This window comes from Dipteris shenzhenensis, chromosome 9, assembly GCF_047967505.1.
Source record: "Dipteris shenzhenensis isolate YYH24624 ecotype China chromosome 9, Dip_SZ_1.0, whole genome shotgun sequence".
Classification (NCBI taxonomy): Eukaryota; Viridiplantae; Streptophyta; class Polypodiopsida; order Gleicheniales; family Dipteridaceae; genus Dipteris; species Dipteris shenzhenensis.
Window position 1 is genome coordinate 9,466,218 of NC_141604.1, and position 72,089 is coordinate 9,538,306.

General features: G+C 39.4%; 1 protein-coding gene across 6 annotated transcripts; it reads left to right on the forward strand.

Moving 5' to 3' along the window:
- The first annotated feature begins 6,917 nt into the window (after window positions 1-6,917).
- Window positions 6,918-16,165, forward strand: LOC147898159 (uncharacterized). Of its 6 annotated transcripts, none has more exons than XR_015541516.1 (5): window positions 6,918-8,003; window positions 8,190-8,333; window positions 8,815-9,332; window positions 9,423-9,930; window positions 15,469-16,165. XR_015541516.1 is itself a non-coding variant. In XM_087379076.1 (4 exons), the coding sequence occupies exons 1-3, from the start codon at window positions 7,246-7,248 to the stop codon at window positions 9,281-9,283; spliced, it is 1,371 nt and encodes a 456-aa protein (XP_087235202.1). In that variant the 5' UTR covers window positions 6,918-7,245; the 3' UTR covers window positions 9,284-9,332; window positions 9,430-9,955. The 6 variants fall into 6 exon arrangements, 1 of the variants encoding a protein (XP_087235202.1); XR_015541514.1 differs by having other exon boundaries at window positions 9,430-9,930; XR_015541517.1 differs by having other exon boundaries at window positions 9,440-9,930.
- The last annotated feature ends 55,924 nt before the right edge of the window (window positions 16,166-72,089 follow it).

Here is a 72,089-nt window from a genome sequence, read left to right on the forward strand (position 1 = left end):
TATTTCTTACATCGTAGTCCTTCTGATTAACTTGTATTCGTCTTTCACTTTACGTCTTCCCTCACTTTCTATCACTCTTGAAGGAGGGGCAGCTCACTGTGCATCCCTTGCTATCGCTCCCTCACTCTCCTTCTCCCACTTTCCCTCTAAGACAATGACTAGTTACTACCCGACTTCATTTACTGAACTCAAATTCTGTCTTAGATCTCTTTTGTATGGACCAATGAAGGGAAAATCATTCGAGGAGGATATGTTATGCACATGGCTGCTTGATTTGAACTCAGAAGAAGAGGTGAATATCCTTAGATTTCTTTTTCGCTTCTTTTAATCACGTACTTCTTATGCGAACGAGTTAAATTTTCGTACAGGATATGGCGGTGGCTAGAAGCTGTATTGAAAAAAATGGTGAAGATGAGGAAAGCCAAGAGAGAAAAGAAGAGTTGTTGAATGCTTACAAGTCGGCGGAAGATTCGAAACAAGTTGTGAGGAGAGTCTGTGAGGAGATTTGTGATGCCAGCCCTGGTTACGCATGGCCTGCAAGTTTAAAGTCTGCTTGTTTTCATGAAGCCAATGCCATAGTAGGCACTTTCTAGGACATATGCTCTCTCTAATGACTTAATAGTCAAGTGATGGAAATTTAATTCCATAGAAAATTAAAGTAACTGTGAAATTTAATTCCATAGACTTATGTGTTTTCTAAAGTAACTGTAATAGACAAGAAATGAAACTACAGTTCCACAAAGACTTTTTAGTTCTCTAATGTAAAGTTGTAATAGACAAGAGAGACAAAGATGACATCTTCTAGGCTGAGCTAATGGAAGGTGTTTTTTAACACCATATGGCTTTGAGTTATATGATCTACTTCTTGTACAAATGTGTCATGCTTTTTTTTAAATGTACTCTAGTTTTTTTTCTAATTTGATTTTTTAAAATCTTACTTTTTGTCTCTTTTAACAACATAAAGTCCTCTTTTTTTAATGTACTCTAGTTTTAATAACATGTCACGTCATCTTTTCTAATTTGATTTTTTAAAATCTTACTTTTTGACTCAAAGTTTTGTTTTATAAGAGCCTCTTTTTTTTAAATGCTTTATCCAAAATTATCTCACAAAACGAATTTGGACAGTGCACTAGTCCAAAATTAATTTAATAGGTGTTATATATCATGTGCATTCAAGCAGTGTTATAAAAACCCCTTATCTAGTATAAATCATTAGGATTTAAAATGACCTTTTTTTCCATACAAATGTACAAATTTTTTCAATTCCCCAATTTAACACCCCCTTATGCTAGTAAAAAAGAACACTAAAAAAAGAGTACATTTTTTCTATTCAAAAATGCATTTTATTGAGCCTATATGTTATATTTACATATGATGGCTTGACCCCTAAGAAACCACTTTTCCAAAGGCAAAATATTAGTTTAAGAATCCTCAATAAAATTTCCTTCTTTTCTTATATTTTTGGATGTAACATTAATGCTTGTCTCCAAGAGCCCCCACCCAACCCTTGCATCCCTTTGAAAGTGTGTAAGACAACTATATGTGGCCATATTTGATACCAATTATCATTCAACCCCATCCTACTTTTCTTCCATTTTCTTGGTGCTTGTCTCCAAAATGTTATAAAGTTAATGTATGTTTAGAGGTAACTTCCTAAGGCATACTTGAAAGACGAATCTTTGGTCTGATATTTTTTAAATTGGAGATGTGAATTCAAAAAAATTGTGGCTAATAGTTTTAAGGCAAAGATTGATTTTTTGTTTGTTGGTAAAATACTTGGGGGGTTCACTCATAAATATGTAAGTGTAGCATGTGGCTTAGCAAAAGGGATTTTGCAAATCTTTTTCTTACACATTTTTTACATATAGAACGGTACAATTTAAAGGGAGTACTCACGAATTAATAGAAAAAGTGTGTGTTTTAGTAATAAAATTAAATTCATAGGTAAGGGACTTTTAAATTGGGGAGTTTTCTTAAATAAAAATTTCATGGATAAGGGACTCTTAAATTAGGCATTGAACCCACATGATATAGAGGACTTATAGATGGTGCACACCTGTACTCCCCCGAGGTAAAATTAGTCATAAAAAATAAAAGAACAAAATTCCTTTGTTTAATTCCATGTTACTAATTTTTTGCATTCATCTAAATTTTTTGTAAGTAATAAGGTCGGATTATGAGATGAAATATGAAAACCTTAATTTTGATGTTAGGGATGGTACACTTTGGTAAACATCTAGAGTTTTGGCTCAATTCTGGGGTCTATCTAAGCAAAATCACCAATCATTATTGCCTTTAAGGTATGTACATTAAAACTTGAAAGTCTTTTGAAATATGAATTCTCTAAGGTCATCAAAGATTGTATAAGTTTCAACTGCATTCTTTTTCCTCCCATTTTATGATCAAGACTTGGAAATTTCTTGACTAATTAGTTATGCAATTGTTTTTGTATGAGTTATCAATACTTCTTTAAAGTAGCAAATTTATTGCTATAGTCTAATGCAAAGCCTAAACATGTAGTATACACTTTCACTACTCATTTTCTAGCCAACTTTAATGAAATTTTCTTATACAATCACATTAGTATTCAATTTAGGTTCATCCCCCCCATCCTATATGGGTAATTTGCAAGTCTATTTTGGATTATTTTTATTTTACAAGACTCATAGGATACTCATAGGATATTAATAATATTTTTACATAGACTTCTAGAGAGGATTCGATATTTAGTCTTGACGTAGAGCTTTAAAGCAAAATTTTATTTGAAGCCTCTTTGAAGCAACTTATGAAGGTTGCCTATTGGTCTTTTAAGCAATAAGAATTTCCTATCAATAAATCACTCTTGAGGGATATCTACATGAAAATCCTATATACCATGTGTATACAAGGCGTATTATCAAAACTCCTTATTTACAAATTTTAATGCTTCGAAATGACCCTTTTTTCTATACAAACATGAATTTTTTTTCAATATGTAGCCAAAACCCCCTAGGTAATTTGCTATTAAAATATGCTTTCTATTGAACCTAGATGTTGGATTTACATATGATGAATGACCCCCCTAACCAACCACTTTTCTATTAGCAAAATATCAGTTTTAAGAATTGTCAATAAAATTTACTTCTTTTCTAATATTTTTTAATGAAACATCAATGCTTGTCTTTTGAGCTAGCTCCCCCTCCCTACACCCCCCCCCCTCTTGTGCACTTATGTCCCTTCAAATACTATACATGACCATGTAGATTTGTTTGGCGAGAATTATCATTTAACCCCGTCCTACTTTTCTTCTCTTTTATTGGTACTTCTCTCTAGAAAGTTATAAATTTAATGTATGTATTTGAGATAACTTGCAAAAGGATACTGAAAAAACTAAACTTTGTTCTACTTTCAGAGATAAATAAAAAAAATGTGGCTATGTTTTTAAGGAAAAGATTAACTTTTTGGTTTGCTCATAAAATACATCATCACTCATTGGAGAACAAATTTACTTTTTAAATTTGTTATGATAGAGACTGAAGTTTTCATTATCATATGCCATGTTACAATTTCTTGCAATAATCTAGATTTTTTTGTATGTAATAAGGTTGGATCATGAGATGAAATATGAAAGTATTAAGTTTGATGTTAGAGATGTTAGAATTTGGTAATACATGCACAATTATGGGGTCTATCCAAGCAACAATAGCTATCATTGCTAGCTTGAAGGTATATGCATTAAAGACTATGTACTTTGCAATATGTTTTTCATTCTCCCATTATAAGATCAAGAGTTGGGACTTTCTTGACCAGTTAGTTATGCATTTGTCTTTTTATAAGATGTATGCGAAGCTAGGAATGTTTAAATTCATATGCTACAACAAATCCACAATAAATATGCCATTCTATAATTTGTATAGTTTCTTTCTTATGTGACCTGGGAAATAATTTTTGAATTTTTCTTAAGATAAAATAAGAACACCAAAGCGCAAGAGTAAGGAGAAATGCTGATGCTAAATACTTTCAAATATAATATAAATTTAATTTAAGCTCTACTATTTTAGATTTTTGCTCTATAAAGTGAGATAAAATGGTCCTCATGCCACCGTCTATTTCCAACTAGAAGTTCCATGTACTCTATAAAGTAGATAATCAATCTTTTGAAGACCTTAAAGGGTTTTCTCAATGTATATGTATTCCCATTAACCAATATATCTATGTGAAATAAATAAAGTTTGTTTTAATAGTTAAGAATTGGGTACTGTAGTTTTGATCATGTGGGTGATCATGGTGCTAATGATATTTTATTAATGTGAAAATGAACAAGAGAGCATTGATAGGACTCTTTTTCTTGAAATTTAGCTCCATTAAATGTTATTAATGATATGTTATCATTCACCTTTTCCCCCTTGTCAAATAAATTTGCAAATGAATTTTGAATTTAATCCACTACTTCATTGAAAAGAGCCATTAGTATGTGCAACGTCATAGTAATTTTGATCCGAATAAGAAATTATCTCATTTGGCAAAACAACTGACAGTGCGACATGACAAAGCCATTGTGTGTGTGTTGGTGAAAGCTCATGAGAACACCCCTAATCTCAACCCTAGAATTGATGATTCAATCTTCTATGGAAAAATAATGGAGCCGGACCAACAAATAGTGTGAGAATCCTATCACAATCTCTTACCTCTAGAGGCAAGAATAATTTGGTGGGAATCATTCCATGTCATTTTATTATAACATATTGCAAGGGAAAGACTAGAAAGCAGGAGTTATTGTCTACATATAACAAATAAGTGCAACACTAAGTTGTAAGTGTAGTGGGTAGCAATAGTAGCCTAGTCTTTCTCTCCCAGAGTACTAAAGTAAAGGAATGTAGGTCTAACAAATTGACCCCATATCCACCAAGAAGAAGATTTAATCCATTTGGTTTCTATTTAGTTTTATCTCAGTTTTATCATGATCTAAGTAGCATAGCATTGCGCTCACACACACATATGCGCAAGTATGCACACACACACACACACACACACGCACGCACACATGCATGCATGCAAGTGCGCATGTGAGCATGTGCATGCTCGCATGTGTATGCATAGGAGCATACACACATGGACACACAATGCACATGTATGCACGCACGTATGTGCACGTGCACACACATAGATACACATGCACATGCACATACACGCGTGCACATTGGGCGCACGTGTACACCACAGGCATGTGTGCCACGTGCACGTGCACGCACGCACACACACATACACACACACATGTCATGCGCATGCACATGTGATGTGTGTCTACAAAGTTATGCACTAGCATATGGCATATGGTGGTAATCTCCTCTCTCTCCTTTTTGTTGTTTCAAGAGCATTGTTTGGCTTCTATGAGCATACTATTGGAACACTTGTTGCAAGGGGAAACTTTTAGAACTAGAATTAGGACATGAGTACGAAAGCTTAATGCTTAGATTGATATGCCTAACCAATAGGCAACCGATAATGCATGCTTCATTTATTTATTTGTTGTTTTTAATTCATAAATTTCTTATGATAGAGGCTTGGGGTGGATGATCGAAGATGAGTTGATGATGATGGGAGGTTAGAGGGTCTACAACAAGGTTTTTGGAATAGACCTTCATTAAAAAAGTTGAATTCCATGAGCGAAAAGAAAGGCATTAAAGGTTTGCTTTATTTGAGGAGTAAATTTTGGTTGAATAGTCTCCTATTACCTTTTTGATATCTTGGGATTGTTAATGAATCTCCATGTCCTTTATAGTCTTCTTTTCATACTATCATCTAAACAACCTTCTCTTTTCTTTCCCTCTTTTAGTTAACTTAAATATATATGGTTGTAGGTCCCAAATGAGAAATATCTTTGCTTTGCCTTGCTTGAGTATCCAATTGTCACTCTTTTTTGGTATTTAAATTCTCCTCCACTTTATATGTTCATGGATGTCTTGAAGAATCGAGAGGTCCAACATTTTCTCTCTCTTATTTTCTCTTCTTTTTGGGCTACTTACTTAAATTCAGCCTCAGCAAGTGTCGGTTGCCAAGAAAGAGGAAGCTGACTTGGCTTACGTGACACTAATTTCCTTCTCTTTGCTCTTCTCTCTTACCTTTTTAAAAACAAGCAAATGGATTGCTTCAGGTGAATATTTTTTAATTAAAGAGAGTATGCATCCTCTCTCTTCATTTAGGTAACTAAAATGATTATAAGCTGTATAAGAGGGCAATCTAGCAGAAATGAATTCTCCTTAGATTGGGAGGCAGAGGGAGTTAAATAGTATGAGGACACTTCAAAAGGGTCATATAGGAGTTCTAAAGAACGAATTTAATTAGGGCCACGTGATAGGGTTACATATGAAGATTGACTCCCCTAGTCTATGTGCAAGGGGTTCTCTTTCATAGTGTGATACTATGTGCAGAGAAATCCAAAGTTTAGTGGAATGTGAAGAGTAAAATTTGACCATAGTTTTTTAATAGTTTAGTTCGAGGTTTTAAAAACGTTCTCAAGAAAAAAGTTTTTAGGGAAGACTACACTATATAGTGATTGCTTTGCCACCAAGTTTTGTAAAACTCGTGCGGGTCCTAATGGTTGAGGCTCTGGTGCATGTCAATGCGTATGTGTGTGGGTTCAATCCTTGGTATGAGTCACGTTGGGATGTTAAATGTTCCTACAAGGTTAAAAACACACACACACACACACACACACATTTGTACGTGCGTGCTCACGTGTCTACATACACACACTTTTTTCTTTTGTTGAAATTAGACACACACATACACACACATACACACACACACACACACACTCTTTCTCTCTCTCGTGTGGAGGCTTCTCTCTCCTACTTTAGAGGTGCCTAAGGGGAATGGTGAAGGAAGAGTGGAAGTGGGCATGAGCAACGCTTAACGTAGGCCCTTAAGAGGGGAGAGTGCTGTGACGTAAAAGTAGTTCTTCTTCTTCCTTCTCGGGCTGGGTCTTCGAGTTTGCTTCACTCACACACACACACACAAACATACACACGATGGTCGGCGTCTTCCTGAGCTGCTGCTGGTTGCTTCTACTTCTGCACCGGATTACACTCCTCCATAGCTTTCCTCAATCCTTGCTCCATCTCCATCTCCATTTCTCATCTCCTTCTCCCCCTCCATCTCTCATCTCCTCGTCCTCCTCTCTTCATCATCGCTCATCCTTCGACCCATGTCCCCTGTAATCTCTCGCCTCACCTCCACTTTCCTTCTCATCTCTCCTCCTCCTCCATGGCTTCCCAGCCTCCCCCTCCTGGGTCTTCGACTCATTCTCCTCGAAAGATTTCTTCTTCCCAGTCCATCATTCCTCACCCGCCTTCCACTATTACTTCCGATTCCCAGCTTGCAGCCACTCCCTTTGACCCGTCCTCGCTCCCCGCTTCCCCTGGGCCTTCCTCGTTTTGGAACGCCGTTTCCGCTTCCCGTAGCCACGATCAGCTGCATCGTTTCGAGGATCAGCTGTTCCTCCCAAGCACGGCGGCTACTGATCGCGCGGTCGAATTCTACCGCTATCCATCGCCTGCTCAGTCCCCGCTGTTATTCCCAGATCAGCACAGCCCTCCTTGGACAATTCCGGAAACTTACTCGTATTCCACTTCCACCCTTGGTCCAAGGATTTCGGGCCTATCGGACATTGATGTCGGTGGCTTCGATTGTCGGCTCCCGATCGGAAGAAGCCCGCAGCCTGGAAATATGAATACGCGAGTGAGGCCGCCATCCAAATCCAGGGCTTCGTATTCGCCCCGTGACAGCTCTTCGTTTCCCATTTCTCATGATCATGACAAACCCTTGTCTTCATCCGCTGGAACGCATGATCCTAAATTAGGGGAAGCACCCAGCAGTCCCAATTCCTCCATGTCATCCTCGTCCAGCGAGCATGATCTTGAACAGGATTCTGGCCGCGACGGGGGGGTTGCACCTCCAGCTGAGTGCGCAGCAGATAAACCGGTGGAAGAGAAGGTTTTATCGGTAGAGGAGATCAAGAAGCCGTAAGATGCCTTTGACCTTTCTAACGAAAAGGGGAATAAAGCTCGCTCTGCTCTCAGCTCAATTATATACGCTAGGCCTTATCCAACCCTACTTCGTTCTCGACTGCAGTATATAGCCCAATACGTTGGATCTTGAGCATGCCGTGCAAATCAGCCACTTAGCTTTTAGCTTCTGTCATGTTGCAGGCCTAGACCAAGGAAGAAAGGCCAAAAGAGAAATCGCCAGCCACGGATAGCGCTCGTAACGAAAAGTGACGTCGAACATCTGGAAGACGGTTATCGTTGGCGGAAGTATGGTCAGAAAGCAGTGAAAAACAGCCCGCATCCAAGGTTGTCTCCCTCACACCCACATTGAACGTCTGATTTCTGCACGGATGTTTAACGAATACGTGTGTGTCGTAAATAGACAGACGTCGTGACTCGTTACACCAGAAGATGTGAAAGAGGATTTCTTATTGCACGATACGCGAACGCGAATCACGCGATCTGGCTATTGTATCTTCCCTGTGATTGTCTGCGCAGTTTGTTTCTCGGACTTCGTAGTATGTCAGGAGAATCGTAGTCATGCATGCTGCCGGAAGTTCATCTCAATTATGATCGTTCTCATGAAGTATGCATGTGCAAGTGCACGCTGCAGCCGTGAATGACTTTTTCCTTTCATCGAATCGAGGGACGGAATGTTTGTAGCTTTGTTTTTTGCTCCGGGAAGTGTAAAAGGGCAAGTGAATCGATGATTGTTGAGCGAGAATATCTTGGGCTTCCCGAAGGCCGTGCTTGGTGCGTTGATGATGAATCACGCAGTGGAATACAGGAGCTACTATCGATGCACGAACACCAAATGCTCGGTGAAGAAGCGAGTAGAGAGATGTTCTGAGGACGCTACACTGGTAGTGACGACGTATGAGGGGCAACACACACATCACAGTCCGGCAGTCCTCAGGGGATCCGCAGAGGCGATTGCACTAGGGTCGACGCCGTTCGGAGGTCCCGTATCCCTTATTGATTGTTTGATCCATCCGCCTCCTGGCAATCCGTTCAGGGCACAGCCCATGCCCTTGCCAATGCAGTCCTTTCTCGGTAATACTTTGGATTTGCCTCCGTATCTGCAAGCACCTCAGACGTCGTTCAAGCAAATGCCGGAATACATGCAACGACAACTAGACAACACAGTCGCTAACGCTATAGCTCAGCCTGGGAGAAGAACCGAAGGAGTCGAGCATCCCGTAGACGAGGGCTTGCTTGATGACATGCTTCCATCGGCAGTGCGTAAATCGTCGTGAGGCTACTGGGATCAGGTCTCACTAATGACACGAATCTGGGTTGATGTAGGTAAGCTTCAGGCCCAAATATCCCTGGTTCACCTTCTTGATCTTCGACATATACAAGTATATGCACCAAGCTTCTAATACAGAACGTCAGTCTGCAGGCTTTGCCAGTAATACCTATCGCCATTGCCATGCAGATTCGAAGGTTCTTGGGCAGTCATTTCTATAATGCAACCATTTCTTTCTCTCGTTCTCTCTTTCTGATGAAACAAGGTTGAATTCAACCCTCGGTACCTGTTTCACTCTCTTATAGAGAAAGAAAACTAAAAGTTCGACTTCTTGAACTGCACCCCGAACATTACTATAAGTTCTACAGCTGACTGCTCTGCTAATGGTCGTCAAATAGAACGGACTCATTGCTTTGTGTCCATTGAAATGTTATAGTCGATAGACGGTACAGGAAATGGTGTGCACTGTGCAAGTGCATTCTGAGCACCATCGAGTAGCCAAGCAGGTGGATACTTCTGGAGCACCGGCAACAGGCTAGTTCTTTGATTGCTAAACATTGCTAGCCTTTGATTGCCAAACATTGCTATCAGCAACCAAAATTATATGCTGCAAGGGGAGCAACTCCAGATCTTTCCAAAAGCACAATGTATAAGGTGATATCTCTCTCTCTCTCTCTCTCTCTCTCTCTCTCTCTCTCTCTCTCACTCACTAACACACACACACACACACACAAAATAGTAGGCTCAGCACACCCATGTCCACAACCGTCTCCTCTTCCCACAATCTCTTCGCGCACACTATTTCTTTTCTCTAAATTGTCTCACTAGCAAATATTATGGTTTTGTTTGGTGGCTACACAGCTATTATCTCATCTTCATTGGTCCACATGACCTTCGTTATGCGGATAAGCTACTAAATCCTACCCACATGTGGCCGAGAGACTCACGACCCTTTCTTACTCTTGTTTTTACTGAGCCTTTAGTCTTAACTTAGATTCTAAGGACCATGCTTTGAGTCCTACTCAATAGCAATGAATAGGGTGTTTACATATTTGAAAGGCCAAGAAAATGGGCTATAGTAGTGAGTTCTTTTTATGAGCTGTATACATTTTATAAAAAATAAATTTCAATAGGGCAAATAAAAGAAAGAAATTAGATTTATTGTTACAAATTTAATGACTCAAAAGCTAGACATTAATGAGGTTCCTACATTATGAAAGGATAGAGAAGTAAGGAATATATTCGACTACTGTGTTAGAATTACTTATTTTCTGTGAGGCAACCATTACAACTATACATATAAATAATGTGACCATAAGCACATTATGTCAATTGACTAGGGTGTTGGAATCATTCATGTATGGTTACCCAACCACTGTCTAAATGAGGTGATCATGCTACGTGATAATAATGTTATAAAATTTTCTACCACACGAGTACGTCACTAGGCAAAACAATCTTCTCACTCCAAGGGCAAATGTCTTGAGTCAGCTCTTATAGGGATTAACATACTAGTATTGCCATGACTACCATGACAATGTTTTTGCTAATTGATAACCTCTAGCAATCTCTCATAGCCAAGTTAAAGGAACTTAAATGCCTCCATTTTAGGCTATGTAGGGTATCTATCTATGGCACACATCCTAGGGTTATAGGTTTCTAATTGTACCCGCTATGAATATTGGACCATTGCATTACCAAAATGTAAAAGTTATCATCTCAAGCCAAGATTTTCAATTCATCAAGGCTCACAAAGATTGCTGCATTTTGGTGTGATTAGAAATGACAATGTCTGCAAGTCCAAAGAAAGCATAGATGTATTCCTTGTGAATTTGTTGGCTTACGATTTGCCAATCCATTTCTAGAATTACTTTTAGGTGTAATGATACTCACAGGTTGCTAATCCATATCTAGGATTACAAGCATTGCTTGTAGGTGTGATGTCCACATAGTTTGTTAATACTTCTAATGAGACTAGAGTGAGATGTAATACTAGGTTGGCATTAATTATCAAAGGTGTCCTTTGAACAAAGAGCAACAAACTTGAACACAAATCTTAGTAGTATTTGTGATGATATAATAAACTTTTCCCAAACTTAGATAAACTTAAGAGTTGTAAAGTGCCTACTAAGTCGAATCCTTCTCTTAGATGCGTGAAGAAGATTATGGGGAGTTTCAGAAAGGACCAAATGTAAAATAGCATTCTTATACATCATTATACACATTGGATAGAGTCATGTTGCTTAGTAATCAAATACTTTAAAACTTTCCCTTTCCTTATGATACTAACAATAGATTAACTTTATCTATCAAATAAGTACTTGGGGGTTTTACTCACAAATATGTAAGCATAGGACGTCGACTTCACAGAACGGACTTTAAAAATATTTTCTTTTGCACATTTTTTACATCTAAAAGGGTACCATTAGGAGGGGGTATTCTCAAATTGAATAGGAAACGATGCATTTTATTCTCGAAAAATTCACAGATAGGGGACTTTTAAATTAGGTCTTGAACGCACATGATACAAAGAATTAACATATTGTGATCTAGGGGACATTTAAATTAGATCTTGAATGCACATGATACAAAGAATTAACACATAGTGAACCCTATGAGAATAAGTATATTCAAATCTTGTCTTTGCATTCAAAATGATTATAAGTATCAATTTGATGTTTGGGTAATCAATATGCATAAGTATCGATCTGATGTTTGTGTAATTGATCTATGTTTGTATAATTATAATTTGCAAGACATGTAAGAATTTTAATTCATCAAGGGACTTCCACAGTGACATGTCTGATAATTTTATTACCGCCTACATTTTGATTAACTTTGTAATTATTTAAACCTACAAATTCAATGATTTGGAAAACAAGATGTAAATTTTCCTTCTATTTCTAAACTCTTGCAAGAAGTATTACTTTATTAAAGAAATAGCTTTGATAGAAAATGTAGGGAAAAATGTTTAAATGAAACTATCAAATTATTACAAAATCCAAGAAGATACGTGGATAGTATATGCAATGGAAATTGATTGTATCAACTTATATTCACTCTATGTATCAAGGTGGATATTGAATTTATAATTTTCAAAGAATTATCAAGGAATTACAAACCTCATATAAAACTCGTCTATCTCTCTCGGAAGTAAAATATTAAGTGTTTATATTTTCCAACTATACCTATTTAGATGTACAAATTGTCCTTAAATCTAAGGTATTGATCTATCTTTTACTGATGTCATTTTAAATTCATACATATGAATTGGGGTTTGAAAATAATGAACCTAACAAATATTTATGTACTTTCCATAAAGTGTGTTATGATATGATGATGAGAGCATATGTTGACTCTATCACATAGACTTAGTGGGATCATTTCGATGAACTATATACTTTGTTATATGCATTAAAGACATGTAAGTTCAATAATAGGAAAGGTTTTTAATTTGAGAGGTTTGATGGCAAGGCCATATACATAGTATCTTTCATTATCATTGAAGTAATCTGGGAAGGTGGGGATCATTACATGAACCCCATATAAAACATGCATTCAAGGGGTTTTATGAAAACCCCTTATCTATAGATCATAAGACTTTAAAATGGCACCTTTTTTATATAAACTTGATATTTTTCCGAATAGCCTAATTATAAAACCCCTTGTATAAGTATATTTCTATTTTAATAACTTTTGGGTTTTTACCATAGTCCTTCTGTTGAACCCATGTGCTATACTTACATACGATGAGTGGCCACACCCTAAAGCTTAATTTGAAGGAAATAAAGATCATATCCTAAATTATCATTGTGAAGAAGGTACTGAGCTAGAGCTATGGTGGAGCACAATCTGATTCATTGATGTGTTGGAGCATTGCAACATGCCCAACTTTTCACTAGTCAATAGATCTAGTGCAAGGAAGGAACCATTAATATTGATATAACTCATCAAAACCATCGAGAAGTGTCTTCCATTGCTTTAGAGATTGTTGAACAATGTGGGTAGGACTCCTTATGAGGAGGAGAGACTTGAACCTCCTCTCATATATATAACCCACATGTATGTCATCCCTCTCCATTTCCTGAGGTTAAAAGCTTTTGGAAGAATGGTAGTCCATCCCCTCAAATCTTTCCCTCACACCCCTTTCCCTACTCTCGATTGTCTCTATTATTGCTCATTCTCCTTCTTGCCCCTCCTTGCCTTATGTAGGCTAGCCCATTTTTTGGTAATTCTGTGTGCCCCCAATACCTACATTTTTAGTCCCTGACTAATCCTAGAAATTATCCTTGGGTGCTTATAATGTTCTTCTCTAGAGAACATTATAGCAAAATAACTCAATAGATCAACTAAATAATATATACGATAGCATATTATGTGATGTGCATTTAGTGCAAGAAATTTTCAAATTTGGATAAATGTACACTTGTTACACAATTACCTTACAAAAGGTTTTTTTATGAAAATTCAGAAAAAATCTAAAGTTTATTCCTCCCATGTGCAAGGGTATTTCGTTTGGTCATTTTTTGGATGCATGTCCTATCTAGGATAGTTAACATATTGAAACTCATTGAAAAAGGGGATCACGATTTATCCAAATAAACATAATTTGCAAGTTTCAACTTATTATAGAACTTCCACATTCAGATAAGACAGAGATGGTCTCCAATAGATTTTAAAACAAAAATAATTTGCAAATATTCTACTCTCTCTAGAGCTATTTGAGCCTTGCGTGATGGGAAATTTAAATCTCATAAATGCCTCTCTTTTCTTTAGTCAAATAATGGCATAAGAATAGAAGGTGTACATACATTCAATGCGACTTGATCTATAAAATTCACATAAAAAATTTATATCCTCCTACAAAGGTTTTACATTGAAGCTTATTGTTAAAAGACAATGTGGCTCCAAAGTTAGAATTCATATAGATAACATGCAAGTGATGCTTCGTGTATATGTGTGTGTGTGTGTGTGAGTGAGAGAGAGAGAGAGAGAGAGAGAGAGAGAGAGAGAGAGATTCAAAAGCCATCCCATGGCCCTATTCCATTGTTGAGGAGAAGAACATTGGAATGATAAGGCTCATTATGTGACGAAAACTAGATATAGCAAATGTGTTCCTATGACCTGTCAGTATACAATTCTGAATAGATTTCACGTGCACGAGGCTAACTCCTCGCGGACGACAAGGTAAACGAAGAAAATATCCATTTCATTCGCATGATCCAAACGTCGCACATCGTTTGGTGTATGATCAGTGTTCAAAACTTTCCATAACGAATGTGATAACCTCTTTGTACCAGGTACTTTGACTGAAAATGAGTAATCTTACAAATACGGGGCTATGTCTCTCTGCAACTTCAGCATAAAAATGCGATTGGCATTTGTCAATTCTTGCGAGTGATTCCTTCGTTGCATTACATCAAGGTTACTCGTCTCGCTGTCTAATGATTTTTTAGAGATGTGAATGCATATGAAGCAAGTCTTACAGAGGAAGGTTATGACTCAAGTCTTAGATGTAGGAAAGATTTGCCAGTGGATAGGAAAATTGCACGCACGCAGGCAAGTTTCCTTTTTCCTTTCGGAAAGTGATGCCTGATGGAAATTAAGCGGCAGAAGCTGCTGAAATTTTTTCATGGAAGCACACACACTCCATAACTCGTTAACTTGTAGGAACGAGATTTATACTTGTTGCAAAGTGGATTAGAATGTAACAACCATAGGTAGTGCTTCACAACCTTGCCAGTACCCTACCTTGCAAACTAGGCTCGTTGATGTCACCTGCAACTGGACCCTAATATTTTAAGAGAGGAGGAATTAAAATCGATTATCAAGATCGTTCAGATGTATCCCTTTCAGTGAGACCTTTGCAGATCCACGTGGGGCCGTGGATGGGCTGTAATATTTCGAAAGGACAATAGGAGAATAATTAAAGCTGATTATCAAGGTACTGTAATGATTTACGTTAATATACTTTCATTGAGAAGCTCGCAGATGCAGCTTGTTCTAGTCTCGAAGTGGGATCAGTTTCGTGAACACATGGGCAGGCTAACATGCATTGCAATTGCTCTTGTTACTTAATTAAAAGGATTGCCTTGCATTTGCAATTTAGCATCTATGGCTGAATACCAGCTGACTTTCTCAGTTGCAGTAAGTTTTGCTGACAAAACTTAGGGATGTACTTTTTGCGTGCAGGCGACCATATTCTGCGATCAGAGGCCCCTAGAGGCAGTAAGACCCTGCCTATGGCATTTGATTACCATCTTGCACTAATTCGTTTTTAGGGTTGGTACGGTGGCTGAGCCCCCTCTCAGCGAGGAATCATCGTCGGATACCCGTCTTAATCCTTATAAGAGGTGGCAAATACGAGTTGGACGCGGCGTTTCCTTAGGTTGTAGGTACCTCCTCTCTTTATGAGGCGGGAAGATGTATCCCTAGTGCAATGCGAGTTAGTCGCCTATCCACTGAAGGGCGCACTGCAGGACGCTTCTATGTGTTTCTAAGCTCTGCTCTTATGTAAGTACGGTGCCGATAGCTTGATGAAGTCGATTGTGGAGGGTATCTCAGTTCTTTCTTACAACAAGTCTCCAGACTTAATCCTATAATGTGGTCTTCATACGACACTTGTGCTGTTCACCCAGAACCAATCATATGCTCCTATAATGTAGATCAGTTCAAAGTCTGCAGCTCGATGATGTCTTCTCTGGGTCCTAAACGATCGTTCGGCTTATGAATGTTTGTTTTTGGATAATCACCTTATGGGTGTGATCTTCTGATATAAATCTTGTCTAATAAGGCTGCTTGATGAGGTCTCCACGGTTCGAATTGTTGTCCATGTTAAGTCTCCGCTATTGTGACTCCGAGATATCCGTGAATCTTCATGAAGAGTTGAGCAGATCTGAAGGTATCTCCAAAATGTGGAGTACCAGTGGGAATCCAAGAACAAAATTGACAAGGATCATAGTTGTATGCCAAATTTGAGCTGAGGGACTCAGAGCTTCTGTCTTTGCTTCGGTTTCTATTCGGGTTTCCATTAAGCCTGTCATGGTCCGTAATTGACATATCGTATGATGTAATATTTACCCATAAATCATGATATGAACCTGGGTGAAATTCCAGTCAGTTTTCGGTTTGGGTAGACTCTTTCAAATCAAAAGCCATAGAACCACTAGCTTTAAACCTCTTTCTCTATGAGCCCATGGCTAAAGTGGAGGGAGCTATTGTTGATGTCTTCTTCATGTTCAACAGTTATAACTTAACAACGGCCCTCACAAGCTCACAATCGACAAAAAAATTTAATTGGTTTTTAGGACTTGGTCCTAAAGTGGTCATAGGTTATGACCATTGAGTCATTACTTGTAGCTTAGGAGAGTCTCAAAGCATAATTTAGGAAAGTTTATTATACATTAAGGCTAAATGGAAAGCAATCCTTAGTAGATTGTGCTATTTTAGCACAACATTATCTATAGCCTCTCAACAACTACCATGGTGTCTTCTTTCTTTGGTAACTCTTGTTCTATCCAAACAAAATGATCAAAAAGCAACTAATGTTTTTTGTAGTGCAAACACTAAAGTAAACTTTGAATGCCCGTACTTAATTCTTACCTAAAGGCTTAAACTTTGTCATATTATCATAAAGAAGGTTGGGAGGAGCAAGCATAATGCAAACTTCGACATGTCTTTATTCTAAGGCCTTAGGTTTAGTGTTTGTGAAGACAAACTTAATTAATTGTAGACAATATATGGTAACTACTTTAAGGAAAGTTTTATAAAGAGCTTAACACTTGTAGTCTAAACTCTTCACTAAGTGAATCGTACAAACAAATCATTGACTTGCTTTCCCTTGAGGCACAATAGAGGTCATCCTTAGGTCTTTATCATCTCTCCATAGTCGTGGGAGAGAGCTATCCACATCAACATGAAACTCAGAAATATATACAAGTGACTCTTGTACCAACCAACTCTGATTCTCTGTCCCATCAATGCACATTTACAAAGGCTATGAATTTGGAGTTTCAACAACATTGATTACTTGAGGGTGAACATTCACCCGGATGCATTAGCACTTTACCATCAGCAGCTTGCACTTGGATCGGCTGTGGAGTTTTTGGGAGAGCATCATGAGCTCACCACCCAATTTATTTATCAGCAAAAACAATCGTTTTTGCTAATGGATGGAGAGCTGTTTCTGCAACCAACATGTTCACCGGAAGAGATGGTGGCCGAGTTTGGCAATCCTTCTTGAGGTGAGTACAAGCTCGGTGCATGTAAAGATGTTCAAATTCAGGATCTTTATCCCTTGATAGTGGAGTCTGTGTGTTTGCAAGCAAAGACCTAGACGATCACTCCCTAGTATCGAGGGATAATCGTAGTAGCACAACAATGACATGTGCCTTGGGCACGTGTTTTGAAGGAAAGAATTCATGCAGAGGTGTAGAGGGTGGCAACAATGGTAGACAAGAAGCAAGTGTTGGCTCTTTCCCACAGCTTCCGCGGGAAGAGTAGGGTATTCTCAGTTTGCAGGGTTCCGAGGCTTTTTGTCACCTACAGACATATCGAGGTTGTCATTTGTAGTATACGTGTAGCTTAGGACCTCAAGTCGTGTTTTGGTGAGAGACGTAGGCTTAAGTGTGGTAAGCAAACATAATGCATGCATGTGTAAAAGGAACGTGTATCATTATGGTTGAGGTACTGAAAGCTTTCGTCTTCATTGGGGGTTGCAGGGTTTAGGAGGAGTTTAAGGGTTTAGAAGGAGGTTCCAAGGTCAAGGTTTAGAGAGAGGTTCTAGAGTTTAGAAGAGGTTCCAAGGTTAAGGGTAGAGTACATGTTGGAGAACTCGTCTCCCTTGTAGATCATGGAGGTTAAGGGTTGAGGAACTAAGGGTTTAGGGGGAGCATAGGAGTGGGAGAGGAGGAAGGTGTACGAGCATGGGGGAAAGAAGAGAGAGGAGGGAGGAGGAGGAGGAGGAGGAGGGAGGAGGAAGGAGAAGGAGGAGGGAGGAGGAGGAGGGAGGAGAAGGAGGAAGGAGGAGGGGGAGGAGGGAGGAGGAGGGGGAGGAGGAGGAGGAAGAGGGAGGAGGAGAAGAAAGCAGGAGGGAGGGGGAGGAGAAGAAGGGAGGAGGAGCAGGGAGGAGGAGGGGGAGAGGATGGGTTGCAAGGTTGGAGAGGGAGAGGATGAGTTGCAAGGTTGGAGGAGAGGGGAGGAGGAGTTGCAAGGTTAGGACATGCTTTTGAACATGGAGTGCAAGGAAGCATGGATACTTGAGACAATTGCTTGGAGTACCAAAGTAGAACACAACACAATGCCCCAAAGAGTGTGGGCTTCATTCCATTATGGGGTATTTATACAAGTTGGAGACCTTCTCTCTTTGCATGTAGGAGTTGCATGTAGAAGTTGCATGTAAGAGTTGCATGTAGGAGTTGCATGTAGAAGTTGCATGTAGAAGTTGCATGTAGAACTCGCATGTAGGCATGCCTCAAAGAGGGGTTGACGGGGTGTCAACTCCCCTAAGAAGCAAGGGGACTAGGGTTGCAACAGCCCACAGAACTAAGGTTCCAAGGAACTCAACCTGATCATATCACTTCTATATACACAGATAATTTGACAGTACAAATTGTAAAGGATCTATAGTTGGCAAGTTTAACCAACTTACATGGCACACTATATACAAGTCCCCCCTCTCATCTTGAGTCAATATGATCTTCCCTGTTCACCGAAGATCACAACCTCTGCATCTATCCAGATCACCATCTTAGCTCTCTCTTGAGACCACACAGGTGGACAACACAACAACCATTAGTTGTATCAGTAGTTTTGGTATATCCAAATTTTCTCTCTCTCTAGTTTTATATTGTGTACTTCTGTTTTATTGTTATCTTCCACTATGCACCATTTTCTTTCACCTCCCTCATGGGGAAGTGTATGTATAAGGTTAGTGGTAGGAACCCATAAAAGAGGATATATGTACAATTCTTCAGTTGACACTAATTTTAAATATAGTATATTTATTATATCATATATGTGAATGTATGCATAATATAACATTAGAATGTTGGGGAAGAGATTTTTGATGACAAGTTTCCTTCCAATAAGAAGGTTTTTAATGTGGCATTTCCAAGTTTCCTTCCTGTAAGTAGGTCTTTGATGTGCCATTTCCATAAATAAAAAATGCTTCCATAAAACACTAAGTATGTAGCATTTGAGCTCTATTGCTAAGGTTATCATATGATGATAGATTGACTTGGGCTATATATATCCCATTACTCAAAATTATTTCCTTTTACACTTTTATATGGAATGTGATTTTTATAGTTACACTCTTGAATCAAATTTACCCTCATGCAATACACCCTAAAGATGGTGTTTTAGTCCTAAATGAGTCCCAATTGAAGCTATGGGTGAAAACATATCTCATCCTAAGCATGGTGCATATTGATCTCATATGCGTATTCACTCTAGTCAATACTTATGCATTTTTTAAAAACAAAAATATAAATAGGAAATTTATTAAAAGGTCCTTTGACTTACCTTGATAGGATCTTTCTTGGTATTTACCAAACCCATGTAAGCTATGTGTACTTGCTGATAATGATTTTGGTTTGTTTAATTGATTCTAATTTTCAAAGATTTTCATAGCAAGAGGCAATCCACACATGGCATAGTATGTTTTGGGAAAATGACGAATTGTTGATGTGGAAAATTTAAATCTTAATTAAAAACAAAGTAAATTTGGTTCACTCTCTCTTATGTCAGGTGCCAAACCATTGTTGCAAGACTTAACTTCATGATTGGTTTGATCATACTTAAATGTACTAACCACTATGACTCTATTGGAGGCTAGTTAAAGATTATGTTTCCAACCTCATATAGGCCTATGACACATGCCAATAGATGAAACCTTCTCTCTCTCCCTGTGTGTTTCTTGTATTGGTGGCATTATGTGACTTCTATTCATGTTACTCCAACTATTGGTGAGGCTCAAGCTCTTCCAAGTAATCTTCAAAGGCTTATGTTGCTGACTCTTTTGAGCCATTCCTTTCTTTGTATATGTCATCTAGGATGAAGGCTCGATTGCCTTTTGACGGATTTGTTCTCATTGTTTGTATGGTCAAATATTTTGTGTCTAGCAAGTTGGCTATATTTAAATAAACTTACAAGAAGGTTGCTATTTCCATAAAATCTTCATTTCAACTTTCTACCTTAAGACCTTTTTTTTTATTTTTTTTATTCTTTGCATGCAAAGTAAAGTTCCATAACAAACCATCAAATTAATTTTTAAAAATGGGCTCCAAGAGAACTTTTTTATTATTATTCTATAATCTTTGCATGTCGAATGCTGCTAACTGCCAGTGCCATAACCACCCATTTTTAAAATTTTTTTAAAAAATGGCCTCCATTAAAAAACATGGCTTCCTATGAGATTTGGGATCCATCATAAGTATATAATAAGGAAAGGGATGCACATGGGATATAAATAAACTATGAATTGAGAAATATGAATTTGTATGCCAAGCCTCATGCCAAAACCAACCATTCAAAAAAACAAAATAAAACAAAGGGCTCCATTAACAGAAGGGGCTCCCTCTAACATTTGGGGTGCTCACATCTAAGTCAATTATCTTTAATCATGACATTTGGGAGTTCACATCTAAGGCAATGGTCTCCACATTTTTGGGCTCACACCTAAGGTGGTGTTAATACTGATAATGCATCTACAACTTTATATTCATTCCCTCTTTCATATTGAATTTTCCTTTAAAATTCTTGCATGAGTTCGGTGTATCTAGCTCAGAGTTAGTTATGTTATAGCATTGGTTGGAAACTTTCTACCTCATCTTTATTAACTTAATATCGATTGAATTAGTTACCCTATTGTTGTAAACTTAGAGAGGATTTCATTAGATACCTCATGTTTATTTACTTGATCCAAATTGGGCTTTTGAATAGTGAGCAAGGAGTTCCCATAAGTTATGATTTCAAGATCAGGGGAGGAGAGGCTCTCATACTGTGCTATAGAGGGGGAGCTCCTAGTGTGCAGGGGGGAGAAAAGATTATGTGAGGAGCTCCTGGTGTGCAGGGGTGGAGGAAAGATTATATGAGGAGCTCCTGGATTGTGCAGGGGGGGAAGAAAGATTATGTGAGGAGCTTTCAAACTGTGCATACATGTTTTGGAGCTCGGTATGTCCAAGGGGATCCCATTACAAAAACATTGGACTCAAAAAGGGGCTTGTAAGGGAGCCCTTGGGCTAGCTTTTATTTGGAAATATTTGGTCTTTATCTGGCTTAAATGTCTTTATGTTGGATCTTGTTTACAAAGTCTTGGTCTTTCTACCTTGAATATCTCAATGTCTCTTATTTATAAAATCTTGGTCTTTATCTAGCTTCAGTACAATCCTTAGAGTCCATACTTGCTTCTTTCCATAGCCTCTTGACTCTTGATATTTTCTTTTGGATAATTGACCTTAGCTACAAGAGACACACCTTGATTGTCATAGTTAGCTTGGAAAGATTCCCAAGAACTATGTTTTCATACAATACTTATGTATTGTATATGATTGTGCCATAGCTAGCTTGGTAAGAACATGCTTCTTAACACTCGGGGGGTTGGGGGGTGGGGGGGGGGTTATATCATATCTCACCATTATTAGGCTTATGTTTCAAGCCAATGAGAACCAAATGATGCATTGAAATTGTGGAAATAATACTACAACGTACTGCTAGGTTTTTGACACTAAATATCAGGTGTGAATTGGCTTCTCCAAAGCTTCCTAAGACTCCTCAAGTTGGTTCTTGACACTTGCAAGAAATGCTCCTCCAATGAATCTTTCTCTCCATCCCAACCATGCGAATGCACTTTGACATTAAACTTAATCCACTAATCATCATTTTTAATTTTTGTTGTGACATGGGATTCCACAAGCCATATGGGAGCAAAATTAGGGACATGGTTCGAGTTCATTGAAGACTACAAGGAATTTGGGTGGTCCATTAATTTGGTGGTAAATGCTCATGATGCATTTATGATATAGTTTGAACTGAATATGTTTGAATGCTATTTTGTGAAGGAATAGACACTACCTTGTAAGAGGTAAGACCTTCCTAATGGCTAACATGAGTTAGATAGAGGGTCATTTTTTTCATACTTGGTAGACCAAATACATTCTCATGAAGAAAGGTCTATGGAATATTGCTTGTGGAAAGAAGAAGAAACCTTCAACAAGAAAAGGTAAAATATCATGGACAATAAAAGATGAAAAGACTCTAGCAATTATTGCTTTGGGTGTTATTGATGAATATATTCATCACATTGATGGGAAGGACACTTCACATGATGCATGGAAGACACTTGACAAGATATTTGGTGCCAAAATAAGCACTCAAAGATGAAGATGCTTATTCACAAAATATTAGAATGCTTTTGTGGAGAGACTAGCCACATTGAGGAAGAGCTTGAAGACAAGAATAATATCAAGGAGAACAAGGAAAATAACTACATCAACAAAGGTTTCAACAATGGCTCCTACTACAACTCCAAAGAGAATGAAGCATATCTTGTGAAAAAGAGCTACATCAGCAACAAAGAAAATTTGGTTGAAGAGAGAACTCCATCAACAAACTTTGTGGTAGAAGAAAAAGACTATGCCTTTTGAGCACTTTGTCTTTTGAACTTTATTTATCATCACTTGGTCAAATTTTTGAGGTTCTTTGCCTGCAATAGTACTCCAAAAAGAATGTTATGTGTTTTGTCTTTTGTAAATCACCTTTAGTCACCATATGATGTAAGCCATGTGATATGTGTTTGCCCCCATGGTACCTCTTGAAGACATGAGAAACGAGGTCCACACAAAGGCCTAATATCCATCCTTGTACATGCAAGGGAGATAACCATTTGGGGGGTCTATACCATTTTTGTAAACCTTGACCCTTGGGCACCTTTTCTAGCATGCAATTCTAGCCATAGATTTATCCTTGACCACCATGAGATGGCATGTGAAACTATGTGACTAGATGTATCCTTGATATCGCAAGAAGCAAACCCTTGAGGGGGGGTAGCATGTGTGCATCTACTAGCAGTCATATGGTTGTGAGTGTGTGTGTGTAGGAGAGGAACACTTAGTGCCATAGACCATGACACAGGTGATGATGTAATGGAAAGGCCCCCACATGGGGTGGTGCCTATGATTGTGGAATTCCTATGATTTAGGGGTTACCTCCTTTGATGTACGAGAGGTGCCATTGATTTAGGACACCCTCTCTCCATTTCTATAAAAGAGGGACTTCCCTCTCAAATCAATAGTAGAACACCGATTGCTACATCTTTTGTGTTCTCACTCCTCTTGTCACAATGTATCTATTCTCCCCCACGTTCCAACATTCTTCTCTTCTTCTTTCTTCCATTTCCCTTTTTTCCATCTCTTTCTATATTTTCCTATCTCTCTCCTTTCTCGCTTCCTCTTTCTCTCTTTCTTTCTTCGTGTCTTTTCCTCTCTTTCTCTCTTTCTCCTACTGTCTTCCTCTCTTTTTCTCTCTTTTACTCTCTTCTTCTTTATTCTATTTCTCTTCTTTTTAGAGAAGAGTAAAGATTTAGTAGAAGCATAAAAGTGTTTTCTGCTCTCTTTTGCTCTTTTTTTCCTTCATCCTCTATCTTTTGCTCTCTTTTCCCTTCATTCCCTCTGTTTTATATGTTGCCCTCGCATTTGCTCTATTTTTCCTTCTCTTTTACTCTCTTTTCTCTTCATCGATCCCCTCTTGCTCCCCCTTCCTTTTTCCCTCTCTTCTTTGCCTCTTGACAGCCTCTATATTGGCAAATGCGAGTACAGTTATATGCGATGAGTGATTCATTTTTTTCATTCTTGTCTATGATCCAATACTAGCAGATGGCACTCAATGTCTTCCAACGATGCCATGAAGCACAAGCTACCACTACCATCCAACTAATAATGGCGGATCTCCAAAACAACAAGCTACAGCAATAGTTGATCAATGAGAAACAGAATGTAGCATCCTTGTAGCCAATGACTACAATGAGTAGGCTGAGGAAATGCAAGCATGCCTTGCACAATTGGAGGGCCAACTCATACAAGAGGAGAGTGCAATGAAGAGCTATACTAGAGGTATCTCAATACTCATAAGTGGTACCTCACACAATAGAAAGAATTTGAGGGGAACTGGATGGCACCATAAACACAAGCAGTGGCTCATTAAGACTAAAAAATGCCTCCGATCACTTCCAATGGTCAAACACCCAAAAGATCAAAGATAACTGAGATAATAATGAAACTTTCTAGCACTTAACCATATTCACTCCATATTCAATGGTTCATATTAGAAGAAGATATCACTGTTACCACCAAATTGAACAGTATGAAGCTGTTGGAGGGTGTAATTGAAGCTGAAGATAAAATATTTGAGAGAGCTTTCAAAGGAAAATGGAAGCTCTTACTGAGGACTACTTCTGGCAGAGAGAAATGACAATATTTTGCGTTGTGTCACCGTGGAGAGATGTGCATATTTCAACTGGTTTTTTCATGTTTTCTCCTTGCTCCAGTAAGAATTTGAGCTCAAATTTCATGAGCAGTAAGATCATAGTGTCGCCCACCCATAGCGCAGAGGAATTGATGAATGGTCACATTTGTACGTAGAATCACGTGAAAGTTTGGTGAGTAGAGAACGTGTTGACACGGGCAAACAAAGCAAAATTTCAAAGAATGCTTGGTGTCAAAGGTGCGCCAAAACTTGTAGAGGAAACTTCAGCTCAGAGGGCTCTAGGAATGGTCATTTAATGGAGGAGAACAAAGCTAAGCAAAATCTAGAGAGAAAGAGGGTAGAAATGAAGAAGAAGGTGGAGGGTGGAGAAGAAGATGATGAGGTGGCATATTGAAGCTAGAATGGGCTAGGGACTCAAGGAGGCTCTGATACCAAATGTTGGAAGGTGGGGGACTAGAACACAAAAGATGTAGCAATGGGTGTTCTATTGATTTGAGAGGGAAGTCCCTCTTTTATAGAAATGGAGAGAGGGTGTCCTAAATCAATAGCACCTCTCCTACATCAAAGGAGGTAACTCCTAATTCATAGGAATTCCACAATCATAGGCACCACCCCATGTGGGGGCCTTTGCATTACATCATCACCTGTGTCATGGTAGCAACATTTTTAGGAATGGGTAGGTGACGTTGAATCTTGCTCATGCACTCTCTTTGATGTTCTTCTATAATGCAACCGTTGAAGGAGAAGCATCTTTAAATGCGAGGGATGCATCGGTACATGAAGGGGATGTAGATTTACTAATAAGCAAGTCGCATGTGAGTTTTGATGTAACTAATGTTAGTCAGATAAAGAAGAGAAAAAGGGGAGAACAATCATCTATGGAGGATGGCTTTCTTTACTCATTATTCTTTACTATATCTTGTAGAGGAAAAAGAAGGGAAACTAGAGTATAACTTGAATGAAAGTAGAGGAAAACATGGGAAAAGAATAACTTAGAAAGCATGAACTTTGAAACGAAAATAAGAGAAGAGAAACACATACCTTGAAAGAAAGGGAGCAAGAGGTTTGTTGCAAGACCTCGAGGTAGAGAGGGAATTTATGGAGAGGATGGAGAAGTGGGAGGTGGGGAGGCAGCTTTGTTTGTAAAGATGGGAAATTAAGTCAAATAGTAGGAGAAACTGGCGAAATGAGTGAAATAGAGTGTGATGCATTGTGGGAGAGAAAAGCGTGGGCAAAGTCAACCATTTTTGCCAGGAAACCATCAATATATACCAACACCTTTGTGTCAATATATAATGATACGTATACATCGGTATATACTGATAAAAATAGGGTTTGGCATTGGTACACACCAACGGATAGGGGGTTTGGCAACATACTAACAAAAATAGGGCTTAAAATTGGTATATACAAATAGAACAAGGCATTTTCCTAACATTCATGGATCCTTGGGCGTGATTTTTGAATTTTTTGGGTCTTGACTTGGTTTTGAGTTGTGGGTTTTGAGGTGTGCCATATATGAGACATGATGAAAATTAAGACAATATGTGCATGCCCAATGAATCAAACCGTGTGGAAAAGAAGAAACTAAGCATGTCCAACCATACAAAATGTGTCTGATGGGTATGAAACTTTGCATGAGCCTTAAAATTAATAAGGTTAAGTCATTTGCAAATTATTGTACCCATTGAACAAAGGCACATATGATGGGAGCAAGCAGATGCATATTTTTTGATCCTCAAATATGAGACAAGGTGGAAATTAGCAAGAAATTAAGCATGCCCACCCATGCAAATGGTCTTTGATGGGTATAATACTTTGCTCAAGACTTAAAATAAATAAGATTAAGACATGTGCAAAGTATCTTACACATCACACAAAGGAACATATGATGGGAGCACGCAAATGCATATTTTTTGTTTTACTCAAGTATGAGACTCTGGTAGAAAATAAGAAAATATGCATGTCCAACCATGGAAAGGATATCAATACATGGGCATCAAAATTTTCATGGTCCTTAAATTGAATAATATTAAGGCATGTGTAAAGTATCATACCTATCGAACAAAGGGACATATAATGGGAGCAAGAGGATGCGTATTTTTTGATACTCAGGTATGAGATGCGGTGGAAAACAAGAAAATACGCATGCCCGCCCATGCAAACTATGTCCAATGGGTATGAAACTTTGCATAGAACTGAAAGTAAATATATTAAGGCATGCGTAAATTATCTTATCCATTGTACAAAGGCATGTACGATGGGAGAAAGTAGATGTGTATTTTTTGATACTCAAATATGAGATGCGGTGGAAATATAAGAAAACAAGCATGACCAACCATGAAAACTGTGTTCGATGGGTATGGAAATTTGCAAAGTCCTTAAAGTAAAAAATATTAAGGCATGTACAAGGTATAGAACCCATCGGACAAAGGCACATATGATGGGAGTAAGCAAATGCATATTTTTTTGGTACTTAGGTATGCGACGTGGTGGAAAACAAGAAAATAAGCATGCCTACCCATTCAAGCAGTGTTTGATAGCATGATACTTTATACAAGACTTTAAGTGAATAAGATTAAAGTATTTGCAATGTATGCCATGCATCCAAAAAAGGCAGTGCTATTTCCCCTACCCTTTAGAGCCATTGATCAAGATTGATGTTGACATTTCTCTACTATTGATATGACATTTCCTTATAGTCCTCTCTCATTTTCCGTTGGATAATTATGTCATACATCATGGGAAAAACTTCCAAATTAGTTTCTTTCAAAGGAAAAACATCCAAAATAGCCAGCATTATTTCCCTCCTTTTTCCCCTCCATGACATAAGCCCCTTAGTGTCAGTATACATTGACACTGTGTTAATGTTGGTGTATATCGACACTCTTTAGTGTTGGGATATACCGATATTAAAACCAATATAAAACCAACATAGAACCCACCCGTGTGCTGTACCAATGGTTTTCACTCCCATGCATGCTAAACATTGCTAGGAAACCATCAGAAAGACATGGTGCTCCAAGTAACAAGTTGGTTGAAGAAACATGAGTACCTTAGAATCTATGGAGTGCTTAATCTAATATATGGTGGATGAATCATAAGTGCACACATGATAAAGTGCTAGAATAAATAAGCATAGGCTCAAGTTCAATCAGGTTACAAGATTGACACTTGTCCTTATACAGAGATTTGCGAGTTGAATATATTATTGCATGAAAGTGACCTCCTTTTATGGAAGTGTGAAATTCTTGCGTGAAAGTGTGGTATAAAAATTCATTGCCACATCGCATCATGCTCTTGCATCATACCTTTCAATCATACATTGCCTGTATTATATTTGATGGCACCACAACTCTCAACAACTGGTGCATTAGTATCAAGTTCTATACATCATTAATGTTGTAGACTAGAAAAAAAAAGTTATAATGATTAGATTTACCCATCTAAGTAACAAGTTTTAGGGTTATCATATTTAGCAGTGCGGCTAAAACTCAAAAGCCATAGTTTATAAATTGTATTTGGACGTCCTAGTTGTCACAAAAGCTTCAAAATTGAAATTCAACAAAGTGGATGTCCTAATGTCATTCTTTAATTAAGATTTACATGATCTAAGATTTATTTAATAATTTTAGAATATGTATATATGCCCTACTTACTTATGTAAGTGGAAATATTAGTTGACCTTGGTGCTCTACCTAAATTGAGGGTTTCCATGACATAGAAGATTAAGTCTCTTTTAATTTGCAAGGTTCATGAGAGGCTTCATGTCACACTCCATACCTTTTGTACATGCTCATCCATATGTTTGACGATTAATGTATATTTTGATACTTGGAAATGTCATTTGCAACTCTATTTTGGGACAAATGAGTATATAATGACTTTATTATTTGAATAGTACATGTATGAGTGTTGTATATATAGCAGTGAAGACCATAAATTTGGTTATTGTAACTTGTATGTTTTAATTACCTCGAGGAATAAACGAAGATAATTTTTTTATAGAAAGCTATTTTGGAAAGGTACTTGGTGATGGGGTTCTACGTGAAAGTTTGCAAGATAGTTATATATGAATATCAAATGCTGGATTGAGGGAAATTAATAGTTATAAATGTGTAAAAGTTGAACCCCATGGAAATTTTTCAAAAGTTAATTCATTTGGAAGTCCTTTTCCCAAAAAATAGTACAATCTATTAGAATCTTTGACAATAATGTAGAGATTAAACAAGATGCAAGGTAGTAAGAAAGAGTGATAATTGTCTTAGAGCTTTCTTCTCAAAGTCCTAGATTAGTGCCTAGGGTACCTTGGAAGCTAGTGACAATAGCCAACGTGGTAGATAATAAACAAAGGAATGCCTTGATCCATGATGTAAAAGGTACTTCTCGGCCATGCATTACCAAAACATGTTACCTAGATATTAGAGGCTATGATGTTAACCATCTCCTAGATAATATCCCCTAGTGAAAGCTTGGGCATGCCCATCAAACCAAAGGGGAATTCTTATAAATATCTTGGCTAATGAATTGCTATCTAAGATAGGACAATGATATCATCTCTATAGAGAAAGCATGCCACTTATCTAATATCAATGCCATCACAATAGATCATCAGTAACCAACAATACTCTAAGATGTGCCCCCCATCAACAAAGAGGAGGAGCCTATAGAACGTGGAGAGGGAGTCTATAGGACGTAGATGGGTACCTAGAAGTCAGATGACAGGATGTTTGGGATGCTAGGTGGATTAGATATTGTCTTTAGAAAAACAAATATTCTTGAGAGTAGAGAGAATTCATAAGAAGATTCTTTATTAGACCTCCATCAACCTATCATTGGTAGGTAACGCCTTAGTAGTAAGCCTTGAGGGGTCCAACTTGTATAAGCCAAGTGCATACAATGTGCATGAGACACGGCCATGCTACCCCATGGGTTAAAGTTGATTACTATGCAGAGTCAAAAGGATGGTTGGGTTGAGGTGTCTGAGTTGACTAGTAGATGAAGGCCCATCATGGCAAATGGAGTCCAAGCATTTGTCAATTGAAAGCTTGGATTTTGAGTGGATGACCATAAAACATCAAGGTACTGATGACGAAGACCCATATAGTCATTTGCCGAGTTCTCGTGAGTTTGCTGCATAAATGATGCCATGAAAAATGAGGAATAGATGGATTATTTTTCGTGTACTCTAATAAAAAGTGCTCAGAGTTGGTTCAACCAGTATTCAATTAGGTATTTTCTTACTCATATACCATGTCTAAAGCATTCCTATGAAGGTTTAGACATGGGATTAATTGGAGAAGATGTTCACACAAAGCTAAGTTAGCTGAAGTAGAATAAAGGAGAGTTTGTCCAATAACTTTTGCTCAGGATGCAGGATCTTATCAATAATTTGAGTACTATGATGGATCTAATAAGTCTATGCAAGCCTGGCTGATCACAGGGTGCACTCAGGAGATCTGCGTAAGCCAAAGATAGTCAATCTAGCTAAGACTTATGAAGAGATTCTAGAACGATCTGTTTCTCTGAAAAAGATCAATGGATTAAAGAAAAAATAAAAGAAGAAAGATACTGATAGCGTCACCATGGAGATGCCAGCAAAAGAAAGACAAGCTCAAGGCCAAGCTGAAGAAGGCCTTGAAGGAATTGAGCATTCAAGAAAAACTAGGTAATAATGAGAATGGTGTAATAAGTGATATAGGGGTGGAAACTTGGACGAAGAATGTAACCAAATATTGTAACACATTTACCGAATTTGGGCATCATGACTCAGAAGGTTGGTTCAATGGTATGAATTGCCAAGTGTTAGTGAAATAGGTGACAATTGATGGCCTGCTCAAGCAGACGGACAAATGTAAGAATGGTAAAAAATTAATAGAATGACAATAATAGGAGGGGTTTTTAAATATAGCGTTAGAAAAAAAACACTTAATCCATAAGTAAAGACGGGTCTTTTTATTCAAGGAAATATTTTATTTGGTGGATTTTTAAATATCCCTTGAAAGCATGTGATACATACAATTTCTTAGTAGTATACCTTGCAAGACAAGAACTCAATCTTGAAACAGAAGACAAACCTACAATGGTGGTGGTACATGCCAATCTTTCTTTCAAGCAACTATGGGTCATCAAAGAGCTATTCATCAGGTATTAATGATTTATTTGCTTGGAAATTACAGTGATCTACGAGGATTTTCTCCCAAGTTGTGTCAACATAGAATACCATTAGAGCCAGATACTAAAACAAATTGACAACGAAGGTATAGAATGAATCCCAATTTTGCTAAATAGGTAAAAGACGAGCTAGAAAAACCTTTGCGTGATGGCTTTATCTATGGTATTGATCACAGTTATTGGTTGTTTTCCATTGTGGTTGTACAAAAAAAGAATGGTAAACTCTGAGTATGCATGGATTATTAGAAGTTAAAAGCACAGACTTTCCTTGACCCATTTACAATACCTTTCAATGATGGAAATTTGGATCAAGTTGTAGGACATGAGATATACTCATTTATGGATGGTACAGTGGTTATAATTAGATTACTATAGCTCTAGAGGATTAGACTAAAACTAACTTTATTATACAATGGGGTGCTTATGCAACCCTAGTGATGCCCTTTGAGTTAATAAATGCTCCATCAACCTTCCAAAAGCTCATGGTAGAAACTTGCCATGACTATCTTACTGATTTCATAGACATTTACTTGGATGATTTCTGTGTTGTAGAAAAAGGGTACATTTTATTAAGGAAGTTTGATGAGGATGTTGGCGACCAGCTCAAGGGTCCTTCTATATCCACAAGTGGTGGAGCAGGTCCATCAACAAGTTGTGGAGGGGATGACATAAACCTCGAAGTGGAGCCGGAGGAGCATACTATTAACATACTAGCTGAGGAGAAAGTTGAAAGCGAGGTCATCTTATCATCATATTTGACTCATGCATATCCATCCTCCATGTATAATCCAGATGAGGTAGCAACCAAGCCACACCTCGCTTTGGTTGATCTAATCAGGATTGAGGGTGAGGAATACCTTACCCTATTGGAAGTGACAGAAGAAACCAGTCTTCGAGAGGATGAGGTGCTATGTCAGGTCTCGAATGACACCTTTGATGATGTCATTCACTTTGATGCTCTAGTCAATCTAGCAATTGATGATATTGCGAGAAGATTGCATGCCTCAATGACTCAAGCCTCACCAATCTCTAGAGGCAATCTAATGGAATAGGGAAGGCAATTGGGGATGTCGCACCAAAGTAGGCGACATGTTCAATGAGGAGTTCATGAATTTGCAGAGAGAATTGTTTAGGGAAAGAGATGAAGCAGTCTGGCACCTAGCATGAAGTTCAAGACCAACCACAAAAGGGAATCCAGGTGGACACTAGAGCTAACACAGTCCATGATGACGTAGAAAAGGTATGTAGCTTTCTAGCTTCATCACATGATTTGAAATCATCAGTGTAATTCTAGGTTCTATTTTAGCAACAAAAATCATTTCTTTGTCTTCAACTGGTAGGGAATAAAAAGTAGGGTTTAGGGTACACACCCCAACCAAATTTTTTGATTTTAAACCCAGGATATCTTGGATGCATACTAGGCATGTACATGGATTTTCAGCCCAAAATATGCCTTGAAAGCATGATATCCAACATCATGCAACTAGGGCCCTATTTTTTTAGGCTGAAAATCCATGTACATGCCTGGTATGCATGCATGCAGGATAGCCTAGGTCTAAAATCAAAAAATTTGGTCGGGGTTGTACCCTAAATTATTATTTTTATTCCTACACTTGAAATTGAATAAATTTGACTCTCCATTCCCACAACCCCCTCCAACTTGCCCTTGCCACTCCTTTTGTGGAAACAATTAGGGTTATGGTTTTCTAACATAGGGAAAATAACAAGTTTATGGTTTTTATTCAGCCCATAGGGAATATAATTAGTTTTAGGGTTTTCTCATAGATGAAAAATAATATATTTAAAAAATAATTTTTGGGAGGCCATTGAGACCTAAGAAACCATGTGAATGATTTTTATGCAAAAAAAACCCCTGCAAACCCTAAATTCGACATCGTGTGATTTGAGCCCCGTTTTGGTAAAAACTAGACTCAGGTCACATGATGTTAGAATTAGAGTTTGCAAGGGTGTTTTTTGCACAAAAATCAATAGAAATTGGGCTTTGGTCGCACGTTGTCAGATTTAGGGTTTGCAGGGTTTTTATTTGCATAAAAATAATGCACACGGTGCCTTATGTCTCGATGGCCTCCCATAAATGATTGTTTTAACATATCATTTTTCTTCTGTGAGAAAACCATAATTCTTATTAATTCCAAAAAAATTATGTTTTCTTAATTTATATAATCTTCGGGTTTTGATGTGATATGTTGGTTGTAGGATATCTTATGGGTTGATGAATATACTAGATGCAAGGGTGGAGGGTCTTCTAGTGGGGGGATGGCTTCGATTGGCCACTACATCAATAGAGTGGCTGAAACCATTTGGTCTTCCATCAATAATTATCGCCAGATGGAAAACTAAATGTCATGAATTTCAGGCTCCTTAGTGGGATGGTGAAGATGGGGCCCATCTATCCTACTACATATCGTGTTGTTTAATTAGGCATAGTGTAGCTTTATTTTTGTTCTCGGACACACAATTCGGTCCTCTCCATAGTATCATAGCTATTAAAGGGCTAGCTAGCGTTACAGATCCCCAAGCTATAGAGAATGAAATTGTGCAACCCTCTCTTCTTCAGCAACAAGCAAAAAAGGGATATGAACCAATCAAGAACAAGCATAGACTAGAGTATGTTGTGCATTAAAGTGGGTGCTCTTTGTAATACCACTCTATGTCAATAAAGAATACCATTTTCAAATTACTATTTTCTCCTCCTGCTAACGGAACATTGTTTCCTTTTCCATGTTAAGTAAAATTGAGTATTATCTCCTTTTGCATGTTCCATTGAGATTTGATGTTTATTATTTCATTTTGCATGTAAGTAAATTGAGATTGTATGTAAGTAAATTAATAGATTGCAAATACAATGAAAATAAATTTGAGATTGCCCATACAAAGACAATGCAAAAAAAGACACTTTATTATATTGAAAAGAGGTTGATACAAGACTGATGCCCAAAGGCAGAGTACATGAACTCTAACTATTGCTCAAGGCGTATATACAACATCCCTAATAAGTGCCCTTGGGCTACCTAAGACAAACAAGAAACTACATGTCTTTGGTGGTCACAGTGACTCTTTTCCTATGGATGGCAGTCAGGTAGGTGTCATCCATGAGGTCTAATAGGTAGGCCTCAGCTGCTTGCTGCATGGCAAGCAAGGTGTCTCTAGAAATATCCCTATCTGGTGCCTTAGTTGGATCTATCTTTGTAAGTTTAGAGGCCCATTGCTTTTGATTATTTTTACCACCCTTTGCAAGTACTCTCGTTTGCATGCAGTGGACAAGGATGGCTTGTATTTTCTCCATGTGCCACATTAAACATACATTCAATAGTCTTGAGGTCAGCAGAGCTAGGTGCCATTCTACATGATAGGATCCATAGCCCTCAACTTCAAGTAGCTCACCATTGTTATGATCTTTGATCACACTTGCGATATTGGCCCTGGTAAAAAAATCACTTCAAAATTGAATGTGACTCTTTTAGCGCCTGCAAAAAAAGCTCACATGTTATTTCAAAATATTCTAAGTCTTTTTACATTATTGCATTAAAATTCAAATTTCCATCGTACCTCAAATGTAGCCAACCACCAAATCACTTGTTCTAATTGCATGCTGAGTTGTCTTGCATCATCAAGCTCAATGTCAAGGTCCAGTATTCTATTCATCATTGTCAAACTAACTCTTTCTAATTTTTGACCTTTGACCACCTCACTTTCATCAAGCTTTAGTACTTGATCTTTAGAGTACCATTGCATTACTCCATAGGCATATCATAAAACTTCACCATGGCTTGCAGAACTCTTTGAACATCCATCACAAAGTTGTTGTTGATTGTCAATTCCAATTCTTTAGACTCTCGAGCCTTTGTTTTCAAAGTTAGTGTATTACAAACATGCTGGGTTTCACTGACTAAAACAAATATGCCCTAATTGAGTGCATTAATTCTGGCCTTATCGACATCAGTCAGTTTAGGAAGATGGGCTTTAGCTTTTGCTCCGACAGAAAGACATGCTGTTTTTAAGCTCTTAAATATCAGCCGATATGCCCTTGTACTTATCCCTGCAGTATCACAAGCTCCCTGTGCACTAGTTGCATTGAAATGCTCTACAACTTTGTTCATTGACTAAGATGTTAACTTTGATTTTTACAGTTTTGAATTTTGGATGTTGTATAACAAACTCCAACATTGTTTTCGTAAACACTTCACCCATAGCACCATAGTGTTCATCATGGATAGACATGAGTTCTAATACACTCCTACAAGATTTCACTTGTCGCTTCTAGTGACCACTTTTCTTGGATATTTCATCCATTGGATACAATTTCCTCTTAAGTAGTCTTGGACCCATTGGAGTATCCTTCATGAATGATAATTTTTTCTAACTTTTTGATCCCATTCTTCAGAGCTGTGTTTTACAACTATAAGTGAATTACATTTATAGTGCTCTCTCCCACTTGAGCATCTAACGTTTTGAACCTTTACCTATATTTCTTGATTTTTCTTCTTTATGCCATCATATGTAAACATTTGAACACTTGTAGCTTGCATAAATGATACCAAATGTTGATTCCAAGCCTCCAACCTTGCGATCCTTTTGTCTCTTTCATCAAGCAAAGATTGATATTGGTTGTGAAGGCTACTTGCTCCATGAACAATCAACCTTTTACAATATCCTAACAAACCATTCTCACCCTTACACAAGAACTTTATTAAGCTAGTCAATCCATGGAATTGAGGACTCTGATAAGTTTGTGGATCTACTGGATATATTTTCCCTTTTAACAACAAATCCATATGTGGTTTTCCTTGATTTCAAAGAGTTAATAAATCACTTTCAATTGCTAAGGAGGATTCATTCCTCTTAAAAAATGGTGCATTCTCTTCATCAATTTGAAATGGATATCCATCTTTTTTAATTCCAAGGGGCTTGCATAATTTTATACACTTTCCACCTAATATAATATAACATTGACATCAACAAACAATATACAAACATGACATGTTTTAGAAAAGTATCAAACCAAGAAAAAATGAAAACCCCAATTGCATGCAAAATCTAATGATTGAGATCTACAAATTCAAAAAAACATTTACTTATCATCAAACATTGTAAAACTATGTGAATGTTCGAACAATACCTCATAGGGATCTTTGAAGGAAAACGTGATCAAAATTATCCTCCTCAATGGTCTCTCTTGTAATCCAGGATGCTGAAGTTCATGGATTTTTCTCCAAAACTAATTATATGCTTCCAAAAAACTCCAAATCTATTTCAAACCATCTTTTGTAAAAAACCTCAATAGTAAGAGTGTATCTTTTAAAACAAACAAATCTTTCTTCCTCTTCAAATCATGTAGTAAAAGAAAACAACAGAATTACCAAAACAAACTACAAATTAACTGTTTCTTCAAAGTTGCATCATAAAATCTCATCATTGTCTTGCATTGTTCTAAAGGTTTTCTCACCTGAATCTCCATGCAAGTTGCTCTGATAGACCCTGATTTGAGTTGAAAATTAAAAACATTCTTAAACTACATGAATGAATAGTACCTGATTCTTGGAGCAAGGTTCTTTGAAGAAAAATATGGTTAAACTTATCCCTCTGAGTGCTCGCAAATGTGTTCCAGGAATGGTGAAGTTGATGGTTCTTGCTTCAAAACAAATTATACTCCCAAACGTCTTAAAATCTATTTCAAGAAATATTCTATAGAAAACTATTGATAATAAGAGTGGAAAAGACTCATTTCTCATGAAATTTCTTACAAAACAAATAGATCTTTCAACCTTTTCAAACCATGTAATAAACAAAACTACACAACTACACAAAATGAACTACGAACTAACTGCTTCTTCAAAGTTACATCATTAACAAACAAATCTCATCATAATCATTGTGTGCATTGTTCCAAAGATTATCTCACCTAAACCTCCATACAAGCTATCTGGATGGACCCCAAACCTAACCTTCACAAATGGTTTGAAATCATGCACCCTTAGATGTTGCAATAGGGAAAGTGACTAGTATTGAGAGATGGACAAAAGAAAGATTGATTTTCATGCATCAACAAACAATTGCAATGTCTCTTTTATCCTTTCTCAAAGAATCTTGGCTAGTAGCTCCTTCTAAGCTCCAAACATCCTATAGCATTCATGGTTCACTCAGAACATTGATTGCCTTGTCTTCTTCAATGAAATGATTTCAGATCATGGGAGAATCTTAGATGAGAGAGGAAGTGGAAATATTTAAAGGAGAAGCACCCTAAATAGAGAAAGGAGAAGATAGGTTGAATCTCATTAAAAAATCTTGAAAGTTTTAAAAGAATGAGAGTGAAATGGAGGGAAATGAAGGTAGAGAAGAGAACTTATGAGATTTTGGCATAAGAGTCCATCCCATGAGAGGGAAAATAGAGAAAGAAGCTTCCTGCTCAGGAGCCAACAAGAAATTTGAAAAGAGGATTGGAGCAAAGAAAAATTTAAAATCTAGTGCTTAGAAATTAGGGGAAAGGAAGAGGAATGAGAGAGAATGAAAGGAGTGTGGTAGTTGGATGGGAGGATTTGGTTTCAAGTCAAATGGTAGAATTTTGGTTGAGAAACTAGGTTTTTCAGTTTGATTACGATTAAAAAACATGATGGGAGAGTTGAGGTAGCAAGTGGGCACTCCACATTATTGTTTGGGACATTGAATAAAGAAATAGAGAAGTCAAGCCACTTCCAACATTCTATTGCCCTCCACCTACCAATATTCTATTGGGTTTTATTCACCTTATTCCAAGTTGGTACAAGAGGTGAATGTGAAGGAGGGACAAATAGTCTATCAAGGTTAGCAAATTACCATCAATGAAAGCATGATTGAGAATGCAATATGCATTCTTGGAGACAATTTCTAAGCACACTTCTTGGAGAAGCAATGGAAGAAACATGATATTCTAGATGTATACCCCAACACTCAGATTAGTAAATATGGTTGCGTCAATCTTTCTAGCTTACCAACAGATCTCCAAAGAAGAAAATCCACTTCTTTCCTGATATGAGAGGAACCATGAAGTTCTGGTGGGTTCCAGTAGTAGTAGAGCAACTGAAAGGACATGATGTCTCTTTCTCAAGGGCGATCTCCAAGAGCATGATAGTCAACTTGAAGAATTGCATGGATGGCAAGTTTAAATTGCTAGATCAGTCACCTAGAGTTGCAATGCACTTGATGACATCTACCCTCATAGGGATTTTTGAGTAATACAATAAGAAGATGTCTCAAAAGGTAACTTTTCTACAAGAGAAAGCCACCGATGTAGCAAAGGCAGTGCAACATGATAAAATTCTCAGGGAGAGCACAGAAGCCAAGGTAGAGGAGGCAGAAGCAAGGGCCTTGTAGGCACGAGAGCAAGCTGAGGCCATTGCAAAAATGGCCAACATGGAAAGACATAGAAGAGAAGAAGTAGAGAAGCACATCAAGGAGCTCTAAGATAGGCTTGAAGATGTCGGAACAGATGGGGATATCGAAAAGAAGGATCTAGCAATGATGCAAAACATTTTGAAGAATAGAGAGCAAAAAAGGAAGATCTTTACAAATGGCTCTGCAACATGCAAAACACACTGAACATTGAAAAAGAACAGATGATGGAGGAACTAAAAAGGGAGAATGTAAAAACTAGAGTGGTGATGTAGGAGCTACGAGAGAGCTTCAAGGCTAGGCAGAGAGAAGCCATAGTGGAGAAGACAATGAGGTAGCTCTCCAAGACAGGAAGGATGCAGAGAGCAGCCATAGTGGAGCAAGTTACAGTAGCCATAGTTGGGGTTGTTATCTAGAACCACTTTTGCAAGTTCAAAGATTAAGGAAAAACAACCTGCAAGAAGATTACGATAGGGTTGTGCACAAGCTTGCAGTGGCTTTTGAATTTTTTGAAAAGTAGTCTATCATCATAAGATATTTCCAAACTAGAGTGGAAGTCTTGGAAATGGCCCATGTTGATGCTATTGAGCAATTTAAGTAGCTTCAACAGATGCTGTGGGAATTAGATGAAGATGTTGCACAGAGTGAGCAAAGAGTGGAGGAGATGAAGGAGAACATTTGCAGCCTTAGATTAAGGGAGGAAGGAATCAAGAAGCAAATTCTTCATGTACAGAGTCATACTGTGGTATTGATTTCCACAATACTTAAATTAAATGTTTATCATGTTATGCAACAGGGTCAAAAATGCATGGTCTGCCATACTCCCATCATAGATGACTGCATGATCTAAATTCCTGCGTGCTACCATCTTGTTCATGTTTTTTGCTTTGGGGTGTTTGTGCATGCAAGCTCGGTATGTAGAGTATGTTATGCACCAGTAGATGCTATAGCTCAATTTGCCATTTGGGCAAAAATTACAAAACACAAGGAGCTTGAATTGGAGAAGTCCAATGACTGCAAAGAAAAGGATCTTGAAGGGAGGAACCAGCCCCTTCAGGAAAGGAGCAAGAAGGTTTGAGCCTACAACTAGGGAGCTCAAAGTAGGGAAAGAGGAAGCAACATGAAGAGAAGAGATGGGCCTTTGAAGGAAGGAACCAACCCCCTAAAGGAAAGGAGCAAGGAGGGCCAAGCTTGCAATCAGGGAGCTAAAAAAGGTTCCCTGCTCAAAGTAATGTGGAACTGACCCCCTGAAAGAAAGGAGTCTTTGAGATGTAATCTATGTAATATGTATCTAATCTATTGAATTATTAATGCTCTCCAAAGTTTACTTGGGCAATGTATCTATTTTAGAATAACACTTTATAACAACAACAATGTTATTTGATTTAGTATAGCACTAGGTGGTTCTATCTCAAAGGTTGGTTGCACACTAGGATATTAACTGCTACCACTAGTGCAGTGGTTTGCTTCTACTATTACAAGATGAATGGCATACAATTCATTCATTTAGGATTTGTAGTCACCAGCCCGATGGCTAAAATCTGACAATAGATAAAGAGAACCAGCCTAAAGGGGACTGTTTTATGTATAGCACTTTGCAACAATTTTAAGATAGCACGGAAGTAGTGCAAGAAAGCAAGATAAGTGGTAACCAGAACGGTGGTTGGTTGCACACTTAGGATATTAGTTGCCACCAGTGTAGTGCTTTGCTTCTATTATTATTATTACAAGATGAATGGCATACAATTCATTCATTTAGGATTTGTGGATTAGTTATGGGATTTCATATTTCTCAATGTAAGTGCAATTGTTAATATATATGTATATGTTTATATATGCAATATTAAAATATTTCCAAAGTGATTGAAGTGATGGTGTCCTTTGACAAGCTAAGGGCCATAATGTGAGATGAAATATTTTTATTAACTTGAGTTGAAGATTTGAAATAAAGTGATTGGATAATGCTAATGAGAGAGGAGAGATGTCACTATTATGATGATAGCACTTAGTACAGTAGGATAACACTTTGATTCTGGATAGTGTCAAGACAGGCTAAGGACCATAATGTTAGAGGAAAGATTCCAAATATCTACATATATCTATATCACTACAAGGCATAGGCCGCCATTTTCCGATGAAAATACTGACGCTTTTTACATAAATTTTTTTTTTTCATGGGCACAAACGTCACTATAAAAGTTGCTAAAAGTGTCGAAAAAGAACCGTCACTATATAGCAACGATGATAAACGTCGCTATATAGTGACATTGTTAACCGTCGCTATATAGCAACACTGGTAAACATCGCTATATAGCGACAATTGATAGAACTTTAAAAAAAAATTAGTGGGGCTAAACAGGGCTTGCTAAGGCCCTGTTCAGCCCCACTAATCCTTTTTTTTTTTGTAATTACAAAACAAAGTATTTTTATAACAAAATTTCCCTTGCGAAAAGGGTGATACAAAATCGCTCAAATGAAATGATTGAGCAACAAAAGCATATACATGTCGAACATATACAACATTGTTTGTTACAAAATTACCCTTTCAAAAGGGCGATACAAAATTGCTCAAACGAGCAGATATACAAAATGACATACAGGATAAAGAAAATGCTACTACCACTACTACTACTACTACTCATCCAAATCCGAATTGTCCTCATCTTGTTGGCTTGATCCTTGGTCCTCATGAGTTGTGCCTTCTTTTTTATCCTTGTCACGTGTGTCTGATCCCTGGCCCTGGTGATCACTCGCCTCCGATGATGGGATGCTTGAGCTTTGACCCTAAGAGTGAACCATATAAATTGAAAATTAGATTGGAACTTAAAGAATAAAACAATTTAAAAAGTGAGATTACAAGTAGGAGTAAACTTATACTGTGCGAGCAGCCCTCGGGGGGGTCACTCATCATATGTAACCCTATCACGTGAGTTCAACAGAAGGATATTTTTTATTCCTAAAATTTACATAAATAAATATACATAAGGGACTATTTAAGATAGTTTTGGAAAAAATTTACAGATTTGTATAGAAAAGGGGTACATTTTATTAATGAAAAAATTTACAGATAAGGGATTTTAAATATAGGCCTTGAACGCACGTGATATAGAGGGTTTATACATAGTGACGCCCCCGAGGAGCAGCCACCTTAGCCCAATCGACCGTCACTCCCATTGCCTCTTGCTCAATAAACCACGGCTTTGTTCCTATCTGAAATGTGCATCGCGTCTCTGCATCTATAGGAAGACAACCCATCGCAGCTTGCTGTGGATCCAATTTACGAGAGTTAGAGTTAGCTAAAGTGCATGTATATGTAGTAAAACAAATAGAACAATACATTAAATGAGAAGAAGTAGACTTACCACGGTTGCCTCAAATGCCAACCGTCCGCCTGCACCAAAGTGCAAAGTACCTACGACATCCAGTTGTCTCTTCGCAGCCCTCCTCTAACCCTCAAACAATTTGAGATGGTCCCTATTCTGCTTTTTGAAGAACTTCCAATCAACTTTACATGCCCAGCTGGGTTTAGCCAACCCCTTTGTGATGGAAGTACGCAAGGTTGATCTACGATGCTTCAAGACCAAATCCATGCGCTCTCGCATATAATTCTCATTAAACTCCCAATTTCGCAGGTTAGGGTATTTTTGTTTTAATTCATCGATGACCGCCTGCTTCTTTTGGTCATCTTGATACCACCAATCAGTAGCAATGCCGCTCTTGAAGTGATGGCTCATCAACCGCCTCATGGTGGCCATCACTTCTTTGCTCTTTCTATCTTCTATTATCTCTCCAACAGCTGTGATTTGATAGGAGAGATCCCTTGATGAGTAAGGAGGACTGATGGTAGTAGAGTCAGAAGGAGTGGAAGTTGTGCGAGCATTTTCGGAGCGAGGAGTAGCAGTGGGAGTAGGAGAGGGCAAGGGACCTGACTGATACTGTGTCTCCGGACCAAGTGGAGACCTTATGAGAGGCATGCGTAGGTGATGATCCCTCGGTCGAAGGGGCACGAGGGGATGATTGGGCAATATGTCCACCGTCGGTGTAGGGGAGGGAACTGCTGAGGTCCTCTGAGATAGCAGAGAGAAGAATCTCATTGCCTCCTCATCGCTCATCTATGCTACAAACTCATCGGGACTCCCAACAAAGCCATGTACGGCTAGCAAAGGAGTTCCTCGAGGGGTAGTCGTAGTGCCACATGGAAGAGGAGTTAGACCAGGGGTAGTCATAGTGCTAGGTCTGAGACCAAGGGTAGTCCTCGAGGTAGTCGCCTGAGAGGAATCAAAGTCCCCTGGAGCATATAGATCGTGAGCTCTCCTCCTGCAAGGCTGTCCGTACTCGTCGGATGAGCGACATGATCCCATGTCTAACATAGACACAAACATGAAAACAAAAAACAAAAAAACAAGCATAAGCATAGGCATAGGCAAAGAGGGAGAGAAGAGGAAGAAGAGGAAGAGGAAGAGTAATCTGTAGCAGAGGGAGAGAAGAGGGAAAAGAGAAGGGGGAGGAGAAGAGGAAGAAGAGGGAAAGGAAAGAGGGAAAGAAGAGGAAGAAGAGGGAAAGGAAGAGGAAGAAGAGGAAGAAGAGGGGAAGAGGAAGAAGAGGAAGAAGAGGGAGAGAAGAGGAAGAAGAGAGAAAGAAGAGAGAAAGAAGAGGGAAAGGAGAGGGGAAGAGAGGAGAAGAGAGAAGAAGAGGAAGAAGAGAGAAAGAAGAGAGAATAAGAGAAGGGGGAAAGAGAAGGGAAAGGAAAGAGGGAAAGAAGAGGAAGAAGAGGAAAAGAGGAAGTGGACGAGAAGAGGAAGAAGAGGGAAAGGAAAGAGGGAAACGAAAGAGGAAGAAGAGGGAGAGAGGAGGAAGAAGAGAGAAAGAAGAGAGAAAGAAGAGGGAAAGGAGAGGGGAAAAGAGGAGAAGAGAGAAGAAGAGGAAGAAGAGGGAGAGAAGAGGAAGAAGAGAGAAAGAAGAGAGAATAAGAGAAGGGGGAAAGAGAGAATGAGAGAAGGGGGAAAGACAAGGGAAAGGAAAGAGGGAAAAGAGGGGGAAGAAGAGGGAGAGAAGGAGAGAAGAAGAGGGAAAGGAATCTAAAGAAGAGGAAGAGAAGAGGGAAATGAGAAAGTGGAGGAGAAGAGGGAAAAGAGGGGAAGGAAAGAGGGAAAGAAGAGGAAGAAGAGGGAAAAGAGGAAGTGGACGAGAAGAGGAATCTGAAGAAGAGGGAGAGAAGAGGGAAATGAGAAAGTGGAGGAGAAGAGGAAGAAGAGGAAAGAGGGAAAGGAAAGAGAGAAGAAGAGGGAGAGAAGGAGGAAGAAGAGGAAGAGGAATCTGAAGAAAGAGCATATGTCTTCTTATCTTATGGTCATGCTTATGCTTATCCATGAGCATAAGAGAAGGGGGAAAGAGAGAATAAGAGGGAAAGGAAAGAGGGAAAAGAGGGGGAAAAGAGGAGAAGAGAGAAGAAGAGGGAAAGGAAGGAGAGATTGGAAAAGAGGAAAGAGGGAGAGAAAGAGAGAAGAAGAGGGAAAGAGAAAAGAGGAAAAAAGAGACATATGCTCATGCTTATGCATGAGCATATGTGAGGGAAAAGAGAAGGGGGAGGAGAAGAGGAAGAAGAGGGAAAGGAAAGAGGGAAAGAAGAGGAAGAAGAGGAAGAAGAGGGGAAGAGGAAGAAGAGGAAGAAGAGGGAGAGAAGAGGAAGAAGAGAGAAAGAAGAGAGAAAGAAGAGGGAAAGGAGAGGGGAAGAGAGGAGAAGAGAGAGGAAGAGGAAGAAGAGAGAAAGAAGAGAGAATAAGAGAAGGGGGAAAGAGAGAATAAGAGAAGGGGGAAAGAGAAGGGAAAGGAAAGAGGGAAAGAAGAGGAAGAAGAGGAAAAGAGGAAGTGGACGAGAAGAGGAAGAAGAGGGAAAGGAAAGAGGGAAAGGAAAGAGGAAGAAGAGGGAGAGAAGAGGAAGAAGAGAGAAAGAAGAGAGAAAGAAGAGGGAAAGGAGAGGGGAAAAGAGGAGAAGAGAGAAGAAGAGGAAGAAGAGGGAGAGAAGAGGAAGAAGAGAGAAAGAAGAGAGAATAAGAGAAGGGGGAAAGAGAGAATGAGAGAAGGGGGAAAGAGAAGGGAAAGGAAAGAGGGAAAAGAGGGGGAAGAAGAGAAAGAGAAGGAGAGAAGAAGAGGGAGAGGAATCTAAAGAAGAGGAAGAGAAGAGGGAAATGAGAAAGTGGAGGAGAAGAGGGAAAAGAGGGGAAGGAAAGAGGGAAAGAAGAGGAAGAAGAGGGAAAAGAGGAAGTGGACGAGAAGAGGAATCTGAAGAAGAGGGAGAGAAGAGGAAAATGAGAAAGTGGAGGAGAAGAGGAAGAAGAGGAAAGAGGGAAAGGAAAGAGAGAAGAAGAGGGAGAGAAGGAGGAAGAAGAGGAAGAGGAATCTGAAGAAAGAGCATATGTCTTCTTATCTTATGGTCATGCTTATGCTTCTCCATGAGCATAAGAGAAGGGGGAAAGAGAGAATAAGAGGGAAAGGAAAGAGGGAAAAGAGGGGGAAAAGAGGAGAAGAGAGAAGAAGAGGGAAAGGAAGGAGAGATTGGAAAAGAGGAAAGAGGGAGAGAAAGAGAGAAGAAGAGGGAAAGAGAAAAGAGGAAAAAAGAGATATGAGCATATGTCTACTTCTCTTATGCTCATGCATAAGCATAAGCATTCTTATGCTCATGCTTATGCTTATGCATGAGCATAAGAGAAGGGGGAAAGAGAGAAGAAGAGGGAAAGGAAAGAGGGAAAAAGAGGGAAAGAAAGAGAGATTGTAAAAGAGGAAAGAGGGAGAGAAGGAGAGAAGGAGAGGGAAAGAGAAAAGAGGAAAAAAGAGACATATGCTCATGCTTATGCATGAGCATATGTCTACTTCTCTTATGCTCATGCATAAGCATAAGCATGAGCATATGTCTCCTCTTATGCCCATGCTTATGCTCATGCTTATGTTTATGCATGAGCATAAGAGAAGGGGGAAAGAGAGAAGAAGAGGGAAAGGAAAGAGGGAAAAAGAGGGAAAGAAAGAGAGAAGAAGAGGGAAAGGAAGGAGAGATTGGAAAAGAGGAAAGAGGGAGAGAAAGAGAGAAGGAGAGGGAAAGAGAAAAGAGGAAAAAAGAGACATATGCTCATGCTTATGCATGAGCATATGTCTACTTATATTATGCTCATGCATAAGCATAAGCATGAGCATATGTCTCCTTTTCTTATGCTCATGCTTATGCATAACCATAAGCATAAGCATATGCTCATGCTTATGCTTATGCATGAGCATAAGAGAAGGGGGAAAGAGAGAATAAGAGGGAAAGGAAAGAGGGAAAAGAGGGGGAAAAGAGGAGAAGAGAGATTGGAAAAGAGGAAAGAGGGAGAGAAAGAGAGAAGGAGAGGGAAAGAGAAAAGAGGAAAAAAGAGATATATGCTCATGATTATGCATGAGCATATGTCTACTTCTCTTATGCTCATGCATAAGCATAAGCATGAGCATATGTCTCCTTCTCTTATGCTCATGCTTATGCTCATGCTTATGTTTATGCATGAGCATAAGAGAAGGGGGAAAGAGAGAAGAAGAGGGAAAGGAAAGAGGGAAAAAGACGGAAAGAAAGAGAGAAGAAGAGGAAAAGGAAAGAGGGAAAAAGAGGAGGAAATAGATTGAAGGAGAGAAGAAGGAAAGAGATTGAGGGGAAGAGAGGGTTCTTACGCCCATCACTACAACTAGCTAGCGCTTAAGGCACTAGCTGCAAGCCAATGCAAATAACAAAAATAATAAATGGAAAAAAGAGGAAGCACTTACCTAAAATAGTACGTCCCGCTCAGTGTTGTGGACTGGCCCTATAAAAGAGAGGAAACATACCATTTTTCAAATAAGATGTTAGAGGAAGGAGGAGATTACAAAAGTAACTTCTTGAAAGGAGGAGATTGAGGAGACAAGGAGAAAGAGAAGGAAGAGAAATACAAAAAAGAGGTGAGTCTTCTTTCTTTCTTGAAATCTCATTTTTTGTATCAATCATTTGAAAACAAGCATGAAAACTAGTTTACAGGTTTAGCAATACAAGGAGAAGCACTCACAAAACTAAAGCTAACAAACAAATAACCTACATTGTTGAAACAAACTCACCTCTTGAAGAACTTCCTTTCAAGAAACCAAAGAGGGAAAAGGGTAGAGAGGGAGTACAAGAGCTAGGAGAAGGGTGAGGAGTGGAGAATAGAGTGGGAGGTTGTCGGAAATAGGTGGGAGGTCATCGAAAATAGGTGGGAGGAGAGATTGCCTTGGTTACTTGAGAGATTAGAGAAAAGGGATAAAGAAAGCACCGTGCAATGGGAGTCTCGGGTTTTAACCCACAGCATCGCTATATAGTGACACTTATCCGTCGTTATATAGCAATGCTTTTAATTAAAAACGTCGCTATATAGCGATGGAACAGAGCAAAAAGTCACTATATAGCGACGCTTTAAGTCACTTTTTGTTGTAGCATGAAGGGAAGCTCATAGATGCTATTTCATAACTGTTAATATCTCTTCTTGCAACTTATGTTGTGATTTTATAAGTGTAGATGGAAGGGATGAGTGGAAGCTCGTCCGATGATGTGCCAACGCCCAGGAGCAGGAAGTGGCTTACGGATAGGTTATACTGTCATTGCACTCATTGCAAGCGAGAAGTACGACATCAACGCCGTATTATCATGTGCCACTTGCGGATGTATGGGGAGGAGCCCGAACCAGTACCCACCATTGGTGTTGCATGTGTTGATGGACCATCGATAAGTCAAAGCTATTTAAGTTCGCAGTCTTATTGTATATACCAGGAAATACAAGATCTTATATGTACACGAAATCTTAAAACGGGATGAGGAGGGTGACGAGGGTACGCATATACCTTCTCACTTTTAGCAAGACTATAGTCTCCCGGATGACGACGAGGGTATGGTCGACATGATGGATTCCATTTTTAGGGGCACTACATCCCATGTACACGTGATGTCAGAGTCTGAGGTCAAAATGCGAGAGTTGTAATCAACACAATTGTACGAGGGTGCTAGGATGTCTAAACTACGTGCTTGTCTCTCAATCTTGAATCTACAAGTAAAGTATGGGTGGTCGGATACAAGTGTCTCAGCCTTAATGAGGTTAGCTCTTGCATTAATTTGACTCATTATTTGGATATTGTTTGTTTTGAGAATCATCATTTGGATCTAGTGTATACCGAATCATCATTGTTCGAAGCCAATGTATGTTTGAATTGTCATAGGTTGCTCCAGAAGATGTTTCCTGCACCAAATACCATGCCCGCATCAAGAGATGAAGCGAAAAAGATGCTAACAATGGTGGGTATGGATTATGATACCATCCATGCTTGCCGTAATGATTGTATTCTCTTTCGTCGTGAGCATGGAGATTTGGCTAGTTGTGCAGAGTGTGGGGAACAACGATATAGAGATGACTTGCAGGGTGAGCAAATACCGGTAAAGGTCTTGAGACACTTTCCCATCATTGCAAGAATACAACACATGTTCCGATGCAAATCCATCGCGGAGTTGATGACATGGCATGCATCTAGTCAGTCCACTGATGACGCATTGAGGATTCCCGCAAATTGTGTAGCTTGGAAGCACATAGATAATCAGTGGCCGGACTTTGCGAGGGAGCCATGCAACTTACATCTTGGGCTCGCCATGACGGTGTGAATCCTTTCGGGTTACGCTCGACATCTTGGTCGACATGGCCCATAGTCGTGGTGAATTACAATATCCCACTATGGCTAACAATAAAAAAGAGACACCTCATGCTTGCACTACTTGTGCCAGGAAAGTACAAGGAAAAAAATATGGACGTGTATATGGCACCTTTCATAGAGGAGTTACAGATATTATGTAGAGGAGTGTAGGTCTTTGATATTTCCAGAGCTCCTAGACATACCAATGATATTTTGGTCAGGGGTATCTTGATGTGGACCATGCATGACTACCCAGGATATGGAGAGTGTGCAGGTACGTGGTTGTGTCTTTACATGTACAATGAGGATTATGCTTTTATGACTCTCTTTTGCACGCATGTCTTGTACTAACACATACATGCATGAGTGCAGGACTTGTTATAAGTGGGTACCATGCTTGTCCTGTTTGTGGACCGGCTCTTAATCGCTTGCACACGACTCCAAACATATGAGGAAAAATGTTTATGAAGGTCATGCTCGATACCTTCCGCTCAACCATCTCGCACGTGGAGGTCAGCTTGATCCACCACCATCATATTTGAAGGCAAGTTACTAGATTCAAGCTTGGAGGGCGAATGGAGAGGAACCTCCTCCTGGTATGAAGAGGCTATTGATCTTTCACAAGCTTCCTTATTAGGGTCAGTTACAAATCAATCATCTCTTGGATCCCATGCATATCTTCAAGAATGTGGGGGCTACTATTTAGGCACACTTGGTTGGTTCCAAAGGCTTGAGAGGAGTGCGAGAAGACTTGCGTGCTATGAATAGGATGTCTCATTTGTGGCCCCAAGTACATGCTTCGAGAAAAGTTGTCCTCCCAAAAGCAACATGGATCCTCTCTACGAGGGAGGAGGCAGCGGTCAAGGCAAACATTGCCTCTTTTCAAAACACCGATAGGGTACATGCGTTGCTTGAAAGGAGCATTTTCAAAGGACAATAAGCTTAGTGGGCTTAAGTCCCATGATTAGCACAAGGTCTTACAAGTATTCTAAGTAGAATTAGTGTACCGATAATCATGATGCATTAGCGTAATTATTATTATGTTATATTGTTGACATGACTTCTTTGTTGCTTTGATAGTTCATCCTCCCAATTACAATAAAAGGGTGCTTACAAGAAGATGTTAGAAATGCTATATTCAAGATCTGTGGTATTGTGAGGTATGCTTACTATCAAATCGCATTGAATGTATTTTCTTCAATTTAAGCTAATTAATCCGTAGACTGATTATGAAAATATCTTACATGGACATGTGAAATAGGTGGATATCTCAGAAAGAGATCTCCATATCAAGCATTGAGAAGGCTAAGGCGAAATCCATCGAAGTTGTATGCTTGCTTGAGAAGCACTGTCCCTCGAGCATTATGACAACTCAAGTCCACTTGCTTGTGCACATAGTTGATGAAGTGGCCAAAGTAGAAAGAATAAATGCAAGGACGAGATTCAGAGTAATGTATAGGCGATCACAACCATATCCACGGGATCTGGCTCTTCTCCCCACTCACATGTCACTTGATTGGCTACAACTGGCTCTACGTAAAGCCGAACGTGATGGAGAGACAATAAATGAGCACGAGCAAGAGTTATCATCTGGATGTATGGTGCATGTAAGTTTCTTACCTCTTGATGTAATTCAGTAATTATTTGTGGCAATATACGCTATAAAATAGATGCATCTTCATTGTTTTAATGTCGATGCTCTTTTACATTACAAAAAGTACAGTGCATTATGGTCATATGGATGACATTTTCGCGTGGAATGCATCGATTCAAAGAGAGTCACATATGATTGTGGAGTCATGGCTAACTTCACACAAGATAGCCAAGGAGTAGCCAAGCAAGTGCTTCGGATACCAATCTTCTCTCCTCACAGTTGGATTATTGTGGAACCATACGCGACATCTATGAAGTTGATTTCAGACGATTTAGTATTTTTATTCTTGATGTAAAATGGTTTAGAACTATTTACAACGGTCCCCATGCGATAGTGAGAAAAGATAGTAGCTGTTTCTTTGCAATAGACTCCACCAAACATTGGACTGATGAAAGTGATACTTTTATTCTTCCCGAGCACGGTGAGCAGGTGCATACTAATGATTTAATTAATCGAAGCTTTCGTTTTTAAAGATCCATTGATACATGTACTTGAGCATTATTTGGCACCTTAGACTTGGCTCAAGATGAAACAATTGATGTAAATGCTCTTAATTGAGCTTTTTCATCTCAAACTTGGACATGAATATATGAGCTTCAAAGGCTTGATGTACATGCTCTCATTTTTTTATTCTCTATGAGATCAAACATGAATGAAAATTTAAAAAATTTTGTCATTGGAAAAAACTAACTTTTAAGGCCTATATCGAAAAAAAAACCTCTTTGGAAAACGTCGCTATAAAATAGTATATCAGTGTCACTATATAGCGACACTTAAAAGTCGCTATATAGCAACCTTTATAAAAGTCGCTATATAGTGACTTTTGGCAAGCGTCGCTATATAGCAACGCTTTACGGAACCCGCTTTTCATACTGACAATTAATGCTATGCGGGCGCTAAACATCGGTACGTAAACATCGCAATAGGATCCGTATGTAGTAGTGTATGCCTAAATATATCCAATATTATAGACAAAGTGAGCGAAGTGATGTTGTACAAAGCTCCAAAGTGATCGAAGTGATCCAAGATTATAAATATTTCCAAAGTGATCTAAGCGATGTTGTAGAAAGATTGCTGAAAGTTGTATGCTCTTCAATACAAACCACTGAAGGAACAAAGATCAAAAGCCACGGTAGCAATGACATTTCTTTAGCCTATTTTCCTACGGAAGATGAAGCCATTTTGCAATGTGTCCTTTGGTATCTTAGGATTGTCATACATGAGATTGATTGATTGGAGGAGGAACTTAGCATTCCACAACATCAAACCGAGATTGTCATTCGGAAGATGGATTGATTGCAAGAGGAACTATGGCAAGGCCTTCAATATTATAAGGACCCACACTTTGTGAAGCACGTTGTTGAACCACGGTGCTCTACGTCATGCCACTATCCTAAAAGCCTTACGTATCTATAAAGTTCTTCAGAGATGGCACACTTGATCACTTGGAGCTCTGGCTACTCTTTTTTTATATTTTCACCCATCTTTTTTTTGTTTCGACTTCAACCTCAGAACCACTTTTTCATTTTGAGTGAAACCAATTCAAAATGCATGAGTAAATCTTGGATATATATTAATGGGGTATTTTTTAGGGACTGACCACCCCTCTAATATATGATAAGTGGTTGCCAGCACGATGTTTGGTTGCATGCTAGGATATTAATTACCACCAATGTGGTGGCTTGCTTCTATTATTACAATATGAGTGTCATACAATTCATTCGTTTAGGATTTAGGATTCATTTACAATTCATTTGTTTAGGAGTTCACACAAATTCTTGTGACATTACCCCATGTATTTGTGATTCTTTATGTAACTTCCATGAATGGAAGTCATTGCTTGCACATTATCTTTGCATATCTTTGCTAGAGTTCCAACATGCTAACAAATAAGTGAGCATCCTGCCCATCTCGTGCAAGTCTTCTCGCACTCCCTCTGTGTCTTTTTCACCAACCAAGTGTGCCCAAATATAATCCCTCACATTCTTGAAGATATGCATGGGATCCAAGAGGTGATTGATTTGTAATTCACCCCAACATGATTGATGTGTTGTATTCTGGGCATGATGGAAAAATATCTCAAGACCTTCACTGGGATCCTCTCCCCTAGTAAGTTCTATCTGTACACTATGCTCCACACTCCACACAATTAACCAAATCGGCATACTCATGAAGAAACAAAATAAAATCATTAGGGCAAGTGTGGATGGTGTCATAATCAATCCCAACCATCATCAACATCTTCTTTGCTTCATCTTTAGAATTGGGCATGGTATTTGGGAATGTCATAGGAAACATCTTCTGGAGCAACGTATTGCAATATGCATATTGAAGGAACCTTGTGGATGAGATAATAATTAATTAAAACAATTAGGAACAAGATACTAAGATCAAGGATCCAAATAGGATTTACACAAACCTCATCACGGCTGAGACACTTATGTCTGACCATCCATACTTTGCTTGCAATTTCAAGATCGAGAGGCAAGCTCGTAGTTTTGTCATCCTCGCACCATCATACAAGCATGTTGATGCCAAATCTCGCATCCTTTGGAGACTCCAATTCTCCCCTAATGACCTTTGTCATTCACATGAAATATAACTGAGTGGCAAGGTGAGCCCTTATGGAATTAAAATCTAAAATTTTTAAGGAACCATATTCTGAGGAACGTGAGGTGGTTGTTTAAGGAATAGGTGATATGCATTTGAAAGTGGTGTACCTTTAAACTTTGAACTTGGGCCTAGTGTGGATTTGATCAATTTCCACCAACAAGATTGATCTCATTGTCTTTGCATTGTTTAGCTTATTCTTAGCAATATTTAATTTCAAGTCATGTGACAATGGGAAAGCTATGCAGATTTGAACAACGACATATCAGATGGCAATCACACAAGAAATTTCCTATTGTTGAAAGGTATTGTTATAATGGACTTAGGGTGTGGAACGTGCATATTAAGGTGTGAAATATTTGGTCCTTTCATCATGTTGCTTTGGTACTCTGGACATGTGAAGTTTGGGAGAACTACTTTCTCACCTTGATGGTTCTAGGTTCTTTGCAGCAAAAGCTGGAGTAAATAAAGTATTAGAAGTCACTTGTGATTTTATTGGGGTTCATCCATGATTATGACTATTAACATCCAAGTAATATGCCAGTATCTTATCCATTCATGAGACTTATTCTCGGTGCTTATATTCTCGACGTTTATATTGTTGGCGTTATCTCGGCACCCAAGGAAGGGCCCGTTCCCTCGGATTATAACTCTTTGGGGAAGGAAGCACGCCGCCTCCTCATCCACAGTATGTGGTTATAATATTATATATTATCATACAAATACTTTTAATTACACGTCCATTCAAAATTGCTTATTTTGAACCTGAATTCTTATAACATTTCTTGCTTTTGATGCATGTTATCAATACGAGGGAGCAAGATTGAAAGATATCGACACCTTTATTCATATGATTGTAGGCCATGTAGACTGCAAGGAGGGTCAGTGATTGTAAGCGCCTTATTCTAGACTTCACCTTTCAAAATATGGACATTATGAAATCAATAATAAATCACCACTCTGACATTTGTAGGGAGGATCGGGTCCTATGATGGACCCTGTGTCGTGTCTCATGTCCACATACTTACTCATTCGCTTTTCTCCTTTTAAAATCCGATACATTGCTAAGATTCAGGTTCAATTTCGAGTTAGTAGTTATGATGCAAACGGTGCCAATCGAAAATCTAGTTGCTTGAACACAATGGCTTATGATGACCATGAATTAAAACTGAATGGTCTAGGCCCATCGATTGCAAACCTTACACCCATAATGCATAGCTTTACGTGAAATGCTTTAAATTGTAGAACTCTAGTCGAGTAGGTCAAAAATTACTTGTAAACCCACATAATTGGGCCTATGTGGTTGTTCCTCCTTTCCAAAAGTTTGAATGTGCATGGGTGAGATGGTCACGGTCAAGTGCTCGTTTCTAAAGCTGGTATTTGACACTTTAATTAGGCAATACCTAGCTGGTAGCTCATCAATCACATCGCACCACGTTGGTCACACAATGCCAAATGAATTTGTCTAACTTTTGTCATCTCAAACTTGGAACGAGGAAGCGATCAGGCATGTGCTCGCAGGAATCATGCGGTTTTGAGACGACTCACCAGATAAAGACGACGACGTCGGAGGGACTTCTTGACTCGTGGAGATAGCATTTGGAATGGATGGATGTATCTGAATTTGTGAAGCGATCGCATTCACGGGAGCCCACTTGCCGGTGCGCCGGTGAAGAAGCCATAGATACATCCATTGGACCAGTCTGACGCCAATTGCACAAAGTACTCAAAGTTTCAAACGACTTTTAGGGCTGCCGGAAAGAACTCCAGCGACATGTACCCAGCTGTAAGTCAAGGAAGAAAGTTGTCACGTATCAATGGCGCGCAGCTTGGACGACGACCTTTAAGAGTGTCAAATCTTCACGCGCCGATCGTTGTACCTCCCTTTTGCGATACAGCGCCGTTGATGAACCTTTTCGAGAAGGTTGAGTCCATGAAAAGCCGCGTTGCGTGATTGTCGCGATTCATTTCCACAACGACGCGCATTTGTTTGGTTTGAATAAGGCTAAGACTCAAAGCACCACGCTGTATTAAATGTTCTTTCGTCCGCGTGTATGTCGTAGTTGTTGTTGGTGAGCATATCTCCACAACCTAACCGAAAGTTCTTCAACGAACTTACCAGCCCTTTCTTTGATTTCTGTGACCGCTGTGCAGTATATAGTTTCTCCCCGCAAATCTATGCACACATGAAGCATGTTTGGATTCTGTGTGTCTGATCAAGAAAAGAAAAGAGTAGCTATCGTTGTTGATCCAATAATGTAGAGATCATGAATAAGTCAGACTGCGATTGTCTGCTACTTGGGATGATGGCATTGTTGAGATGCGGTTCTTCTCCCCTACAAAAGGTTGTAACGCCAAAATCGTCCGATCTTCAAAGGTGATTCGTTGTCCACAAAAAACAAGCTTCTTGAAGGGAAAAAGTTTGGGTGGAGAGTTTGCATGCAAAACGTTCTCGTTGCTCAAAATTTTAAAGACAGTAGAAAATTCCGATGCCATGTTCTCCCATCCTTTTGGGGAGTCCACATTAACAGCTTTGGATTCTGGATGTTTAATCGCCCCTCTTTCAATAACTTTCACTCCTTTCTGACTTTTTCTCACAATATTGACTTTTTCTCACAATATATGGTCACCTCCACTCAATATATATTCACCTAGTAAACTTCAAAAAGAAGAAAAAGAAGTTGGGTGCATTTGCAACACTACTAGGTCAGCCTTCACACAACTATGACCTAGGAGATGTCCTAAAGTGGTGAGCTCCACTCAATAATCATCTAGTAAACTATGAAATTCAAGTCAATTCTCAAGTCACTTCCACACCTTTCTTCAACATTTGATCATGAAAATATAATAACATATTGCATAGACTCATTACTACTAAGAGGCTATTTTCATTGCTTATTTGTAATGCCTTTAGGTACTTATTATTTTTTTTCAAGAAAAAAAAGTCATCCCGTAAAAAATATAGCCACAGTGTCAATAGTCAAGTGATCACCGGTATATCCATCAAAATAACCATTAGTTTTTTCAGTATTTTCATCGATATATAATATGATAGTCATCGGTGCCTATTTCGACAATAACATTGGCATCTATACTGACATTGAGACTCCTAAATTTTTAATAGCCTAGTGGTTTGGTACACTTTCCATATAAACATTCCTATTAAAAAATGATGAAAATGGTGAGAACTAGATTGAGAACTTCCATACTAAGTTTGGGCTAAAATAACTTCATATGATCATAATGAAAGCAAAAAATGAAATATCATCATGCAAATATGAGTTAAGTGCCAAAGGAAGAAAACCTTTTTTCAGTATCAATATGTTGAGATGTGCCTTGAGCACATGAATTAAAGGCTAAGGTATGGTATAGGAAAGAATCAAAGTAGCCACCTGTGATGCCAAAATTTGATTTTTTTAAATTTTGCATTGGTATTGTTTTCTTCTATGTTTGATAAGAGTTTGAGTATCAATAGCGGCTCTCACTTATTTCTATTTTCTAAGATATTGTATTTGATTGAGAGGATGAGTGGAATGGATCATTGTAAATACCATAGGTATGAATTATAAATACCTTGGTATGGGGTGAGAGTTATTTGTGTATGGGATATTATGAAGTTTTTAGAAAATAGGAAGAGTGAGTCATATAAAGAGGTGGGCTCATGTCCATGTGTTCCAATAATATAAGAGAGGCCACATGCCAAGCGTGTGGAAGGCATGTGGAGGAGTGTGGAGTCAAGAGGAATCCTTCTAGAATTCCCATGTGGAATAAGGAGGATGTGGCCACACATATGGAAAAGAGAGGGTCCCTATGGGCTCCATGTGGGGAAACTCTTGACTTTCTCAATATTTTAAGAGTCTTGAGCATCTTTTGATGGGACACATGGCAAGAGTAGCCAAAAAGGACATGGATGGTGACATACGAGCTTATGTGATTGATGGGGAAAAGAATCTATAGGCAGCAATTGTAAATGGGTGAAGGAGGGAGACAAAATCTCTATAAAAGGAGTCCTCCTCTCCCTTGTTCGTCATCTCTTCCACCATTAGGCCTCATGTTGCTGTAGCTCTAGTCTCCTCAAGTCTCTTCCATGAGCCTTCTCTCCCTCTTGTAAATATTCTCTTATGTAGACTCTTGAGTCCATCTCTCTCTATGAGTAGTCTTAGAGCTTCCACTCCCTCTTGTATGTATGAAACCTCTTCTTCTCCCTTGTGTTTGTAGTATTTTGAGTTGCATTGGAGTGGACTCTCACTCTATTGGTAATGAAGGTTACTTCAGGTTCTCTCTCTTGAGTGTCTTCTCCCTTTTTCCATTGCTTTCTCTTCCAATGTGCTCAGAAGTGTTGTCTATTCGGCTGCTCATTGTGCATACATGGTTTATCTATTTCCCAAGCCATAAAGGGGGCTCTTCCTTCCCTCCTAGGTGACCTCTATGGCACTTGGATCGTTGATGAAGTCTAAGTATGGAGGTAGTATTCTCCCAAGTCGGCACCAGTAGAAGGAGTAGGTGTTTTTCATGATAGTTTGACCCCTTGTCAGTATTTTGCTCATAACTTTTCGCTCGGTGGTCTGATTTGGACGAAACTTATTCTTTAAGAAGCATCATCCTATGTCTTCAGTTATTGTATTAGATGTTAAACCAAAAATATATGACTCTCTGTGTGTGACTGTTTTTTTCATACATTTTTTACCCCCATCTAATAAACTGCCCAGATCTTTTCGATCGCTTCTCTGTTTCTTATGAAACTTATATCAGAGCAAAGCCCATTTCAAGCCACATCTCAATATGTGATTGAATATTTTATATCATGTCTCTATTGAAAGTTATGGGTCTTTGTGTCTTATGATAGTTTGGAGAGTGTTTTGAGCTAAGTGTAAAGGTGTCTATGAAGGAGGTGCAATGTTTCCTCGGAATCTACCCATCCGACCCAATCAGACCCTTCAAACTCCTTGATATATATCATTTCATTCATGTTGAGTCGCAAGATCTTCTTTTAATAACATATTGCTCTTCTCTTTGGCACAGACCAGCTTGCTGAGATTATGGCCTCCGCTGATCCTTTCCTTCTCCCTATGCTTGAGTACAACATCACTTGGGATGTTACCATCTTCATTCTCATATAAGTGAGGATAGTATGGTGTGTCAATACCTTGCATAGTTAAGATTTGCATTCCATCAACTGAGACTCAAAATCTTGTGGAAACTGATCCTTGAACTCCAAATCCTTTGTTCAACACCTTTCTTGGATTGGTGGGATTTTCAACTTAGTAGCCCAAATTTTGACTGTCATAATCTCAAAAACCTAATCATGATTAGCTAGGCATTTGTCTTCAAAGAAATGACAATCATTAATGTAATGTACTCCTTTGATGGTGATGATGAAATTTGAGAGCATACATTTGGGAACAACTGGTTGTTGATTTGCCATGCACTCTCTAAATGGGGAGGGTTCTAAGGTCTTGAGCTTTAGTATCTTTTGAGAGAATATAAACTCTTGAGCCACCATCCATTATCACAATAGGAGCATTTTGCTTTTTAATCTTGATGGTGATGACTAGAAACTACTCATCCACCACGTTTGTCAATGATTGGAATGGTAACAAGAATATCTATAACTTGGGGTGGTCTTTCCTTGGCCTGATGCTGCTATAAAAAGAATTCTAATCAATGTGGAGCCATTGTAAGGATGATCTTCATGTTAGGGAAGGTTTTCCATGCTTGGATCATCTCTAAACTCTAGTAATTGATGGTACTTAGCTTGATCTAAGGCTTTCTTGATGAAGCTTTACTTGGCTCAGTCAGCTGTAGAACCAAGTGTGGATCTAGTGACAATTCCACTACTGGTGCCTTCCCTTTTAGCTTCTTGGCAAGATTGGCTACCACTTGTCTTTTATCCTTCTAGTTGAAACCTTTAGTTTATGGTGGACCCTTCTTGATACCCTCCATTGGGCCTTGGGATTGAGTAACTACATTGGCCTCAACTGAGTTTGCTACTTATACCAAAATAGTTTGGCACTTGGGTTAGATTCCCCTCCTTTCTGTGCTACTTTTGAGCAAAATGATGTGCTCCAACCATAATTTGCAATGAGCATTGGTATGATCGTGTTCTCCATAGAAGTAGCATCAAATCTGTGGTGGTCCATGGTTTATCCTTTTGTCATTCTTACCTTTGCCTTTGCCTTGCTCAGGCCTCGGTGGGTGCCCATCCTGGGGCTTAGTACCTTGTGTCACCTATTTACATCCACCGTGTGCCTTTTGTTGTACCAAGACTCAGAATTATCATGCCCAAACTTGGTATAAGTGTTACAATACTTGGTTTATCTTTTGTGTGTCCTTGCTAAGAACACTTGTTGCACCACTTCTCATTTGGACCAAGTTTTTCTAGGATATCCAATTCCTTCAAGGCATTCTTAAGCTTGGACTCTAGCTTATCTTTCTTAAGCAAGGCATCCTCTTCATTACTTTCATCATCCTTCTTCTTGGATTTAGAACTGGCAGGTTCATCTTCTCTAGGGCTACTGCACGATTCAATAAACCTTCATAGGTCTTTATTGGGTTCACTATTTTAGAGGAATGCAAGTCCACCTGGGTGCAACCTATAATCTCCACAATTTTGCATCATTAAATGCAAAGAGACTTGTCATCGAGTGGTGTGCTCAGCTGATTGATGAGTGCCCACTTTCATTAGGTAAAATATTCATTGTTTTGTTTCTTCAATTCACTGATATTGGTGCACACATCTTCCTTGTTAATTTCCTATCTAAAACTCCTAAGAAAAGCATCAAATATCTACTATTGCCAATCCACATAGTAAACAATTGGAAATTGGTTGAACCACTATTAAGCTATCTTTGTCAAAGTATAAGGGAAGAAGTTCATATAATCCTCCTTGGTCATGGTGCCATTAATATGATATACTTGTAGGAAACTCTACAAATGACTATAAGGATCTTCATCCTTTGCACACTTGAAGTCATGACCAAAAGAAACTTCGAAGAAGAGTAGGAGGCAGGAAATAGAGAATTCCGATTCGGACACAGATTTGGATGGAGACTCTAACATAGATAGTGAGAATAAAGATATGGATTTTGAGTCTAATGATGATGATTTAGATAATTTCGATAATGAAGACAAGAAGACCAAACATAAAAGAAAGAAGCAATCGAAGAAAGGGAAATCTAAGGAGAGCTCAAAGTCTAAGAAGAAAGTCAAATCCTCTTCTAGAGATGAGAAGTTGGAGAAAAATATCAAACAACATTTGAAAAGCATGGTATTGTCAAAAGTTGCTTCCTCTAAGAAGCCTAAATGTGATTTTGTCGTAAAAGAAATCACAAGAGCACCCATTGTTGGTATAATCCAAATTATAGGGATTTCCTCCTCATCTTCAAAACACTGGAGCAGTGTTACAACCATCTGCAGTCAATCAAGTGGGGGTGAATAATCTTGATAACCACGAAAGAAGATATGCATATCAAAATTGGGGAAATAATCCGCGACAATCAAATCAAAATAATGATTCTCAGAATTGCATGTATTGTGGTCAAGAAGAACATCGGCAAGGCCCAAGTTGTGAGTTATGGAGCAAACACCACAATGAGAGGGGTATCCGCACTGTGCAGTACCAAAGTTGATCACAAACACAACATCCACCTCATCAACCACCACTACTACACATGGATCCTATTGCGATGTTTACGTACCGATGTTTAGCGCCCGCTTAGCGTTAATCGTCGGTATGAAAAGCGGGTTTCGTAAATCGTCTCTATATAGTGACTGTTGCTAAAAGTGGCTATATAGCGACTTTCAAAAGTCGCTATATAGCGACTTTCAAAAGTCGCTATATAGCGACTTTCAAAAGTCGCTATATAGCGATACAAAATATTATAGTGACGTTTTTACAGAGATTTTTTTTTTTTATAGGCCTTAAAAGTTAGTTTTTTCCAATGACAAATTTTTTTAAATTTTCATACATGTTTGAGCTCATAGAGAATAAAAAAATGAGAGCATGTACATCAAGCCTTTGAAGCTCATATATTAATGTCGAAGTTTGAGATGAGAAAAATCAAATAAGAGCATTTACATCAACTGTTTCATCTTGAGCCAAGTCTAAGGCGCCAAGCAAGTCTATCTCCAACTCTATACCAAGTTGATCTCCTATATCATCATCGTACTCTAGCATCGTACGTTCACCTAAAAGTATTTGATCATCTTCTTCAATAAAGCTTAAGTGTGGTGATTGATCTTGATGATTGTTGTCTTCTTCGTCAATATCGTGATCTCCATCCTCCTCCCATGTGATGTCATTATGCGCATCTTCCTCTTGGCTCATATGGTGATCTACATCTTCTTCGCTAGATTCATCAATTGGATCCGGCATTGGTAGTGGCATCTCCATATCCATATCTCGATCTTCAAAAATTTGCTTACTTCGTGGTGCAACTTGGATCACATACCACCATCTTGGATCAGAATGATCCGGATGAAAAACCACCTATATTGAAGATGGGTGCCAAATGTCGTCAATTATATATATGAAATTATGCTCAAGTACATGTATCAATGGACTTTAAAAATGAAAGCTTCGACTAATTAAATCATTAGTATGCACCTGCTCACAGTGCTCAGGAAGAACAAAAGTATCACTTTCATCAGTCCAATGTTTGGTGGAGTCTATTGCAAAGAGACCGCTACTATCTTTTCTCACTGTCGCATGGGGACCGTTGTAAGTAGTTCTAAACCATTTTACATCAAGAATGAAAATAGTAAATCGTCTGAAATCAATTTCATAGATGTCGCATATGGTTCCACAATAATCCAACTGCGAGGAGAGAAGATTGGTATCCGAAGCACTTGCTCGGCTATCTTGTGTGAAGTTAGCCATGACTCCACAATCATACGTGACTCTCTTTGAATCGATGCGTTCCACGTGAAAATGTCATCCATATGACCATAATGCACTGTACTTTTTGTACTGTAAAAGAGCATCATTGAAACAATGAAGATGCACCTATTTTATAGCATATATTGCCACAAATAATTACTTAATTACGTCAAGAGATAAGAAACTTACATGCACCATACATCCAGATGATAACTCTCGCTCGCACTCGTTTATTGTCTCTCCATCACGTTTGGCTTTACGTAGAGCCAGTTGTAGCCAATCAAGTGACATGTGAGTAGGGAGAAGAGCCAGATCTTGTGGATATGGTTGTGATCGCCTGTACATTACTCTGAATCTCGTCCTTGCATTTATTCTTTCTGCTTTGGCCACTTCATATCTCTCAATCCACTTCTGCATCTCAGGGCTATTGAGGATACAAAACTTATTGAATTTCTCCATTTGCTCTTCACTCATCTTTCTTTCAATCCCTTTTCCTTGGGGAACCTCGCCAACGATGCGATCATCATCCTTGTTGTGCCAAGCTTGCGGCATATCAGGATCCGTGGATGCAAGAAACTCTGTGATATATACTAATGACTCTTGCACAAGCCATCCCTCTGCCATGCTTGCTTCCGGTCTTGCTCTTTTTCTTACAAACCCCTTTAAAGTTTTCATAAACCGCTCGAGAAAAAACATCCATTGACTATGAACGGTACCTGCTATAGCCACCTCATCAACTATGTAAACAAGCAAGTGTACTTGACTTGTCATAATGCTCGAGGGAAAGTGCGTCTCAAGCAAGCATACGGCTTCGATGGATTCCACCCTAGCCTTCTCGATGCTCGATATAGAGATCTCTTTTTGAGATATCCATCTATTTCACATGTCCATGCATATGTAAGATATTTGAGATATCCACTTATTTCACATGTCCATGAAGAAAATACATAATGCGATTTGATAGTAAGCATACCTCACAATACCACAGATCTTGAATATAGCATTTCTAACATCTTCTTGTAAGCACCCTTTTATTGTAATTGGGAGGATGAACTATCAAAGCAACAATGAAGTCATGTCAACAATATAACATAATAATAATTACGCTAACGAATCACTATTATCGGTACACTAATTCTACTTAGAATACCTGTAAGACCTTGTGCCAATCATGGGACTTGAGGCCACTAAGCTTATTGTCCTTTGAAAATGCTCCTTTCAAGCAACGCATGTACCCTGTTGGTGTTTGAAAAGAGGCAATGTCTGCCTTGAGCGGCTGCCTCCTCCCTCGTAGAGAGGATCCATGTTGCTTTCGGGAGGACAACTTTTCCCGAAGCATGCACTTGGGGCCACAAACGAGACACCCTATTCATAGCACGCAAGTCTTCTCGCACTCCTCTCGAGTCATTGGAACCAACCAAGTGTGCCCAAATAGTAGCCCCCACATTCTTGAAGATATGCATGGGATCCAAGAGATGATTGATTTGTAACTGACCCCAATAAGGAAGCTCGTGAAAGATCAATAGCCTCTTCATACCAGGAGGAGGTTCCTCTCCATTCACCCTCCAAGCTTGAATCCAATCACTTGCCTTCAAATATGATGGTGGTGGATCAAGCTGACCTCCACGTGCGAGATGGTCGAGCGGAAGGTATCGAGCATGACCTTCATAAACATTTTTCCTCATATGTTTGGACTAGCGTGCAAGCGATTTCAGAGCCGGTCCACAAGCAAGACAAGCATGGTACCCACTTGTAACAAGTCCTACACGCATGCATGAATGTGTTAGTACAAGACATGCATCCAAAAGAGAGTAAAAAAAGCATAATCCCTCATTGTACATGTAAAGACACAACCACATACCTGTGCACTCTCCATATCCTGGGTAGTCATGCATGGTCCACATCAAGATACTCCTGACCAAAATATCATTGGTATGTCTACGAGCTCTGGAAATATCAAAGACCTGCACTCCTCTCCATAATATTTGTAACTCCTCTATCAAAGGTGCCATGTACACGTCCATGTTTTTTGCCTTGTACTTTCCTGGCACAAGTAGTGCAAGCATGAGGTGTCCCTTTTTTATTGTTAGCCATGGTGGGATATTGTAATTCACCATGACTATGGGCCATGTCGACCAAGATGTTGAGCGTAACCCGAAAGGATTCATGCCATCCATGGTTAGCCCAAGATGTAAGTTGCGTGGCTCCCTCGCAAAGTCCGGCCACTGATTATCTATGTGCTTCCAAGCTGCACAATCTGCGGGAATCCTCAATGTGTGATCAGTGGACCGATGAGATGCATGCCATGTCATCAACTCCACTATGGATTTGCATCGAAACATGTGTTGTATTCTTGCAATGATGGGAAAGTGTCTTAAGACCTTTACCGGTATCCGCTCACCCTGCAAGTCATCTCTATATCGTTGTTCCGCACACTTTGGACAACTAGCCAAATCTCCATGCTCACGACGAAAGAGAATACAATCATTATGCCAAGCATGGATGGTATCATAATCCATACCCACCGTTGTTAGCATCTTTTTCGCTTCATCTCTTGATGCGGGCATGGTATTTGGTGCAGGCAACATCTTCTGGAGCAACCTATGACAAAGACAGTATCCAAATGATGATTCTCAAAACAAACAATATCCAAATAATGAGTCAAATTAATGCAAGGGCTAACCTCATTAAGGCCGAGACACTTGTATCCGACCACCCATACTATACTTGTAGATTCAAGATTGAGAGACAAGCACGTAGTTTAGACATCCTAGCACCCTCGTACAATTGTGTTGATTGCAACTCTCGCATTTTGACCTCAGACTCTGACATCACGTGTACATGGGATGTAGTGCCCCTAAAAATGGAATCCATCATCGACCATACCCTCGTCGTCATCCGGGAGACTATAGTCTTGCTGAAAGTGAGAAGGTATATGTGTACCCTCATCACCCTTCTCATCCTGTTTTAAGATTTCGTGTAAATATAAGATCTTCTATTTCTTGGTATACAATAAGATTGTGAACTTTAATAGCTTTGACTTACCGATGATCCATCAACATGTGCAACACCAACGGGGGGTACTGGTTCCGGCTCCTCCCCATACATCCGCAAGTGGCACATGATAATACGACGTTGATGTCGTACTTCTCGCTTGCAATGAGTGCAATGACAGTATAACCTCTCCTAAGCCACTTCGTGCTCCCGAGCATTAGCACATCATCGGACGAGCTTCCACTCGTCCCTTCTATCTACACTTATAAAATCACAACATAAGCATGAAGAGGACATATTAACAGTTATAAAATAGCATGTTTGAGCTTCTCTTGATGCCACATCAAAAAAGTGATAGTAAGCGTCGCTATCTAGCGACGCTTTCCTCTGTTCCGTCGCTATATAGTGATGCTTTTAAGTAAAAACATCGCTATATAGCGACGAATAAGCATCGCTATATAGCGACGCTGTGGGTTAAAACCCGAAACGCTAAACGCGTGGCGTTTTGTTCATACTATTCCCTAATCTCTCAAGTAAGCAATCCAAAATCTCCTCCCACCTATTTTCGACGACCTCCCACCTATTCCAAGCAACCTCCCACTCTATTTTCCACTCCTCACCCTTCTCCTACCTCTTGTACTCCCTCTCTATCCTTTTCCCTCTTTGGTTTCTTGAAAGGAAGTTCTTTAAGAGGTGAGTTTGTTTCAACAATGTAGGTTGTTTGTTTGTTAGCTTTAGTTTTGTGAGTGTTTCTTCTTGTATTGCTAAACCTGTAAACTAGTTTTCATGCTTGTTTTGAAAGGATTGAAACAAAAAACGAGATTTCAAGAAAGAAAGAAAACTCACCTCTTTTTTCTGTATTTCTCTTCCTTCTCTTTCTCCTTGTCTCCTCAATCTCCTCCTTTCCTTGTCTCCTCAATCTCCTCCCTTCAAGAATTTGCTTTTGTAATCTCCTCCTTCCACTAACATCTTATTTGAAAAAATGGGTTGTTTTCTCTCTTTTGTAGGGCCAGTCCACTACACCGAGCGGGACATACTATTTCAGGTAAGTGCTTCCTCTTTTTTCCATTTATTATTTTTGTTATTTGCATTGGCCCAGTGATGGGCGTAGTAACCCTCTCTTCCCCTCCCACTCTTTCCTTCTTCCCCCTTCTCTTATTCTCTTTTTTCCCCCTTCTCCTTTTTCCCCCTTCTCTTTTTTCCCTCTTCTCTTATTCTCTCTTTCCCCCTTCTCTATTTCCCCCTCATCTATTTTCCTTTCTCTCTTTCCTTTCCCTCTTATTCTCTATTTTATTTCCCTCTTATTCTCTTATGCTTATGCTTCTCTCATTCCCCCTTCTCTCTTTCCCCCTTCTCTATTTCCCCCTTCTCTCATTCGCATAAGCTCATGCTCATGCATGAGCATAAGCATGAGCTTATGCTTAAGTTTCCTGCTTCTTTATTTCTCTATTTCAACATAAGCTTATGCTTATGCATGAGCTTATGCGAAAATAGAGAATGAGAGAAGCATAAGCTCATTCTCTTTTTCCGCATAAGCTCATTCTCTATTTCCGCATATGCATGAGCTTATGCGGAAATAGAGAATGAGAGAAGCATAAGCTCATTCTCGTTCCCCTTCTCTATTTCCCCCTTCTCTATTTCGCATAAGCTCATGCTCATGCATGAGCATAAGCATGAGCTCATGCTTATGCTTATGCATGAGCATGAGCTTATGCGGAACTTATGCTCAAGTTTCCCCCTTCTTTATTTCTCTATTTCCGCATAAGTTTATGCTTATGCATGAGCTTATGCAGAAATAGAGAATGAGAGAAGCATGAGCTTATGCGAAAATAGAGATGAGCTTATGTGGAAATAGAGAATGAGAGAAGCATAAGCTCATGCTTATGCTTCTCTCATTCTCTATTTCCACATAAGCTCATCTCTATTTCCGCATAAGCTCATGCTTATGCTTCTCTCATTCTCTATTTTCACATAAGCTCATCTCTATTTCCGCATAAGCTCATGCTTATGCATGAGCTTAAGCAGAAATAGAGAATGAGAGAAGCATAAGCTCATCGCATAAGCTCATCTCTATTTCCGCATAAGCTCATGCTTATGCATGAGCTTATGCGGAAATAGAGAATGAGAGAAGCATAAGCTCATTCTCGTTCCCCTTCTCTATTTCGCATAAGCTCATGCTCATGCATGAGCATAAGCATGAGCTTATGCTTATGCTAATGCTTAAGCATACGCATAAGCATAAGCTCATGCTTATGCTCATGCACGAGCATGAGCTTATGCTTAAGTTTCCGCATAAGCTTATGCTTATGCATGAGCTTATCCGAAAATAGAGAATGAGAGAAGATTATGCGGAAACTCATTCTCTATTTCCGCATAAGCTCATTCTCTATTTCCGCATAAGCATAAGTTTCCGCATAAGCTTATGCTTATGCATGAGCTTTTGAGGAAATAGAGAATGAGAGAAGCTTATGCGGAAACTCATTCTCTATTTCCACATAAGCTCATTCTCTATTTCTGCATAAGCATAAGCTCATGCTTATGCTCATGCATGAGCATGAGCTTATGCTTAAGTTTCCACATAAGCTTATGCTTATGCATGAGCTTATGTGGAAATAGAGAATGAGAGAAGCTTATGCGGAAACTCATTCTCTATTTCCGCATAAGCTCATTCTCTATTTCTGCATAAGCATAAGCATAAGCATAAGCTCATGCTTATGCTCATGTGTGAGCATGAGCTTATGCTTAAGTTTCCGCATAAGCTTATGCTTATGCATGAGCTTATGTGGAAATAGAGAATGAGAGAAGCTTATGCGAAAACTCATTCTCTATTTCCGCATAAGCATAAGCTCATGCTTATGCTCATGCAAGAGCATGAGCTTATGCTTAACTTTCCGCATAAGCTTATGCTTATGCATGAGCTTATGGGGAAATACAGAATGAGAAGCTTATGCGAAAACTCATTCTCTATTTTCGTATAAGCTCATTCTCTATTTCCGCATAAGCATAAGCATGAGCTTATGCTTATGCTTATGCTCAAGTATAAGCATAAGCATAAGCTCATGCTTATGCTCATGCATGAGCATGAGCTTATGCTTAAGTTTCGGCATGAGCTTATGCTTAAGTTTTCGCATGAGCTTATGCTTATGCTTATGCATGAGCTTATGCGGAAATACAGAATGAGAGAAGCTTATGCAGAAACTCATTCTCTATTTCCGCATAAGCTCATTCTCTATTTCTGCATAAGCATAAGCATGAGCTTATGCTCATGCATGAGCATGAGCTTATGCTTAAGTTTCCGCAATATAAGCTTATGCTTATGCATGAGCTTATGCGGAAATACAGAATGAGAGAATCTTATGCAGAAACTCATTCTCTATTTCTGCATAAGCATAAGCTCATGCTTATGCTCATGTATGAGCATGAGCTTATGCTTAAGTTTCCGCATAAGCTTATGCTTATGCATGAGCTTATGCAGCATAAGCATAAGCTCATGTATGAGCATGAGCTTATGCTTAAGTTTCTGCATAAGCTTATGCTTATGCATGAGCTTATGCGGCAATACAGAATGAGAGAAGCTTATGCGGAAACTCATTCTCTATTTCTGCATAAGCTCATTCTCTATTTTTGCATAAGCATAAGCATGAGCTTATGCTTATGCTTATGCTCATTCTCTATTTTCGCATAAGCTCATTGTCTATTTCCGCATAAGCTTATGCTTATGCATAAGCTCATTCTCTATTTCTGCATAAGCTTATGCTTATGCTTCTCTCATTCCCCCTCATCTCTTTCCCCTTCTCTATTTCCCCCTTCTCTCATTTTCTATTTCTGCATAAGCATAAGCATGAGCTTATTCTCTCTAACTCTTATTCTCTATTTCCCTTTTCTTCCTCTTCTCTTTCCTTTCCCTCTTCTTTCCTTTCCATCTTCTTTCCCTCTTTCCTTTCCCTCTTCTTTCCTTTCCCTCTTCTTTCTTCTTGCCTATGCCTATGCCTATGCCTATGCCTATGCCTATGCTTATGTTTGTTTTTTTGTTTTCTATTTTCGTGTTTGTGTCTATGTTAGACATGGGATCACGTCGCTCATCTGACGAGTACGGACAGCCTCGCAGGAGGAGAGCTCATGATCTATATGCTCCAGAGGACTTTGATTCCTCTCAAGCGACTACCCCAAGGACTACCCCTGACTCCTCTCAGACCTAGCACTATGACTCCCCCTGGTCCGACTCCTCTTCCACGTAGCACTGCGACTACCCCTCGGGGAACTCCTTTGCTAGCCGCGCATGGCTTTGTCAAGAGTCCCGACGAGTTTGTAGCACAGATGAGCGATGAGGAGGCAGCGAGATTCTTCTCTCTGCTCATTTAGAGGACCTCAGCAATTCCTTCCCCTACACCGACGGGTGGATGTACTGCCCAGTCATCCCCTCGCGCCCCTTCGACCGTGGGATCATCACCTGCGCATGCCTCTTGCAAGGGAAGGAAGAGTAGGATGGGTGGCTCATGTTGTGCTAACTCGGGAGATGTAGATGAGTCAATACACTCACGCTCCTTTAGGTCTCCACTTGGTTCAGAGACATAGTATCAGTCAGGTCCCTTTCCCTCTCCTAGTCCCACTGCTACTCCTCACTCCGGAATCCTCACTCCGGAAGCGCTCGCGCAGCTTCCACTCCTTCAGACTCTGCTACCGTCAGTCCCCCTTACTCATCAGGGGATCTCTCCTATCAAATCACATCTGCCGGAGAGATAATAGAAGATAAAAAGGGCAAAGCAGTGATGGCCGCCATGAGGAGGTTGATGAGTCATCACTTCAAGAGCGGCATAAATACCGATTGGCGGTATCAAGATGCCCAAAAGAAGCAGGCGGTGATCAATGAGTTAAAACAAAGATACCCTAATCTGCCAAATGTGGAGTTTAATGACGATTATATGCGAGAGTGCATGGGTTTGGTCCTGAAGCATCGTAGATCAACCTTGCGTACTTCCATCACAAAGGGGTTGGCTAAACCTAGCTGGGCAGACAAAGCTGATTGGAAGTACTTCAAGAAGCAACATAGGGACCATCCCAAAATGTTCGAGGGTCAGAGGAGGGTTGCGAAGAGATGGCTGGATGTCGTAGGTACTTCGCACTTTGGTGCAGGCGGACGATATGCATTTGAGGCAACCGTGGTAAGTCTACTTCTTCTCATTTAATGTATTGTTCTTTTTGTTTTACTTACATATTACATGCACTTTAGCTAACTCTAACTCTCGTAAATTGGATCCACAGCAAGCTGCGATGGGTCATCTTCCTATAGATGCAGAGACGCGATGCGCATTTCGGATAGGAACAAAGCCGTGGTTCATTGAGCAAGAGGTAATGGGAGCGACGGTTGATTGGGCTGAGGTGGCTGCTCGCACGGTATAAGTTTACTCCTACTTGTAATCTCACTTTTTAATTTAAGTTCCAATCTAATTTTCGATTTATATGGTTCACTCTTAGGGTCAAAGCTCAAGCGTCCCATCATTAGAGGCGAGCGATCAACAGGGCCAAGGATCAGACGCAGGTGGCGAGGACGAGGGAGAAGATGCAGGTGTCGAGGACCAAGGAACAGGCCAACAAGATGAAGATGATTCGGATTCGGATGAGTAGTAGTGGTAGTAGCATTTTGTATATCCGCTCGTTTGAGCAATTTTGTATCGCCCTTTCGAAAGGGTAATTTTGTTACAAACACTGTTGTATATGTCCGACATGTATATGCATTTGTTACTCATCATTTCACAAGAACAATTTTATATCACCCTGCAAGCAAGGGAAATTTTGTTATAAAAAATTTTCTTTTGTAATTACAAAAAAAAAAAAGGATTAGTGGTGCTAAACAGGGCCAAAAGGAAGCCTTGTTTAGCCCCACTAACCCTTTTTTTTACTTCTGTTAATCGTTGCTATATAGTGATGTTTACCAGTGTCGCTATATAGCGACGATTAACAGTGTCGCTATATAGCGACGTTTGCATCGTCGCTATACAGCGACGTTTGCCAGTGTCACTATATAGCGACGCTTTATAGCGACGGTCCTTTTCTGATGCTTTTAGCAACACTTATAGCGACATTTGCGCCCGTGAAAAAAAAAAATTTAATGTAAAAAGCGTCGGTATTTTCGTCGAAAAATGGCCTATGCCTTGTAGTGCACTAGCTCAGGCCAATGCTGTGCTTATTCAGTTGGATTAGAGTTGTTCGAGTGATCCACCCAAGGAGATGAAACAACCAGTTGGGCATGGAGAGAAAGACTTGGAGTCAATGTTGGCAATGTCCTGTGATGATATGGGTTTCAAACCAGAATAGTAGGTCTCAACCTAACTAGCCACATACACTCTAGCCCCATGCACTGTCCCCCAAACCCTACAGATACACTTCGACAACCTTCATGCACAAAGCCTTATCTTCCACCTCAACCTCATCACTCCCCTTCCTCTTAATTCCCTCCAAACTATCCTCCACATTCACCCCAACCATTGTTGCCCCATTCTTGCCATGTCATGCTTTTCTCTTGACCTTCAACCTTGACCTTCAGCCTACCAGCCTAGGGCTAGCCTCTCTCTTCTCCATCCCTTTGACCTTCAGACCCTTGCTGCCACCCCATACTACTCAACTTCCAAGCATGGTGTCTAGTCATCTCACTGAGTCCACTAATTACCCTCAAGATGATGACATCATGCAACTAGCCAAGCCTGGTGAACTTAGCTCCTAGGTCTGCACTCCCGCAGGCCTACAAGCCGATATCAACTAGATGCAGACCTATGAATGGGCCTCCATGGTCCAAATGCAAGGGCATCTTGTGGTATACTGCTCCACCACCTACCATCCCCTCAGCATAATTATTATGTACAACTGGGTGCTACAAGCTCTCCAAGACTCGCTCGAGTACTTGGTCAACAATTTTGAGACAATTTATGTAGCATATCCCAAAAAAGTTGCAAAGGAGGAGGGGAAAGAAACCATAGTAGTTTTTAACTCTACCAACCCGCCCGTAGAAATCCCATAGTCACCTCTTGTTGATCCTACCCAACCCCCCCAACAAGCCACCCGGCCCGCCTCACCCCCTGTCCCTTGCACAAACCTCCCCGAGTATTCCTCCAATGCCTTCAACACTAGCTTTGTATAGCACGGGACCTCCTAGTCCATCTCCTCCAATGCCCTGATCGACAACACGCTCCTCAAGTCGAAAAATTTTGTACATGCACTTGTTGACATGTCACCCATAGGGATTGCTGAAGAGGACCTATGCCTATGGAAGACAACGATGTCCCTCTAGCACCCCCCTCCTGCCCGTCGAAAGATCTTCAATGGAGACCGGATCTATAGTCCTTCCAAGAACTGCCCGACAGTGCACTAATGCATCACTAGAAGAAGTAGCTCGAAGGCTCTCGCCTCCACCTCTATGAAATCATGGAAGTTCCCCCCCCCCCCCCTTACACAGTTTATTACCTAGTCCTTCAACAACTAGCGGTGGACCCATCCAAAGCACACAAGCCACTACCACCTCTCCCTCGATGCTCCAGTCCCCCTCACCGATGTTGACGCTGGCCTTCAACCTCACTGCATCATTCCTTTTTTTAAGAACGAGAAGTTTTGGCATTACTATTGCAATGCCCATGTCGATTGGTGGACACATTCCCTGTACATGTGTTGGCTCTTTCCTACTACTTTCATAGGAAGAGCAGGGTATTCTCAGTATATGCAGGGTTCCGAGGCTTTTTGTCACCTACAAATATATTGGGGTTGTCGTTTGTAGCTTAGGACCTCGAGTCATGTTCTGGTGAGAGATGTAGACTTAAGTGTGGAAAGCAAACATAGTGCATGCATGTATAAAAGGAACGTATATCATCATGGTTGAGGTAATGAAGGCTTTCGCCTTCATTGAGGGTTGTAGGGTTTAGGAGGAGTTCAAGGGTT

Excerpts from the sequence above, each read along its gene's own strand:
- LOC147898159 (XM_087379076.1), top strand. The coding sequence starts at position 7,246 with ATGGCTTCCCAGCCTCCCCCTCCTGGGTCTTCGACTCATTCTCCTCGA. Across the intron at positions 8,004-8,189 it reads GTAGAGGAGATCAAGAAGCC|GCCTAGACCAAGGAAGAAAG; the intron begins GTAAGATGCCTT and ends GTCATGTTGCAG. Across the intron at positions 8,334-8,814 it reads AAAAACAGCCCGCATCCAAG|GAGCTACTATCGATGCACGA; the intron begins GTTGTCTCCCTC and ends AGTGGAATACAG.